Here is a 72,089-nt window from a genome sequence, read left to right on the forward strand (position 1 = left end):
CAAACCTAAGACGTAAAAATAGGTAGTGACTGTTTCTTCGCCAAGCGCTCGGCATCAGAAGTGAGAGTCAAGGGTCTTTCAGATATGACCTTAAAAACGTAGGTCCCGTGTCGCGGTGGGCGCTGGCACGATAATGAACCCTCACTGCTCAATGGCTCTGAATGCCGAGTATAGGTCTAAATTTGAAGCCCTTCACCGGCGTACGGTGACGCCTCCATATGAGTGAAAAATTCTCGAGAGGGACGTCAAACACTATACAATCAATCAATCAATCCTTTAAAAAATCACAAAATGCCATAATTTTACATAATTATAATTAAAAAAACTCAAATGATTATATACCAGTTTTCTTAAATACCGGTATTATCTAGTATTATATCTAATGTTTAGATAAATTCATATCTTATCATGAATGACCGTAAAATCTTACAAAACAGTCGTTTGAACATGTGAACCCCAATATAAGTGATGTCATATTTTACAAAATTTCTTTGCAGAATTTGAAAAACAAATATAGAAAGATGGAGCAGTCTTTATCTTAATAATATATGTTTAGTCACTGTACAAGAATTGTGTGCCTGTGTGTCAATATCAAATAACTTAAAAATTCTACGGCTAGAGTGCAAACTTTTTTTTGTCCTGTAAATATAACATATTAAATACCCTCTAAAGAAACGACACTAAAGGAGACAATTATACATACTTACAGTATTTTAATCATCAGTAAAAAAATCATACAGATGTGATAACAGGAATTTTATAATTGATCTTAGAATTAAAACAGGTTTCGTAAAAGTATGTACCTTCCATAAGAAATTTGAACTAAAGCCTAATTTAAGGAGGTTTGCTCCTGCTATCAAAAGCATTGAGATTGTTTTTTATAAGTACTTTTAGAATCTACACATATAGCTTAATAAAAAAGACCTTATAGGTCACCTGAGCATTATGCAACACATTTCCAGTTATTGAATTTGATTCATGTTTTAAGCAAGATGCTATGGCATTCACAGTTATGAAAGAGGCACCATTGATCATCATAACAACACACTTAGCAGTTGCCAAGCTTGGTTACTTAATACCCATAGGCAGGGTAGGGGAACACGAAATGAATTTCAACTAATCAGTAATATTCAGCAATAATCAGTAGTGCCCTTACCACACCTGAACCCCTGACCCTTAGGCCTAGATCCACACACTGCACAATTTTTGAAAAGGCGTCCTTGCTTTTCAAAAATATTTGATTAATACCAAGGAGCAGATTTCAAACAATTCTGACATTCATTTTCAGTATATAAGTACAGCCCCCCTTCTATGGTACCCCTGACCCCAAAGCCTTGAAATTCACAATTCTGCAAGATAAAGGCCCTTGCTCATCAAAAGTATATAGGTAGTTCATCTGCTTCATACCCAGAGACAGAGAAGAAAATTTTCAAAGATTTAATGTATAATCACTTTATAATCAATAGAGCCCCGCCCAAACACCAGAACCCCTGACCCTGGGTCGAAAATTCACAATTTAGGTAAAAGCACTCTTGCTCATCATAACAATGCACTTAGTTAGTTTATTACATATCTAGGAGCAGGGAAATTTTTTTCAAAGAATTCATGTATTTTTACTATACAATCTATAGAGCCCCACCCTAGCAGCAGAACTCCTGACCCTGGGGCCATAAAATTCATAATTTTGGTAGAGGCACTCTTGCTCATCATAACTATGTACTTAGTTTATTTAGAAACCAGGAGCAGAGAAGAAGATTTTCAAAGAATTCATGTATTTTCACTATATAATCTATAGAGCCCCACCCTAACACCAGAACTCCTGACCCTGGGGCCATAAAATTCATAATTTTGGTAGAGGCACTCTTGCTCATCATAACTATGTACTTAGTTTGTTTATTTAGTAACCAGAAGCAGAGAAGAAGATTTTCAAAGAATTCATGTATTTTCACTATATAATCTATAGAGCCCCACCCTAACACCAGAACTCCTACCCCTGGGGTCATATACTTATTTAGCCCCGCCCTACCACTAGAACCCCTGACCCAAGGGCCATGAATTTCACAATTTTGGTGGAGGGCCCAATGTTGATTACAATTATGCAAACAGTTTGACTGCATGATGTCCAGGAGTAAAGAAGAAGATTATTAAAGATTGCATTAATTTTAGTGGTTTTGGCCCAACCTCTCAGGCCCCAGGGGTGCAGGGATCATGAAATTCACAAATTTTGTTCCCCTTTACCCATACATGCTTTGTGCCAAATTTGGTTGAAATTGGTACAGTGGTTGCAGAAAAAAGCTCAAAATGTTTAAATGTTAACGCACGACGGACGACAAACGACGCACGACGACGGACGAAAACGGATAGCAATAGGTCACCGGAGTTTACTCAGGTGACCTAAAAATCAATACGAAAAACTTCTTTGAGTATAACGAAGCAGTCAGTATTACTTTTTTGGCACTGAAATTATGTTTAACATATTATTCATTTTTTCAAAGATTGCCTTTAAATTTTTTTCCCAAATGAATTATATTGGATCAAACACAGATTTTTTTTCACCTTACTTAGTCACATTAAAAATTGCTGAGCGTGCGCTTGCCCGATATGTAGGAAATAAGTTTTTATCGGGAGCAAAAATTAGCCCAAAAATTTTGAAATTTATTATGTTTTCGCTGTTGAAAGATGACTTGATGATCTTTAATATGTTTTAAAGAGTGTCGGAGTGTGTTGTAAAGGTATATGTTATGGATATTAACACCAGCACAAGCTATGGAGAAAATTCAAAAGAATGTGAAGACTTTCACTTGAGAGGTTACATGCATGGTATAAATAATATCCAAGATCTCTAGCAAAATACAACCCTTTATTAAGGGTTGATAGACAAGGTCCTAAACTTGACGAAGATACAAAGGACATAGGAGGAAAACATGACATTCAGGAGAGATAAGAAAGTGTACAGGAACAAACGAATGATACGATATACGAGGGTTGTCCCGTAAAATCGTGGACAAAGCGTTTTTCTCGAATAGTAAAGGGCGTACTCCGCTGAAATTTCAGTAAATGTTTATTTATCATATCTAAGTGCATAATAATTTTTTTGATAAAATATAGGCAAAAATAAATATTTTATTATGCTTGAATGTGCACGGGGTATTGTCCTACGCCGCACGGGCAAAAAAACCAAGTCTTTATTAAAGAATACACAAGTTTGAATTCAAAATAAAAGCTTTAAATACATAAGATTTGAAATAAAATTATCCTAATTCAATTCCACAATCAATTTTGTAGTCTTTGTTAAAATTTTAAGGCATTTGGTTAATTTTAGGCAGTTTCTCGAGCATTCGAAATGGGAAAATGGTAAACATAACACACGAAAAATGGCGACGTTTTATGACGTTACGGCGCACCGGAGAGCAATTCCGTTTTATTTCGATGTTGTAATGACACTTTTAGAGACTTGAAATGACCATAGAAGAAAAAAGATTATAAAAGTATCACCATATCTTAAGTATACAAATGAAATAGGAGTTTTCTTAGCGAAGTCTTTTTTAATTGAATCCCTGCGGAGTACAAAACGTATGTTGTTTTTTATCTAATGTAATAGCAAAAGACGCTTTCACAGCAGACCGCCGAATATGAAATTTTCTATAATTTGAATGATGGTGAGAATATTGTCCGTAACTTACTGATAAATCTTAAGAAGATCGCATGAGGGTGCCAATTGGTTCTTCGACTGTTTATGGAGACTAAAGAATGTGTATCAATGAAATTCCTAAATTTAAGTCGGACTCATCCAACTTCATTTTCAGCAAAGATTATACCTGACGCTATTTTAGTCACTGACGTTATAATCCATGCGCCGTAAGATGATACAATACATGGCATATAATCACATAATTTGTTAATTTATGCATATACATGTATTTATCTGAAATTTGCTGTGTATATTACTATAATATGTACTAAATAATAGTGAAAATTTCAGAACGCAGTGATGCTTATTTTTTACACTGCACAACTTGTCCACGATTTTAGGGTCAACCCTCGTATATAACCGGATGAAGGATTACACAGTTCGATTGGAGTATAAGGACTCAAAGGGAACAGATTCTAAAGCTAAGACCTAGAGCAATTGAAAAAAAATATCAAAGTGATTGGAGTAGATGAAAAAGCACCCAAGATGAACGTGCCAAGATCTTTAGTAACTTGTTTGCTGTAGAGGTGTAGATACCGACAGAGACTGTTAATAGCATTCTGATCTATAAACTGTTCAAAATTGGAGAGTACGACAAGCAAAGCAAATACAAAAGGCCGATTTGTATTTAATTTGCTAACAAATCACACAAGGACATTTTAATGAGGCACATCGTAATTCTAAATAATAAACAGTCGCCAATGACATTGTTCCACCATCAACCGAAAGAAATCGGAGAAAAAAGGAACCATATACAAGTATACGATGTACAGAATCAATTCGCGGATCGTAACATTGAGACTGTATTGAAGGGTCATAAGTTTATTTTCACACAAAGCAAATCTGTGTATAGAAAAAAAAAATGCAACAGATTGCAGCCTATGGCCGATGAGATCAGCATTGGAGAAGAGATTGCGATCAATAGGAGTAAGACTACAGAAGACAATGAAAAAATGGAAACCGGTTTGCTTGCCACTCAACGCCAGTAGATTCCTAGAAACAGGCGTGACGATCGCTTTTGAAAGTTATATATATGCGTACAGACAACACTGCCAGTGCGAGTCACAATATTTATGCGTTTCGGTTCCCCAGTAATGACGCACGGAGGGTCGAAGGATGTCGGCGAGCATAGAGCGACGATTGAAAGTAGTATACATTGAGAATGACTTAGGCAACAATGAAATACTTTTGTTACGATATTCTAATATTACCAAAATTAGCTATTGTGTCAGCTGTAGTTGCTATTTTTATTGTGTGATGTCATGTGAATTTCCGGAAGCTGAAGAACACCAACACGAGTTCGCAATCGCCTGCGATTAGGAAACTGGATTGGAGAGACATGACAGATCTACGTAATGGACTGATAATTTTCGTTGTTTGTAATTCGTTCTGTAAAATATAAAACCCGATGAGTTCAGAGTACCTCTGTAAGTGGACAGTGGACAGAGAGCTAGCGAGACATCAGCGAGATAGGGTAAATTTTTCAGGAAATGTGGCTAGGAAGTGACCAGCACGTGGAGACATGGTAAACAGAAAAGTTATGTTGCGTTTTAGTTTTCACCACGTTATAATCTCCTGTAGAAATGAACTTCACTCGGTCTTTCTTGAATTCATTCAAGTATAATTTATAAGAATTCTCTATGATACAATTCTTTCTGCTCTCATGAATTAAAATTTCTTTTCGGACAAATATTTTGCATGGGAACCGGAACAATATTTTTGGCGTCGGATTAGCAAATGAGGCACGAATGTGACTTTAACTGACAAATCAGATGACTGAAAATTGCATTATGGGCTTACTATACGAATACTACAGGAATTGTACGCTTGATAAATTTATTTATCATATGTACTAGGAACACGTGCTTTTGTTTATTATGTGCTAATGAAAGCGACAGTAGCTATTGGTCAGTATTTAAAGGTCGATACCAGTAGAACAGGTGAACAGGTATTCACTTTAATCACGCTTTTAACTCATTCGAAGGCTTTGCTTTGCGATATTCACACCCACCCACGCACCCACCCTGTCACTTACTTCACCCTTTTTACTTGTATTTTGTTTAATAAAGAAAGTAATTGTTTTCATTACAAGAAAATTAAAACTTTTGTACACAACGGATTGATTGTCAAAGATGGGAAACATTTTGCTTAGTCGCTTTTGATAATTTTATGTAAAATTTGATATAAATGCAAGATTGTTGTGTAATGGTACACAGTAGCTACATATAGTCGAAATGTGTTTACAGATAGTTCTAACTTACGTTTATTTTGCATAGGTTTTACTTAAACTAGTCTATTAATTGTACATTATAATATATGACCCTTACGTAAGTTTGTGAGAATGAGTCCGCCATTCATTTTGTTTACCTCGCAATTGCTGCGGACTTACAGGTTTCCATAATTTTTTCAACATAAATCGATGTTGTTTTTTATCTATGGATTTTCCTGGGCGGCGAGGGAAGCATAATTATGTTCATACATCATTATATTACGTTTTTAATCAGTAAAGTGAGGACATATATATAAAAGCATTGTGTTAAAATGCATTTTTACTCTTATGTGTGATTAATTATATTTTTGATATATTGTAGAAGGAAGGTAGAGAATCGGTACCATTGAAGACTTGTGTTTTGTAAATGTATACGTCTAATAAATATTGGCAACCAAGCGCTTCCATTCCTATATAGACAAGTGTTCTTGTTTTGATTGTAAATAATTTATGTTCGTTTGAGTGAAACGAATTAGAACATAAATTCCTTTATTGTACTATCGGTGAAAATAATTGTCAGGTGGATTCCTTAGCCAATTAACACACGTGATCACGAGTATAGTTATGTAGAAAATGTTTTGTCCATTTTTACGAAAAAGTAAATCATTTTCCTTACCCTTGAAGTGCTGGTTTTCTGAACTACGTATACATTTTATTAAACATATTTTTCTCTAGTTAAAAACAAATTAAAAGCGCCTGTGATATTTTTCATAGTTTCTAATGTTTGCATTTTTTTCATAATAACTGTTTTGCACTCCATTGACATGATCTTAGATTGACCTGACCCATGTGTTCGAAGTAACATGTAAACATGTATTTGGCGTAAACGTATTCAATCAACATATTAATTGGTCAGTTGCCATGGTAAGATCCTCTGTGTGCAATATAATAATAGGCATATAAAGCAAACAAAGGTTTGTCAGTGTAGATGATATTACTTATTTTTCTTACCAGCGTATCGGTCGTTAGTGAGCTGTAATTTTTGAGTAAACTATTATAAGATGTATTAATTATTATTTACCCCCCCCCCCCAATCATGAAGGTCTTTCAGAAAGGTATAAAGCTATAACCTTTGAATAGGTAAACCTAAACCACGTGTCTTGAATTTAAAATACAATAACATTGGTGCAAGTCCTATCGCAGCTTTGAGCCACATAGCTCCCACTGGTCAAGAACTTTCAATCCCTAGATCGGAATTATTTGGAGCACTTTACTAACTTTAGAATAAAGGCTTAATAAATGAAAACTGTAAAGCATTAAAACCCTAACAAAAAGTACAATAATTTAAAATATTTCGGGGAATTAAAAATAGCTTTCTGAGATATATGCCATGTAAATACGTATTTTTGCATAAAACCATATCATTTGTTTGTAATTTAAGACATATTAGGACTCTTTATCTTTAAAAAAGTTCTAATTAATTTAATGATAATAAAATAACTCACAAAGGTTCTACATCTGATTAAACCTGGTGTTCTTAAAAGTTTGAGACTCGAACGAAAATACTGTCGTACATCCTCAGTGATATGTATGATTCAATGCATTGCTAAAATCTGTGGAAATAAGTAATTTTGGATTATTTGACTGGAAGTAAAGTCATTCGATATATTTTGATCATCTCACTAGCTGTTTCTTGTTATTTAGAATAACATTGCTGCTTTGATGCTCATGTTTTAGAAATTATCAATACGTTTTGAGATATCGTGAAAAACGTTGTACCATATGCTTTATCAAATTATCTCCAGATAGAAAAGGTTGATAGTATGTGTAACAGACCTTAGTTGCTTGTATCTCACCCACAAATAATTGTCAAATACCTATACGAGAATAACTCATGTAGTACTCTGATGATATGCGAGAATAAGCCTGTGTTTGGACTTGTAGATTAATTTAAGGGGACGTTACATGATAAACCTTTTTAAAGTTTACACAATTTATTCAATGAATAAAATTAATAATACGTATTGCAATTAATAGTCAATTATGTTCAATAAATCATGGAAGACAGAAATCATCCAAAGTCTCAGTACAATACTATACTAAAGTATGATCCTATGCTTATCAAATTATCATTCTGGACTAATATCTGTACTTTGTGACATGACCTGGCGAGTTTTCCTTTGAAGTCAAGCATACTGTAACTGCGATACAGAACACTTTTTGTGGGCGTTTCTTATGCAAATGAACAGAAACTGTACTGTATCTGCAAAATATCGAAGATACAGTACGGTTTATTTTTAGCGATGACGGAAAGCTGTATCCATATTCAGACACAACAATCGTTCAATTCGCATGATAGCACTGTAAGTAATTGCTCAAAATTTGAGGTGATTTATTAAGAATGAAATTTTACAAAATAAACTTCTGAGTGTCGGATTAAAAAAAAAATTAGAAAGGAGGGAGTTGGGAAGTTAAAAAAGGATTACTTTGAACCACCCCCACCCCCCAAAAACAACTGAAAATCGTATTTGGGGGTGGGTAAGTTTATAATCAACCAAGACACTATATGTGCGTGAAATCGTTACTTGTTGATAAATTAAAAAGAGTATGTATATACGATTGGCAAAAAAATTACAAGTTGGGTGGGATGGGGGTGCACCTTGAAGTTTTGCACCTGTGAGTACTGGATCCCCATTTGGTTACTCTGCATTTTATTTGAAACATGAAAGTCCCCCCCCCCTTTCCTTTATTCATCTGTTTATTTCAATTTTGTATATGATGACATGTGATCTGGAGGATATTGTCGGAGATTTCTCTTAGAATCCCCGAAGCATTTTTGTTTCAAAATACGATTCTTATATACAAAAATGTTTTGCATTAAATTGTAGCTTAAATTTAAAAAAAACTGTCAGCAAGAGCGAAAAAAGACCTACCCAATCAAATCTAAATTAATTTTTTGGAAAACAAATTATGTAATCCATACCCCAACTAATTATTTTTAAAATAATAGTAAATAATTACCTGCACGTCCATCTCACTCGGCATTTCAGTTGCAAATGCTTAAAATGGGATACTAAATCAACTTTCTGCTAAAATCATCTGATTGGTCGAGAGATATGTACCCAAATATGAATGTAAATTGGTGAGGTCATTAGAAAGGTCATGTCACAAGTCATTTAGAATACTCGTTTCCTACTGTATCAGAGATACAGGGCGGGGCCCGGCTCGAGCTGTCGCTCTCACCTCAAGCCCCGCCCTGTATCTCTGATACAGTAGGGAACTCGTACTCTAAATATAACGTAATAAGCTGGATTTGTTGTAAATATCGTTTCTAGTTACATGTATGTAGTACGATTGCTACCCCAAGAGGGGAATAATAAAATATTCTGCAATATGGACAGTCGTGTTCGTGGTGACTGTCACTTTTTCAGTGACTATTTACTATTTTAGAAACACACAAAGTAAAACAAAAATAACGAACAGGTGATGAATATTTATTTTCAAAAGATAAATAAATTTGAAAAACTGGTACTTCCAGTTGAATAAGGTATCAATAAATATGTTCTTTCTGCAATATGGAAGAAGAAACAATAATACATATTTAATGGGAGTGTGACATTGTAAGACCTTCCTCAACAGTTTTGAAAGATATTGTGAGCAAAGGATAGGGTTGCAATTTTCATTTACAAAGCAAAGTTTTATTTGGGATTTCTAGTAAAAAACAATATATATCTATATATATCTATATATTTACAATGAGATGTTTAGAAAAGAAAATTAGATGTCAGCTTTGCTACTTCACATATTTAACTTTTTTATGAAACTAAAAAATATCTAGCATATAAAAATGATAAAAGAGAAATTTTTGACACCAACTGGAATCAGTGGAATCTATTGTTTTCATAAAAGACTATTAAATGAAATGAGTCTTATTTATGTAAAAGAATTAACATGCCAGCTCGCTCTCTCTCTTTCGCTTGCTTTTTTTTCTCTCTCTCTCTATAAAAAAACCAATCTGTAATCTATTTAATTGTGTATCATGAATTATGAAACAGATTGTGTCAAATAAATAAAGATTTTAAAAAAAAAAAGTATAAATAAAAAATATATATATGATACGATTAAGAATGAATTTTTTAGGGTGTTTAATGAAATAATTTGGAAAATATTGCTTTTTGAACATGATTAAGATTTTTATTGTACTTATTACTTGAATTTGGATTGTGTCCGAAATTCCTAATATTCGGATTAAGTATGGCGCTGAATTTGAAGTGGAAAATTTTGGAAAGAAAAAAAAATAGTTATTGGGATGTAAAAATGATACCGAAATCGGGGCATTTATGTAGTACATACATGCATATAATTTTGATATTAAATGACCAAGAGTTGCACAAATTATAACATAAATGCAGCAAACACCGATCTTCTATGTTACATATATACATCATATGACATTATTTCAGAAGAAAGCACAACACTTTTATCATTTAAAAAAAAACCCACTGTAATAGTTTAACACAGATACTATGTACAGCAAGCTGCTTAATTGTCACGATCGTGACATTTCTTTAATTTCTTTAAGGTACTAACTATGTTAACAAAAGGAAACGCTGTATGCATAGTGTTAATGTTCATTCTCTATAAGGTCGTTTTCCGACCTCAAACTAATTCAAAATTTCAAGAAATATTCTCTCCTTACAAAATGCTTCAATCATCAGACTAATAGTCAGATATATTCATAAATGTTGTTTGGTTAGTGGTTCTGTATTGAATCTGTAATGATATAGGGTCACAAAGTGATGTACAATCGATCCGCATGCATTAGGACAATGGGAAAACTCGAGAGGGTGGGTGAGTTTGGCAACTCCTACACATGTTATAGCCATATTAAACCAAGACCGGTGCCATCTTTGAATAAGATGATTTAAAAAAAATGAAATTTAAATATAATGTAAAAGAACTAGAGCAAAGCTGGTTGCAAAGCAACGAGTAGGTCTTCCGTCCTGTTTGACCGGAAGTACCTTTTATTTTAAAAAAAAAAAAAGAGAAATGACGTCTCTAATTATTTAAATCTTCCATCTGTTTGTTGAAAATTGCAAAAGTAAGCCATTTTTTGCTACTTCCTGTTCGACCGGAAGAGACATCGACTGACGGAAAATACTTCCAGTGACAAATACTTCTTAAAACGTGTCAAGAACGGCAAAAATATGCATTTCGGTTTGTCCGGAAGTGACGTCACATGACGTATTTTGATTATCCTTATAGAGATTTTGAACAACTTTGCTTCTCTGATGTAAAACAAATTCTCAATTCTTTTTGAGAATCTGGGAAAAAAACTTTTTGCCCCTCTAGATCCCTTAATGTAGGGGCCAGCCCTTTTATGAGATATCGTATGAAAGGGCTTCTCCATATGAGTGAAACATTCTCGAGAGGGACGTTAAACAATATACAATCAATCAATCAAAAGTGTGAAAGATCTTGTAATTCTGCACAAATTCTGCTATATGTTTTAACAAAATATATTTAGTTTAAGAGATAAAAAGCAAAATATGTGTAAATTTTCGTTCTTTAAGGCCTTCTAATTTTTTACCCCTATTTAGCACCATTTTAAATAGAGAAATCGAAAAACAAAACCCATGTGCACAACTTCTATCCTTCTATTACATGTATCTAAAATCAGTAAAATTTCTGCTCCAGCTTTGGCCGTCTCAGAGCCTTTGTCTAGAAATGAAAGCCTATAAATTATTGTTTGAAGGGAAATAACTCAAACGCGGAAGTTAATTTTTGGAATGGAAGACAAAATTCTGATACACTTTAGCAACGTCTATCAATTCTGAAAAATATGAGCGAAATCCGTTCAGAAATGAGTGAGAAAAAGGGGGAAAAAGAATAATAAGAATAAAATTAATCATCAAAATCAGTAGAAGGTCTTCCGTTGGAAACAGAAGACCTTAATAATAAAATAATACTACCGATCAGTCACACAGGCAAGCGGATGTTCACACATTTTAGTTAACATAAAAGAGTGAATAACCAGAACTGACTTTCATAGTCCTATTATTTCTTTGGTTATGGATAAGGTACAAGAACAAATATTATGACAATAGAAACAGATGAAGAACTATAAAAATCCTATACTAAAAATATATTAGATGATCTAATTGATTGAACGATATAATTAATACCAGTAATACAATTAAACATATATATTTATTCAAAAATAATATTTTATCATTTACGATAGATTCGTCTTTTTCAAGAATCCAGTTTATACGAAATTTTGGAACAGATTTTTTTTTATCCACAGAATAATGATGAGGAAGCAATAATGATTTTTGAATTCTAGACCCTGATATTACCATGAGCCATGCAATAAAGAAACTGCCTTCAAATCGTTTGTCATTTGCAAGGTCCTGTTTAGAACCTTTAGAAGGACATACATAAATGGTTTTTTTTTTCTTGTACGTGATTTTGTAGGTTTATTTTTCAAGTGTTTTTAATCCTGTTCATTCAATTAAATAGTATTTTATCTTCGGTTATAGGATAAAAACGAAAGCGTTTATTAAAAAACTTATAATGAGACATGTATACGTATGTGTTTTCAGTAATAATGTGTCATTGAAAGTTCTCAATTTGCGTTTCTTGACATTACGTTACAGTTCCAAGAACGTCTACCACAAGTTGATTTTGTAAAATTTGTCATCTTCAGGATTAAGCTTAATGGTTGTTTCATCTAAAATAAAGAGAAAAGATATATATGTATAGTAAATGCAGTGTGAAGAAGCATCATTAATTATGATACCGGTATTTCTTCATACTATAAATGCTTATACTAAACAACATAATGATTAGTCGTAAGTGTAATTATTAAAGCCCACTTTTAGTGAAAAAAATTGTGATTTACAGCAAACTAATGGGTGAAAATCCTTTGAAGTAGCGAATACAACGATCTTCGCCTTTGATTTCATTTTCGAGGAACATTTTCTTTTTACTTTTGAAACACGAATAAGAGGAGAAATCGCATATTGTCTTTGGACTAGGGCAGCAACAAAATGGACATAGATCTACTCTTATTCATTATTATTATTGTCACTTTTTATTAATATTTTTTTTTATTTTATGATAAAAAGCATAGAAAACTTAATCAAAGTGTAAAGCCAAGGCGTTGGATTTCATACAAAAGTGTGCAAGTTTATTGCAAACCAAACAGCGTAAAAGCCGTTATGTACCAAAAATCATAAACAAGCTTGAAGAAACGGGGAGGCGGGTCACAGAAATATAATTTATCAGTATATAATTGAAGTTCTGTCTCTTTCTCTATCTGTTTGTCTGTCTTTTGTCAACTTCAATACAACTTTTGAACCATTAGAGATAGGGACTTTATATTCGAGCTGCTAACTCCAGTTATTAAGCTCTTTCAATTGACATAAAGGTCCATGATCTTGTAACTATGACCATGACCTATATTTTTATACTAAAAATAGCTTTTTCGAACCTTTGTCATACCTTTTGAAGCATAGGAGAAAGAGATTCCATATTTGGTTGCATACCCCACTTTTCACGTTCTTTTAAATGACACCAAGGTCAAAACCTTGACTGTGACTTATATACTAAAAATAGCTTTTGGTCGCCGGTTTCATATTTTTTCACAAACACACATTGTTCGATAGTTTTTATCTATCACAGAGAGAGTGGTATAAAATGATAGAACTATTACCCATATGTTCATCTGTATTATGCCTTGAGTCGTGCTGATTATCATTCGAACGTTTTCGTATGTATATCCATCCAGATATCAATAAAATACTACAAAATATTAGAATACCAAGCGGGATAACAAAACCAAATCCAATACCAGATCCTTTGTTCCTACAAATGAAGTATTATCATGATGTATTCAAGAGAATAAAGTGTATCCATTACCTATTGAATAAATTTTTCATGTAACAACAAGCAATTGAAGAATACGTTAATTATCACAATCCATATTCTTTACAATAAAATAACAAGAGGTCATTGGCATAAGCTCTTTTACCTGACTCGCCTTTACACTGCATCCCTTTTTAATAGATACTTTATTCTTTTACAATTAAAATAGTAATACTGACCTCATATTCATTTATCACAAACTTACAGGTATCACAACCTTATCTCATTTCTTCTTTTAATTATTTATTTTGAAATCATTGTGACTGATGTAGATGCACCATTTTGAAGAAAAAGATTTATTATGATGAGAGAAATGCATGATATCGGAATTTCGTCCTACCCTAATCCAACGGAACATGATTTAAAAAAAAATACATGATGTCCGTATCCTTCTAACTCAAAATGAATAATGTAGTTATGTCATTACTATTGCTTGAAAATTCTTGTTTCTTTTTTTTTTTTTTTTTTGTCTTTTTCATTCACGAAAAAAAAAACTGTTTATTGCTTTACATCTACTTTGCTTTAAATTTTTCCAGTAGCATAAGTTTATGACAATGTCGTCAATGCTTTGCAGTGTAGCCGCTCTACTTTCAAAAGTTAGGCTTGGTACATTGAAATGCCCGTCATCTAAAGCATAATAATAAAGCATAATCCTAGTAATTATTTTTTTTAATGGAAATCTGCATGTTTTGCAAATCATCTTCCACTTTTCTATCGAAAATAACTATCCCTATGCCATTTTATGCAAAATACAGGACTTAATTTAACGTTTTTATCTCCATTTTTCAAGGATTGTGATTCTTATGCAACATATGTTATCATTACCAAAAAAGTCTAATGAAAAATTAAAGTTATCTTTCAACATATTTTGAAAGTATGTAAATGGAGCAATCCATAAGGGAGAACACGAAGATACTGGACAGATATAATCTATTCAATCTTAACATTTTTTTTTGCTCTTTCTTATAATTATACTACTAATAAAATAGTAATGAACTGTTAGACAGGATAGGCATATTATCATATATCATTACTGAGTAGGTTATCATCCGAGGATGCTTGTGCTCAAAGGAAGACAGACCTGGTAATTGGTGATATCTCCTTTCTAAATATTTGAATTCAATGATAAAACACGTACCTGACCTTCAAAAGAGTTACTCGTGTAATATACATGTAGAAGCAAGTTGATTGTTAAGAAATTAAGCTATTTACGAAATGATAAAAAATACTTCACATGAAATTACTTTGATTTATCAACACCAACACCAACTTTAACAGCAACTTGTGAATTCATTGCGTAACATTCCTGATCTACAAAAGGGAAAAAATCTGTCATGCATTTTTTTGCCAAATCAGAATATGTTTCGTGACTTGTGTAAAGATGTATGAGTTACTTGTAACATGTTTATATAATAAACTCTTACGTATACTTTACACTGTAATGGTGGATAGTATTAGTGTTTATATTCATATACATTTATGTTATTAAATGATTGTTTATTATTTACAATGTATCTTATATATATATATTAATTTTCATTCAAATATCGCGTTATGTAGCATAATGCGTTAATTACATGGTTATTAGATCACATTTAAGGTCGGGTTCGTTGAAGACTTTCCCTAAATAAAAAATACTATAGTTAACTATATGATAGTAAATCAAAGTGTCAAAGTTTTCGTCAAAGTTTTTCAAAGTGTCAAAGTTTTCGACAAAGTTTTTTAAAGTGTCAAAATTTTCAATAAGGTTTTTCGAAGTATCAAAGTTTTCAATAAAGTTTTTCAAAGTGTCAAAGTTTTCGATAAGGTTTTTCGAAGTATCAAAGTTTTCACCAAAGTTTTTCAAAGTGTCAAATTTTTCGCCAAAGTTTTTCAAAGTGTCAAAGTTTTCGACAAAGTTTTTTAAAGTGTCAAAATTTTTGCCAAAGTTTTTTGTCAAAGTTTTCGATAAAGTTTTTCAAAGTGTCAAAGTTTTCAATAAAGTTTTTCAAAGCATCCAAGTTTTCAATAAAGTTTTTCAAAGTGTCAAAGTTTTCGATAAAGTTTTCAACTTTTTCAAAGTGTCAAAGTTTTTGATAAATGTTTTCAAAGTGTGAAAGTATCCAAGTTTTAGATAAAGTTTTTCAAAGTGTCAAAGTTTTCAACAAGGTTTTTCGAAGTATCAAAGTTTTCAATAAAGTTTTTAAAAGTGTCAAAGTTTTAGATAAGGTTTTTCGAAGTATCAAAGTTTACGCCAAAGTTTTTCAAAGTGTCAAATTTTTCGCCAAAGTTTTTCAAAGTGTCAAAGTTTTCGCCAAAGTTTTTCAAAGTGTCAAAGTTTTGTCAAAGTTTTTCAAAGTGTCAAAGTTATCACTATAGTTACACAGCTAATTGTGCAACGTACATTTCACGTATTCGAAACATATGTGACACGTACGTGACTTCACGTACGTTTTCCATGAAAAAAGTACCACATGTGTGAATATCATGCGTGTCACGTATGTTAAACATACGTATTGCATACCATACGTTACACATATATTGCACACGTACGTTACTCATGCGTTTCACATATGAATAACGTACGTGCAACGTGTGTGTAACATATGTTTTCATAACATGTTTAACGGGTTTATTATTTGCACTGCTCAAATTGTAAATGTATAAATACCATACAAAAATGTGTCAAACCATGATTAAACACATGTTTTGAATTTTTTTTCACATATTGTGAACGTTGGTGAAACAAAAATTACGTGCAATTTAAATATTCAATTCATGCATATGACATAATTTCCCTCAAAGGCTTATTTTCTTTTCATCTGTTGAATGATTCACTTTCTGGTTATCCTTCACTTTAAATTTCCTGATCCTATTTGCTCTTGAAGCAATCACAACAAAAGACATATTTAGATTTAAGCCAAATTTAATGTTGAGTATGTTAACATTAATTCATTTTTCTCCAGTTCTCTTTTATCTGTAAAGAAAAAGAAAATATTAAATGCATGGAATAAGGTTAAACCCATTTTTTTTCCCCTGAACATTGTTATTATCCACATATATTAATCCTGGTTGATTCTCTGTAGAACTTAAATATAAATACTAAATAACAATGATTAATTGTTTAGTATTCATATAACCATGATCTTTTAAACTATTTTTTTCACTATATCCTCAAATATCTACCTTGTAATTCTCTTATCTAAAATTCATTACATAGCATTGATTTGTGGGTGAACTCGGAAAAAAAGATGCGTTTGTACATGCTGATACCCAATATATGCCAACTTATGGTTCAAGTTTCCCAAATGCAAGTCAAACTCCAAAGTCAAAGTCAAAGGTCAAAATTGTTGACATCCAAGGAAGGACTTGTCACAAAGAATAATTAAATTCTGTGAAATATAAAAGCCCTACTACTATCAGCTCAAAAGTTATGATCAAAGTTAAAGTTTTTTAACAGTGGGTTAAACTAGAAGTTCAAGGTCAAATATCTTAATTTATACCCATTGAAAGGTCTTGTCACAATAAATATACAAGTGAAGAATGAAAGCCTATGCACCAACTGTTCAAAAGTTAAGGCCAAGATTCAAATTATGAAACTTTCTTAAAGTTCAATTCAAAAGGTTAATTTGGTGCACCAATACAAAAGTATTGTCACAAAGAATACCCACGTCTATGAAATATGAAAGCCATACTTTCACCCACTAAAATAATATGGCCAATGTGAAAAGATTTTGCAGACAGACAGACAGGGCAAAAGCTATATAGATGTACCCCAGAATCATTTATTACAGGGGTATAAAACTTATTCCTCATTGTCATGAACTTAGTCTTTTTGCTTTCAACTTATTATATAGATTTATATAGATTTTCAATGAATCAATGCATTTTCAGTTTATGATTAATTAATAAAGCTGCGCCTTTATATCTGATCCACCTACCCTGGGGCTATATGAATTTCATAATTTCAGTAGGACTCAATGTTTATTAAAATCTTGCTAATAGTGTGCTTGATGTCCAATTAAAAAAAATACAATTTTGAATAATTTTGATGGGTTAACCCCCCCCCCCCTTAGTTTGGGTGGTGGGGGGGGAGAAGGCTGTAAATGCTAAAATTTTACCAGACAGAGCATAGTGTATGACGATGGACAACAAGAAACCCAAGGGCCTTGAATCACTCTTCTAATAAATTGTACAATCTATCACTAGTATTTGAAGCCTCTATATTTATAAGACCCGAAATACATCAACCAAGAAATTTTGTTGATTCTTAGCTAGTTAGGACTGAAGATATTTCAATAGAGCTATAAAATACCATAAGTAGATCATGGTGACCTACTTTTTGGTCGACATTCTCAAAAACCCAAGATGCCTCAACTGACAAAGTTTAACAATTCTAGGCCAATATAGACTTCTTTTGGTTTTATTTTCCTGATTATCTCCCTTGTATACGGGTCCAAACCCTAGTTTTAGTGTAAATGGTAGCCCTTGCGCCAAGGATGCCCTGTGACAAATTTGACAATGATTGTCCAAGGGGATCTTGAGTTATGGCTCACATTCTAAAAAGTTTATGCACACGCAAAAATGGTCATAGCATTAGCTCTTTGAGCCTTTGGCTCAGAAGAGCTAAAAACGGTATACATGTACACCTATTTACTGGCTATGAGGACAATAGCTAGTTAATTGTCCCCCAAGACAGCAACTATTCCCCAAGATGCAGCAGAGGGAAATAGTTTGCTATCGAGGGAGATGATAAACAAGCTTTTTTCCGAATAGTAAGTAAATAGGTGTTTTATTATGGCACCTGATCCCACCTCTGATGTTTCGGGGGTCCGTGTTTGCTCTGCTCTTATTTTGTATTGTTTTATTGACTTTGAGATTGAATACTGTTTGTTATCTCCATATCCTTCTATTACATACTGAAGCTGACTTAACTTATATGTAAGGTCCGATCTGGATAAAACCAGAAGAGTTACGAAATGAAAAATTGAAATTACCTTCTGCATTAATCCTTATCTTGGCATCTGTGGACCCATCTGTTTTTGTGTGTGTTCCATGTGTATACTTTTTGTCCTTTAGGTTAAAAATATACATGTTAAAAAAATGGACGACTTTCACTTTAAATTTTACAAAAGTTATTCCCCTTTGCAGGGTCAATCCAGCGTAAGGCCCTGTTTTCCCTATGTTAACCTTACCAAATTTATTGGTCAGTATCTTAAAGATAAAATCTGCAATGAATGTGTTCATTAAGATTTTCATGTTGACCCAAACTTCGGCAATACAGGCACAGATCTAAATTGTCCAATAACGTTTGAAGATTGAAAATAATAACAGGTAACTTACAAAGGACAAAGTGGGAAAAATGAGAGTAACGCCGACAAGGGGAGATAACTCTTAGTAGTGGGAAATTTGTCAAACTCGATTTCATTTCAAATTTTACATGAAAACCTTCAAGTTACATGTAACTATTTGCAAGTCTAAAAGCAAATCAATTTGATCAGAAAATTTTATTCCTTTTTAAAAGTATTACCATATTCAAGATTATACTGGTTAAACTTTAAGAATCTGTTTTGGAGTCAATTCTAGGCATTTGGGTGTTTACAAAGATGAGCTTCAGTCACCATCCTGGAATGCATATCTAAAATCACATAAAAATTCTCAATCTCAAACACAATTTATATTCATAAGGATTAAAAAGGGCAGATATGTAAAAACAAAACTGTTACACCATTATTGCACTCAAAGATAATAATTTCCTTTACCATCTTATGTGATGTTTAAAATACTGTAAAAAGAAATAAATTCCGTGAGTGGAACTTTACATCGAATTGTTGTTGTTTCTTTTTTTTGCATCTTATCTGTTAGGCTAAAAAACATTTTAAATAAATACTTAATTGTTATTACAGTTTTTTTAAACTTCACCTGAATTTTGATATAACGTGCCCGTGTTGATGGATACACCTGAGTGCTAACCAAGACAACTCACTGCCTCAACATGGTCAATATTTTCTGTTTTTGGTAACCCAAGTCTCCATTATGTAAAACACTGAAGAAAAAAAAACACGCCTTAGTGTACATGCAACACACAGTCATAAAGTAATTAAATAATTGTTGATTTTATGCATTCCTCACCGTTAGCTAGGCCCTAGAACTTGCAGACGTCAGACTTCTCTTTCCAGTGACGTCACTGGTAACGTACATATAATACATAAATGGAGGCTGGAAAATTCCGGAAGGTATATTTTAAAAGTTTTATACGGACGGTACCCATTGTATATTTGATATTTATCTAGGTGAATCATTTACTCCCTTTTGAGATTTGTTGTGAAATTATCGTGAATTTCTTTCTTTTTTTAAAATATATTTTTGCTCTTGAATTCAGATTGATTAAATCTACCGATGACCGAGTTCAATTTGATGTGCCTCTACCGATATCCGATACACATGAGGAGATTGGATAACTTTTTATGTAAACTTTGTTAACTGTTTTTAGAGTAAATTTTAAACCAATGCGAACAGATTACATTATGCCAGACATGAAAGTGGACGTAAGGTAAACAATGTGAAATAAATTGAAACATTAAGAACGCAAAACACACACGACTAGTCAACAACGCTTACACATATATGCTTCAGTTGTCACTGGGTTTAACCAAATATCATAATAATGTTTATGTCAAAAGAGCATGCTCTACGTATGAACAATTTCTATAACGATGTAAATTATTGAAATTATTAAAATACTATAATTATTAAAATACATGCAACTTCTGATCTAAGGACCCGTTATACATGTTATAAGAAGGCTTTTATAGATGGTCATATCACTATGATTGCTCTTTTTCCTGAATAACAGGTTAAGCCCTAAGTGCCTATTCATAAAATGATTGTTATGTTAAATAATATCTTGATTAGTTCTTTAAAATCACTTAAACTATTAAGGAAAAATAGTTAGTTGTGGAAGTCAGCCATACTTTTATATAAAAAGTTCCTGTATTTCAAGCGAAATTATGTAGTCCCTAGCAACAATAAATGTTTAACGCATTGTTTTTTCTTCTCTTTATAGCAAAAACTAAATGATAATTTGATTAATAAATTAAATTTGAAATAAAGTAAAAAGGATTAGATTTATACTCAACCTACATTTATCATACATGTATGTAATAGTATAAATTTACAAAATATACAACCTTATCATTCTCAAACATAGCTTTTCACACACATGTAAAACACCTTTTTAAATGTATATGTAACATGTGCCTGATAATACACATACTATATTCATCAACATTTATGTAATGAGAGCTTTACAATACAAGTTAACCATAATTTATTTATGTACATTAGTATGTTTAATGTGTGGTTTATAATACACATAAACTATACATGAAATTTGTGCTTCATAAAAAAAACATGTAAACCATGAGTTCATTAACGTACGTGTAACATGTGGTTGATTATACACATGTAAACCATGAGTTCATTAACGTACGTGTAACATGTGATTGACTACACACATGTAAACCATGTGTTAATTAAGGTACGTGTAACATGTGGTTGACAATACACATGTAAACCGTACGTTTATTAACGTACGTGTAACGTAGGGTTGCACATAACATATGTAACCGTACGTTTCGCGTATGTAACACATACGTGTATTCTAAACATACGTTTAACGTACGTTATGTGAAACGTATGTAGTCACACATATGTTATACATACGTTGTACCACATACGTGAAACATATGTTTGTTATACATGTATGTGATACGTACATTTCATATATGTGATACATGTGTTATGTGCAACCATATGTAACACGTACGTGGCACAATAAGCTGTGTAACTTGATCAAACCACAAGCATTCACAAAGATATTTCGTCAACATCTAGTGTATCAGCATACATTTCATCTGACAAACTTTCATGAAATTCTGTTAAAAATTCAAGTAATAATGATGTCAAAATGACGTCATCATATTTTTCATATGAAACCTTCATAAGAACAGCTGATAGAAATTTTCAAACTCTAATATGGGTATAAATCTTCTACTTTAGTCATTAGAACCATGAGAAAACAACATCCTGTAATGAAAGTGCCCAACAGAATGCTAATTTACAGATTTGTGAGTAAGTTTGAAGTTAAAGGCACCATAAAGTACACGAGACTTAATTCTGAGACCAAAGAGAGCCGGTACCAAAGAGAACATTAATACCATTATTATAGTTACTTGTAGTACTCTACTGAAACTTTATTTTAAAAAATCCCTTAGACGTGTCCTGCATGAACAAGATAGCACCTTTGGTAAATCCAGCGTTCATACAATACTCGAATTCAATTTAAAACTGTTTCTCATAAGATAATTTTAATGCAGCATTTGAAAGAGACAGAAATTACAGGTTGTTTAGAGTGTACCACTGGATTTTGATAATACCCCACTCTGAAAATTTAACAGATGCATTGTTTTCCAATGAAGATCACTTTCATTTTAGCAATGTTTTAAAAGAAATCTTAAATTCTAGTGTTTGGTAAAACTCAATTTTAATGTGGAAAACCTCTAAACAGTTAGAATGTTACGTTTAAAACTTGTTAAAAAAAACTTTAGAATTCGTTTTCAAACAATCTTAATTCAAGGGATGTAATTTGGGTTATGCTGTAACATAAGGGAACTGTAAAAAAAATGTCTGCTTGACAAAATATTAATAATAATTTTAGTATATATTCTAAATTTCATTAATGTTACTTGAGGCATTGAATTTTTATATCGGTTTAAAAGTGTAACATATGTTTTGGGACACCCTGTACATTTACTTGTACATAATCAATGTATATCATTCTTTATAATGAAGTTACTGAATGATAGCTATAAACACTGTCTTACATCTAAATATTTCCGTTGATGGGTATGAGTTCGTGCAAGGTTGAGAATGGTTTCTACAATCTGCCTTATAGTTGCGTTGCACTAAAGCTCCTTGACTGTTGAATTCACAACAATATTCTGAAATATAAAATTCAATCTTATGGAATAAAAGATATTAAATTTTGATAAGTAAACTTCAAATATCTTTATTTTTTGTTGTTGTTATTTTGTGTTCTTTTCGTGCTTTCTTTGTTTCATTTGTAAGTACTTTTTATTTACTGAATTTTAACTTTCACCATTGCAATGTAAACTTTTCAAACTATCCATGTAAGGGAGAATTTAAAAAAAAAAAAACAACAGAGAGCGCAACACTGTAAGTCACGCAACACACTGGAACAAGATAGGGAAAATGCATGACTTGATCGGTAATACCTAGGTTGATATCTACACCCGAAACAAACTGTATGTAAAATGAGTTTTCAATGTAAAGTAAAAAGATGGATTTTTATTTAGCTGAGTAAAGCAAAAAATGTACATCGACAGATCATGTTCATTTATTTTTTTTTATCAAACGGACATCATACTATGCATTTGTTATAATGAAAACGACATTTTACCAGCGTTGCGTGGCACATATAGCGTTGTGACTTTTCCAAACATGCATGTGCATTGAACGAAGGTCTGTACGTATTGGTTCAACCATAGTCGTCATATTGACGATGAGGCTGTTTCTGAATGTTAATAATTCGTAAAACTTTGACAGATTAAAAAAAATAAATTTAATAAGTGGTAAATGTGTTTCGTCTTATAATCTGCAATTACAATTTCTCAGTGACACTGTGTTTGTAAATTATCGTAATACAGTCAAAGATAATTATTTCAATAACATAAAGATATTATAAGATTAATCATAAATCAATTATCACCTAGCAGTATAAGTGTCACCTGAATAAACATCCCGTTTCACGATACCCACGTCTTTTGGCTCCGGCCATTAAATGTTCAGGTTAAGATGCTAATTATGTAACTCTATAAACACAGAAAATATACATCTTTTTTACACCTATTGAAAAGCATTACGAGGGCTGTTCAATAAATAATGTCCTCGGTGCTCAGAAAGAAGCAAACGACGCTTTTCAATGATTTTGTCTTCATGATTTTACTTATTAATCTCTTTTAATTCAAACACATGTCCCTAACATTTTTAATCCCATTTCTGATTATTATTAGAACTCATTTTTGGGTATGACCCTTGGTATACTGGAAAATGGCAGATCCGAGGATTTCCTGGACATGTTTTTTCCTTCTGAAAGGTGTTTATTTCAAGTTTGGAAATAGAAACAAGACAAAAGGTCAAAGATCTGGCAAATATTGTTAATGTGAAAAAACATGAACTTTCTGTTTATCCCGAAAACCCCTTTACTCTTCAGGGTATGCGGGTTTTGACGGTGTCGTGAAGAAATTCAGTGTAGTGGATTCCTGATTCTGGGTCCTTCCACTAATAAACCTTTCGATTATTTTGCAGAAAAATTGCTTTCTAGACTCCTCCAGATATTAAACCGTCTGCCCGAATACGAATTTGAACAATAATACCACTAATACATGTATTTAAGAAAATTGCATATAAATTTGTCTTCGTGCTCTTGCATACCTTTGCTCCTATCAGACCTTCGCCGTTTATATTAAGTACATCTTATGGTAAGTTTTGTTTTGATGGTTTTAAGCAATAGTTCATGTTCCAATATCTGTTTGAATATAAAACAAACGTGGATAACTGAAGTTACTGATATTTTAAAATAATTGTTAAGACTTTCGTAAAAGCTGTCGTTTTCACTCATTATTCAAAATATAGGGTGACCTTTGAGTACCAAGCTATTTTACTGTCAAACGTTTCTTAAAAACAGTGTAAACTACTCCCGATATGATGTCTATCAAATTTAGAATGTGTCTAAAAGTCAATCATACATCATCAAATATTATTTGTTGAAATTGGGCAAAAAGTACACAAGTTGTTATAATTTTTGTTGTCAAGGAGGATACCCATCTTTGATGCCCATTTTATAATCTTTTTAACATCGAAATCCATCTACTCATTTGTCTATAAAACAGGCATCGGTTGCTGTAAATATCACATATTTCAGTGAACATTTCTTTCGGATTTTTAACAAGTTTTACAGCAGCTTTAATGTAGCTTTTATTTTCACTCTAGTTTACTGATTCTTTACCATTCATTTATAATGCAGTGTCTCAAAGAGCCCTTGTTTCATAACTTCTCACAATGAAACTATTAAATAAAATGTGGTCACATAAAAATTTATAAATTCAGTAAAGATTAAATAATGAGAGAAAGTCAAGTTTAATGTCATATGATATCTGTATTGTATTTCATACAGTTCAGGACATTATTTATTGAAGAGCCCTCGTATTTCAAAATATATTGTTCTTTTGGGTATAAATTTAAATGCTGTAAATAACAGTTTTTGCAAAAACCTATGACTTCATACGAGGATGAAAATATCTTAACATCATGACGCGAGGGGGTAGGATAGGACAACAATAAATGTTCAAACTTGTTGGGGGAAAGTCACATATAGTAAAAATGTATCTATCCTTAGTCTCAGTGCAGAATAAAGTTTGCATAGGTTTAAAGGATTGTGCGACATAACTGCTTTGTGGGGTTAGTTTTTCAAAGACGAATAATATTAAATCTTCAAGAATTTCATTGTTTTCAAACATGAATGAATACGACGCCTTTTGAAAAGTTGCAATAGTCCCAACACATTTTAATTACATGAACGTCTTAGATGTATAATTATTACAAATCCTTCTTACATATACAAGGATAACTGCATAATCTATGATATTTTTGACCCATGATGGCAACATTCGTTCTGGTTTGAAACTTTACAACAGCAATAAATAGAATAACTAGAGCAAAGCTCGTTGCAAAGCAACGAAAAAGTCTTCCGTCCTGTTTGACCGGAAGTAACTTTATTTTTGAAAAAATGAGTAAAAACATCAAAAAATGGTTTAAATCCCCCAAATATATGTTGATTATTGCAAAATTAAGCAATTTTTGCTACTTCCGATTTGACCGGAAGTGACGTCGACGGACGGATTTTTTTAAGTTTTATGCTCCCAGTGACATATGTTCCCCAAAAACTTGTCAAGAACGGCAAAAATATGCATTTTCCGATTACTTCCGGTTTGGCTGGAAGTGACGTCAAAGGACGTTTTTTGATGACCATAAAAGATTATGGTCAAGATCTAGTGATTGAAAGGTGCCTACAGTTTTATCAAACTTGAGAAATAAATTCCTGTATTGATGCTTTATAACTTCAGCTTGGTCAAATATCAGTCATGAATTAGGGAGTTTTTTTCATATTCGACAAAGGATATGTAGCCATATTGCCTACAGTTTCTCAGTTATTTACTAGATCTTGACCTTAAGCTTGACATTTTGAATAACTTTGCTTCTTTGATGTATTACAAAATTTCAATACTTTTAAAGATATCAGGAAAAAACGTCTGACCCCACTAGATTCCTTATATTTTAGGGGCCAGTCCTTTTTTCGAGATATCATTTGAAAGATTTTGGAATTCTTCACTTCTTTTGTTCTTTATGTTTTATCAAAATATTTCCAGGTAAAAAGTTATCGTAAAAAGGTGTAAGAAAATTTGAAATTCGCGATGAGACTATTTTCGGGCCATAGCGAGCGCCGATGTGCGGCGTTTCCGGAAAAAGCTAAATGCAAAAGGCATATATACAAACATAGGTCTTTAATACCTGAAGGTACTATTTTTTCTTCATGATGCACTAAGCGATCATTGGGGTACTTAAAATTGATCGTTTTCCAATCATTATAAAAAGTACATTTAATGATTAGTTTCGGAATATATAACCACCTTCATCTTAAATAAATTGGCTATGGTGCATTTTGAATCATATTATAGGAAATAAAGAATTTTCCAAGAGAGGGGGATTACAGAAGTGGAACTTTTATCTAGCGAACACCATGAGCAGGAACTGAATGATCAAGGGAAAGATGATGCAGGTTACAAATGATAGTACTGCTGGAAGCACAGCGAATAATACACAACTGTACATGTATAATCTCTATCCGGACTCATCATACCAGAAAATATTTGCAAAATGTTGCTATCTCGAAAAACATCTGGCAGTTTGAATTCACTCTTCAAGAAATTCAAGATCAAATATGAACACTGCAACAAGGAATAAAAGTCGTTATTTATCATAATCGGCCCTGTAAAAATATGAAAAAATAAAGTGGAGTAATTTTTTAATTTATGGTCTATAACATATGTCCAGGGCACTAACTTTAGAAATTTGGTATTAGTTTGGCAGAAAGCGCGCGCCATTGGCAACAGTAAAAGTCGAAACTGGGAAAGTATTCCGGAAATCTACAATTCTTTGCAAATTTAGTGTATATCAACGCATTTTTAATGTGTCCGCATTCGAGTATGTATTCCAAACTTTCACAAATGCAAAATTATATCATAATCATTAATTTTAACTTTTAATTTTGAAATTTTGACCTTACAAAGATGCGGACGTGACGAATTTTAATAATTGTGTTTTGCAGATAAAGATAAATCATGACAATAATGACGTTTTTCCTCATCATGCTTATTTCACAAATATATAATGACATTTTTCTTCACGATGAATTGTATTTAGTACTTTTTTACAAAAAAAAAAAAAAAAAAAAAAAAAAACACTACAACGACTACTTGTTCATAAAAGTAAATGTGTATATGTTTTTAGAAATGTTTACCCAGGTAAATTTATTGTTTTATCTGTACATGAAAAGTCGTAAATTACATTGAAATATCATAATGAAACTTGTGTTTAATGAATCCAAAATAATCACTCTGATAATGAAGTGTGTATGCTTTTCTTTATTTTTTTATAATCAATATTAAATAGCACGAAAAATAATAAATTGCGGCATTTCCAATGAATAACTTTCAAATTACGTTGAATTTTAATTAAAACGGCGTGTTGATGACGTCAAATACATAAACAAAATGACGTCAAAATATAGCCTAAGATTAACAACTTATTGCTGGTACATGTGCTGGATTGATGAGTGTAAACAGAAGAAAAAAGATTTGTTTAAACAGCCTGTGGTGTTTTTAGATCGATTAGTCGAGGGGGAGAGAGAAAAAAAGAAAGAGAGATGTGTATGTGCCGAGAAATGATTCTTGATCTGTGATTTTATACCTGGATAAGAAAAGAAAAATATATTTGAACATGTTGTAAGACTGTGGTATTTACATCTATGCATTCTACTCTGTTATAAATGTTTATAGGCCTATATTCCGAGTATCAAGAAATCAATTGATGAAGAGATCAATTGTTGTCTGAAAAATGTTTTGAAGATGTTTGCATTTATGAAGATGAAAAACTTGCAAAGATTGTTTCTACTTTTGACTCAAATAAATATTTTGATCAGATGACCGTGTTGGTAAATGATGTTTTTACTTCTGGAAATATTCAGTAAGTTTGTAAATGCATACATGAAATTAAAGGCTGCAATATACTGAAATATGGAATTAATTTTGACATTCTGACATTATTATAAAACGTTTCATGTACATGTACATTAAAATGTTATAATATAATTCTGGTTGTTACACTATTTGCTGGAATAGGGAGAATTTTTATTATAAATATGTAAGACTCTAAGGTCCGATGGTGACGCCAAAGTCCGATGGTCTCGCCAAACCACGATGGTCTGCGCCAAACCCCGATGGTTTGCTGTCGTTACGGACGCCAAAGTCCGATGGTCACGCCAAAGTCCGATGGCTCGTTTCCTATGAGACACGTTGCGCTAAAGTACGACGGTGTGACACGCCAAAGTCCGATGGTGCGGAGAAACAATCAGCGTTTATGACGTCACAATAATCCGACGTCAATCCTTGACGCCGTTGTCCTGCATGCAAAAGCCATCATTTCTGAATTCGTCCGCGAATACAATTTTATTGATTTTGCTTATTGCTTGCACCTTCCAGATATAATTAGGATTAGTCCTCGCTTGAATAGGGTTAGTCCTTGCATTGCACAACAAGAGATATTTAGGGTTAGTCCTCGCACACTAGTCGAGTGATAAGGGTTAGTATTGCAAACACCCAAGATATCTAGCTTAAAGTTGATACACATTTTTTGAGCGTTTAGGGTTAGTCTCGCACCAATCTGAGAGATAAGGGTTAGTTTTCGCATTTATTTTTTTATTTATACTTATTTTTAAGACCTTGGCATGGCGCGGCATTGAGGTTTTGTGCAGTAGTACTATGACGTCATAAACGTTAATTGTTTTCCGCACCATCGGACTTTGGCGTGTCAGACCATCGGGGATTGGCGCAGACCATCGGACTTTGGCGTGACCATCGGACTTTGGAGTCCCATCGCACTTTGGAGTCCTACAAATATAAACTCTGTTGCCTTCTTCACAATATGACTTGCATCAAAGAAAGTTTCAATTATTATAAATTAAAGTAATTAGTTTCTTATACTTCCTTATATGTTTTGGAATTGACAGGGAATGAAAATGACTACTGGAAACATGAATTCATTATAAGTGTGTTTACTGTAACAAATATTATGAACAAATACATGTATTACTTACAGTACATTGTGGAATTTGAGATCACAATGCTAATTTTGACCTTTACGCACATGCTTATTGAATTCAAAGGAGAGCTATCATATTAAACAGAATGTTGAAAAAATAATCATACTTATTGATTGTTTTCTTGATATCTTGGATGTGAAATAATAACTTATTTTGTTTTTCAATAAATACAGAAGTGTAAATTTGCCGTCAGTAATGGTTTTCATATTTTGTTCACATCAGCATCCTTAACAATAAGCAGTAAATTTTTCTAGATTAGAATTTCCGCTTTGGTTGTAATTGTAATTTCAATGATACAGAAAATTGACATTTCCACAAAATTGGAACAGTTCTAATTTTATGACCCTTTTGCACTTAAACACAATTGACGTCAGTCATTTTTAAAATGCATTTAAAAAGCACTAACCAGTGTTCTTAAACTTCAAAATAAAATATTTAAATTATTATGGGAGTATCAGTTTTATTTCTCCTCCAAATATGACTAAAATTTATAATGTTTGACCTGAAATTTTGTTGCCTAAGAGTTACTAGTATTTTTAGTTACATGTCATATAAAGGCCCTTTCATAACTGGCGCACGAGCACTTTGCAACACTTTGCGATCGGAAAATTTTATCTTCGCACGAGCTTTCGCATACGTTGCACGATGTCTCGCATTCATTGCATGTGTTTTATTGGTCGCATCAAGTTTCCTTAAAATAGTCAACATGCAAACTATTCAGACGCGACCAAATGCGATCCAAATTATCGCAACTCAACGCACGAAAATTAGTATGAACGTCTTACAACGTTTTATGTACTCGCAAGAGTGATGCACGATTTTTACAGATCGTAAGATGAATCGCATCTGTCTTTGCGTGTGTTTTGCAACCATGAGACTGTTGCTCAACATGTCTCATGTAATCTTGCAAGGTTTTACTATCATTACTTGATTTAACACCTTCACTTGCCATGCTTTGCAACAGGTATATATACCGTGTATAATTATGAGCATCTTAACTATGTCAATTGAATAGCGTCGGAAACGGAAGGTTTATTTTACCCACCTCTGTTGATTTTTTCGTGAAATCCTGGCTTACGATTGGTTGAAGTCTGGCTAGTGAAGGCGGTGGATTACTTTTACCCGGTCAGTTGTAAATCCATACCCGGTCAGTAAATCTAAACCCGGTCGATGTATAACGTCACAAACACAAACGTGACGTCATAATAGGCACAGTACAATGTATAAGCGCCATAAAGCATTTAGCAGAGAAAACCATTTATAAACTACAGTTAAACGTTAATGTTTCATCGGTGGGGTAAATTCGTTACATAGTCATTTAGTGACAGGGTATGCGATGATACCTGATTAGTAAATTTCATACCTGACTCGGCTCCGCCTCGCCAGGTATGAAATGTACTAACCAGGTATCATCCCATACCCTGTCACTAAAAGACTATGTAACTAATAATACCCGGCCTCTGACTCGCACGAACATTCATACTATGGAATGCATGTGCGCACGAGCACCGCACGTCCAATCGTATTATCGCACGTTCAATCGTCCGATTACCTAATCAGTCGTGCAATCCCATCGCATTATCTTAAACACTCGCTTTCATTCTACAACAGTCGCATATAGACGCATGATATATCGCAAGATTTAATGCACAACGGTCGCTTTAGATCGTGCAAATTTCGTACGAACACTTTTTTTCATATGCGATTATTTTGGCAACAGTTTACGATCCCACACAAAATTATTCGGTCTCAGGAATATTTTGTCGCTTCTGCTCGTGCGCCAATTGTGATAGGGCCTTAACATATACCGGTACGATTGTCACAGTAAAAATTCGTCTGATTTCCATTCATGTATACTAGATTTAGCTTGCAAAATTTTAAATTAATAGAAGAGTCTTGCTCCTGGACCATTTTGCCTGTTTTTCTCTGAGACACGCTCTTAAATAAAATTTTCAATTTTAATTTGATTCACTTTTAAGCATCTTTAAGTACATTTTCTTAAAAAAAAAAGTAACGCCAAATATTAAAGATTTGGACACATTGACATTACTTTTGGATCAATCCTTGTAGTTTCGATATTTTTAACTGATACACAACAAAATCGCCACTTTCCTAAAGTATTAAGAATAAAATTATTATTTGTGAAATTGCAAGGACGTGTAAATCAAACCCAACCAGAAATTTGAAGCATGAATAACTCCGAAATGAAAAATTATTTTTATTATACGAAGGGTGATCAAAAAGTTCGCAAACTAATTGAACAACTTTCATACAAGAAACAATATTTGGTTTTAATGTTGATTATATTTTGAATTAATCCAGACCGATTTTAATGCACATCAACCACCCTTCTGCGCATGCGCGAATCACGTGATATTGGCGGTCACGTGAACCCCTCCGTAGCGTTCTGTCACAAAAGTTAAAAGATTTTTCCGAGTTTTATATTTCTTTCCATGAAAAACAGTTAATTTGTCAGAAATGGTCATATCGCGGCAACAGAATGAGTGGATAATAACATCCTTTCCAAAAATAAGCATTGCGACCATTAAAACACAAATCTTCTGTCTCAGGAGAGACCTTTATTCAAGGTGGATAGAAAATGGGTGCATCCTTTTTATCATATCTAATATGTTTAAAATCTAAAGTAAACGATTTCTTAGGTATTTAACACGCATTCTCTGTAAGCACCAACGAATTTACTATAGGGCTTGGAAATGACATGTCTCGGATTTTGATGAAATTTTTACCATAGGTGTGTCTTGGTAAAAAAAATAGTAAATATGGTGTCCGAAGTTCCACACGTGCACTTGGTTGCTATGGAGACGGATCCATTGAATTCGGCCATTTTTGGCCCATTTTGACTAAATGAAAACATGAAAATTGAGGAAATGTAAATGAATATTTATCGGTATCTAATACACTCTAATTTGTTTGTATCATCTGTCCTTAAGGGCATTTATAGGAAAATTTTAAAAATCTTTTCAATTGTTCTGTAAAATAATTCCTGATTGTCCTAATTCTAGTCTTTGACAATGTACCTGTATTTTCATGTACAAGTTTATTTTGTCCAAAGACTTTTAATTTTTTTAGACGAAGACTCAAAGAGCGTATTCTATATGGCAGTTTCTGTGGTCTGCATTTTTTTTTGATAGTCACCATATTTCAAGAACCTTTTGTCATTTTTTGTCAAAATTGTCACGGAGTATCTAAGGATTTTTGTTAATACATGTACCAAACATAGGGATTTTCTCTTTAAACAAGAGGAGAAACTAGGGAATCTAATCTCTAATAAGAAGACCTTGTTAAAATGCCATTTCACTGATCCGTTACAGGGTTACTCTCATGACTGTTGATGCCCTCTGGTCTCTTTTATAAGAAGGTACGGTTTGAGCTTTATTATGCCCTAAAAATTCAATTTTCTTAAAAAGTTGTGAAATTGGCTTTAACAATCATTGAGTAGATGAAGGGGGGTCGTTCAGGATATATGACATTAATTTGGTACACTTTTAAGTTTAATGCAGAAAAGCCTCAAAATGTCTCATTTCTGTGCTGATTTTCCTTAAGCCACCGTCGCCCTTTTAATTTTTGGATTATGTAAACTGCTATGAAAAATTTCATATCGGTTATCTAAAAATCTCTCTGGGCGAGAGTGCATAGTATGTCTTCTGAAAGAAAATATTCCACTGAAAATTTATGTTTTCTGCAACTCTTTAAGAAAATACGAGAAAATACACAAGTTAATGACGTCACAATTAGCATTTAGGAGGTCATATAAGAAAAACGATTTGTGTATTTTTACTGCAGGGAATTCTTATGATTCAGAAAGAGTGAATTTTGATTTCCTATATCACTTTCATATATTAGAAAATATAGAGCTTTAAATATTTTGTATTGAAACTGTACCTTGTTCTTTGTTTCTATAAATAGAACTGGAAGTCCTCATTGATTTCGCATATTTCAAATATAAGTAGAACTGAATATCATCATTGCTTTTATGCTTGTTAGTTAACGGTAACTACCGATATTACATATAGTTTATACATATCAGTCACATGATTATTTTACTAGGAAAACTTTATTATACTCATGACATATTGAACATGTTGAATACAGCAGTATATTTCGTAAATATGTTATCAATGAAGCTCCTTTAATCCTTTGTCATTTTTCTTCTTCTGCTGAGAAGTTGCTACATATAAGTGGATGTGCTATAAATAGAAAAGAGAGCCCCACGTTCAGATAGTGTGCATTACACTAAATAGATTGGAATATTTGTCAGTCACACAACGTCTACTGTAAATCTGGAAATTTTTACGTCGATTTTATTTTGCGAATTCAGGTCAAAATGTGCGTATTAATTTTCACGTATCAAAATTTTGCGAATAACCACTGCTTTGTTAACTTTTTCTTATTTGTAATTTATCTTTAAGAAAAATATTTTTGCGAATGCAATGAACTCGCAAATTTGCTAAAAATTTATCTACAGCAAAAATTTCCAGACTAAAGCTATAACATTGATTTTTCTTTCCAACATTGCCTGAAAAGGTACAATAACCCATATTTTCTTGATTATTCTAGGAATCTTTTCAGACCATTGTTGGTATAAAAAAAAGTCAGTCCTAAACATTGTAGCAATTCCTGTACAAACAAGTGTTCATTTCGAAGGCATATTGTAGAAAGCTTTATATTTACGACATTTCCTAGAAGGATTCAAATTAGCAAAAACCGCCATTTTTTCCAAATATTTAGAGACAAATCTATATTTCGCCATTTGATTCTAAAAATAGAATTGGGAAACCCCATCAACCATTGTCCACAACGCCTAATGGTGTCCAGCTTTTGTCATTAACATCTCCAATTTTATAATATACTTCCTAATTAAGCAGCAATGGCATCTAAAATGTGCCTAAAAAAGGCGCAATAATCTACATTTTCTCAATTATTCGAGTAATCTATGTTTAGACCATTGTTGCTATAAAATGAAACAAGAGTCCATCCTCAATATTGTAGCATTATTGTACAAACATGTGCATTCTGAAAGCGTATTGTCGAAAGATTTATATTTGTTAGGACTTTTTATATGAAGCTTCCACTTAGAACAAAAATGCCATTTTTCCTAATTTTCAGACATCTCTAAATTTAGCCACCTGATACTAAAAAAAGAAATAGGAATTCCCCTCAACCATTATTCATACCTGGCCAGCTAGTGGTGTCCAGATCTTGTCATTAACATCTCAAATTTGACAAACTATTTCCTAATTATGCAGCAATTACATCTAAAATGTGCTTGAAAGGGTGCAATAATCTACATTTTCTCCATTATTCGAATAATCTATTTTTAGACCATTGTTGATATGAAATGAAACAAGAGTTCATCATCAATATTGTGGCAATTATTGTACAAACACATGGACATTCTGAAAGCATATTGTACAAAGCTTCATATTTGTTAGGACTTTTTATATGAAGCTTCCAATTCGAACAAAAATGCCATTTTTCCTAATTTTCAGAGACATATATATATTTAGCCACCTGATACTAAAAAAAGAAATGAGATTTCCCTTCAACAATTATCCATACCACCTAGTGGTATCCAGATCTTGTCATTAACATCTAAAATTTTACAAAATATTTCCCAATTATGCAGCAACTACATCTAAAATGTGCCTGAAAGGGTGCAATAATCTACATTTGCTCAGATTATTCGAGTAATCTATTTTTAGACCATTGTTGCCATAAAATGAAACAAGAGTCCATCCTCAATATTGTGGCAAATATTGCACAAACACATGTACATTCTGTAAACATATTATAGAAAGCTTTATATTTGTTAGGACTTTTTATATGAAGCCTCCTATTAGGACAAAAATGCCATTTTTCCTAATTTTCAGACATCTCTAAATTTAGCCACCTGATACTAAAAAAAGAAATGGGAATTCACCTCAACCATTATTCATACCTGGCCAGCTAGTGGTGTCCAGATCTTGTCATTAACATCTCAAATTTGACAAACTATTTCCTAATTATGCAGCAATTACATCTAAAATGTGCTTGAAAGGGTGCAATAATCTACATTTTCTCCATTATTCGAATAATCTATTTTTAGACCATTGTTGATATGAAATGAAACAAGAGTTCATCATCAATATTGTGGCAATTATTGTACAAACACATGGACATTCTGAAAGCATATTGTACAAAGCTTCATATTTGTTAGGACTTTTTATATGAAGCTTCCAATTCGAACAAAAATGCCATTTTTCCTAATTTTCAGAGAAATATATATATTTATCCACCTGATACTAAAAAAAGAAATAAGAATTCCCTTCAACAATTATCCATACCACCTAGTGGTATCCAGATCTTGTCATTAACATCTAAAATTTTACAAAATATTTCCCAATTATGCAGCAACTACATCTAAAATGTGCCTGAAAGGGTGCAATAATCTACATTTGCTCAGATTATTCGAGTAATCTATTTTTAGACCATTGTTGCCATAAAATGAAACAAGAGTCCATCCTCAATGTTGTGGCAAATATTGCACAAACACATGTACATTCTGTAAACATATTATAGAAAGCTTTATATTTGTTAGGACTTTTTATATGAAGCTTCCTATTAGGACAAAAATGCCATTTTTCCTAATATTCAGAGACATCTCTATGTTTAGCCACCTGATACAAAAAATAGAAATGGGAATTCCCCGCATCAATTATCCATACCTGCTAGTGGTATCCAGATCCTGTCATTTACATCTAAAATTTTACAAAATTTTTCCTAATTATGCAGCAACTACATCTAAAATGTGCCTGAAAAGATGCAATAATCTACATTTTCTTAATTATTCGAGTAATCTATTTTTAGACCATTGTTGCCATTAAATGAAACAAGAGTCAATCCTCAATATTGAATCAATTTTTGAACAAACACATGTACATTCTGAAAGCATATTGTAGAAAGCTTTATATTTGTTAGGACTTTTTATATGAAGCTTCCAATTCGAACAAAAATGCCATTTTTCTTAATATTCAGAGACATATCTATATTTAGCTACTTGTTACTAAAAATAGAAATGGGAATTCCCCTCAACCGTTGTCCAAACCAATTAGTGGTGTCCAGCTCTTGTCATTAAAATTTCAAATTTTACAACATACGTTCTAATTATGCAGTAATGACAATTAAAACTTTGCCAAAATTTGATTTTTCACATTTTTCTAAAATATATCTATTTATAGATACATGTTACCAAAAATAGGAGCAAAAGCCCACTTATGTTTTTTCATAAAATGACACTACTTATTCCCAAGTATAATAACACATTTAAGATTTGGGAAATTTCCGCGAACAATTTTTCTTATTTAACCTCAAAGACCTCAAAAAATTCCAATTTCCCCATTTTTCAAATTTTTAGAAACCATGTAATTTTGCATGACCTTTTTCTTACAGGAGGAATATTTCTAGAATAAACGATTATATGCCCTGTGTACCTTAAAATGTCATGTTATCATATGATCCAATGATTTTTGTTAGAGTATATTAGATACCGATAAATATTCATTTACATTTCCTCAATTTTCATGTTTTCATTTAGTCAAAATTGGCCAAAAATGACTGAATTCAATGGATCCGTCTCCATGGCAACCAAGTGCACGTGTGGAACTTCCGACACCATATTTACTAGTTTGTACCAAGACACACCTATGGTGAAAATTTCATCAAAATCCGAGACATGTCATTTCCAAGATTTTTTGGTGCTTACAAAGAATGCGTGTTAATACTTATATTCTTGTTCAAATATTCAACTATTTTTCAAAGTGCTAATTGGAGGTCTTTGATAGCAAATTGCTTAATTAAAAATACACATCTTTTCAAAATTGCTTTCACTGGGCAAGATGACAATTATCATTTTTAACCATCAGCCTTCCTTCAAAAAACGATTAATCCAATCATTAATTGAATTTATAGGAACTCATTTATTTCAATAAACTGTGTACAAATTATCATATGATACTTTAGAGGGATTTCTAAGATATTACAATAAATTGTATAGTCGTTTGTTGAACGAGTTCGACTGAGACAACTATTTTTCGTCACAAGTGACCTAAATAGTGACGTCATTTTCACATTGTGACGTCACAAACAAGGAGAGAAACTTTATTCAGCATATGCTAATTATACACCTTGTGTATAGCTATGTGTGTACCGAATTTCATTCTAATCTGAGTTGTGGTTCTGTAGATATAGAGATAGTTTGCGAACTTTTTGATCACCCCTCGTATTTTCGTGTGGTATGTTAATCTATTGTTATAAGTAGAAATATCATACAGGAAATCAGAGAAAATATTAACTTCAAATCAGTGTTTACATGTATGAACCAAAAAATGTTTATTTGAAGCAAGGTTAAAAAAGACTTTCCAAGAATATGCATTTTTGTTTTACTGTTTTTGGTATCCACTAATAATGCATCTCATTTAACTGATTGTTCAGTTTGAAAGTATCACCATATGTAACATTATCCTTCGGTCAAATTTACCCCACCCCCTTATGCATTAAGTACAGGTATCTTTTGATAGCTGAAACTTCGATCTCTCGAAGTTCTTGATAGCTCGAAGTGAGTCTCCGGTCCCAATTTTTTTTTCCATAAAATATATAATTAATTAGGCAAATATACTCTTGATTTCTTGAACTCTTGATCTCTCGAAACCCTTGATCCCTCGAAGTCAAAATGTAGTCCCGCTATGCATATTCTATTGAAATTTACCTTCGATACCCCGAAGTGGCTATATGTTTATCGTGGCTATTTATTTAATCAATTACTCAACCTTTCAAAATACTTTATTGTTCTTCTAATTTAAAATAGTTTCCCTGATACCGGTATTCAAAAATGCAATAATTGGTAAATTTAAAGTAATCTAAATGAAAATAAATGCTGTTGTACTTTGAAACATTAAAATTGTGAGGGTGGAAAGACCTTAAATAAATCTTAGACTACACTATATCTAAGGGCTTTTCCTTATAAACATGATCAATCACAAGTTTGCTGTTCTTGGGATGATTTTCCCTATGTATTCCAATGTGAAACATGGGGTCCATCCTACCCCGGGGGTCATGATTTGAACAAATTAATTTGAATCTACACTACCTGAGGATGCCTACAATTATAAATATGCTGTTCTCGAGAGGATTTTTATTATATATTCCAATATAAACATTTATTATACCTCTATTGATAATACTCGAATTTGATTGGCTGGTAATAAAACTTTAAAACACAACAATGACTCCATATGGTACTGTTTACAGCAATACTGACCTAGGAATCATTGCACGTGGGATATAATGACCCGGTCATTATTTTTAATGACCGCTAAAAATGACCGCTTAATCAAAAATTCGTTTTTTAGTGAAGTTGATGCAAAAAATAATAATTATTCGAAAAAAAAAACATGCTTTTTAAATTGTGCATGGTCTATTTTGCATTTCCATAGAGAATACGGTAAAATTTTATCGTTCCAATGTATAGTTTCAATAGGGACCCATGTCGTTACAATTCAGTTCAATAGAATGTAGAGGCGGCTCTTTAAAGAGTTTAATTCTCTGTTAGATTTTGACTGTGTAGAGGAAAAATAATCGTTAGTTATAACAATGTATTTCGCTATCAACCAAATATTGTTTTAATCAGTAAATCAAGATTCAAAAACTTACACGACTTGCAGACGCCAATGTAAACAACTTCATTGGTCTGTAGCGAATCCCGATCAAATAAAGAATTGATAATGGTTAGAGGTTCATACTTTTAATATATACTGACACGCAAAAGAAACGCAACTAGCAGTAATCTACAAATGTTTGATTTTTTATATCATGATTTTCAAAAGCGAATAAAGTAAGGCTTAACTCACTTTTCAGAACATCAGAGATTTGATAACAATCATAAATGTTTATCTGTTTACTTTACTTAGTAAAATATGACTGTTAAAACACCCCCTCCCAGCCATTCAAGTAAAACGCGCAAGACTGCCCTAAACAACAATTGCAGCTTAATTTCTACGATACAATAGTTTCATTAATATCGAGATCTGAGTGAAGGAATAATCCTTTGGCATTTTTAAATGCCCGTTTTTCAGATGATTAGGTCAAATTTTCTCTAATTTAGAGCAGTGTTGGACTTCCGGTACAAGGCCTTTCCTTAATGCATATGATACGTAAGACCCTGTTGAGGCGTAATGTAGTGTTATTTCGCATTAGGAACTCTCCATCACCTTTACATTGAAATTTTCCAGCTAGAGCAATGGAAATGCGTACACAAGCCATTTTTAAGTAGCCTTAGCATCTTTACGGGAAAGAAAAGGAGAGTTTATTTTATGAACTATTGCTGCATTACTTATGATGAACAGTAAAAAACCCTTAAAACTTAATAATATTGCCGAATCTTTTGTTAAACCTGCAATTTTTGATTTCTGTTAAGCAGACTCAAACTTGACTTCCGGTTATGGAATGGAAGTCGTTCAACCGTTAAATTACTGATGTTTAACAAATTGAAGATATTCATAATTTTAAGATACAAAATTCTCTACTTTACATATTTATTTCCCCCTAAAGTCGGGTGTTGCGTTTCTTTTGTGTGTCAGTATATATCGGTATAATAAAACAATTAATTTGCCCTTGTGAGTTCAACATGGTGAAATAAAGACCCTCGACCTAGCCCACTCGATGACCTCCCTTGACCTCGTGGGCCAGGTCTCGGGTCCTTATTTCACTTTATTTGACCTTACATGGGGTAATTAATTGTATATTGATGCCATATCCTGACATCGGGATTCACGATTTGATCGTACTGACAGAAAAAATTAGCAGTATTACGATCATATTATTATATACTCCGCCTGCAAAGCAGGAGGATATTTAGTGATCGGGATGTCCGTCCGTCCGTCTGTTACACTTTGGGGTATCCATCTCTTATCCGCAACTACTCGTATATATAAAAAGATGTGTTTGTGAAACAGCTATGCCCCTGTATGTCAACAAAGCGAAAATTAAACTTTTCTTAAATGCAATTTAAATATATTGGTTCCCAAAGTAGGGTCTTCTCACAAGAAATACAATTGCATAATAGGAAATTAGAAGAAAAAACTTTAAAAAACGAAATTCATTGTAAAAATACTTTAATTTAATTAGTTAAAGCTTTTATTTACTATAGTAAAATCTTTTACTCAATAGTATTTCATAACTAACGAATGTTAACTATGATATATCTTTAGAGTATGCCTCATATCGCAAATATTCAGTGAACAACATGCTTTCTCAACAAAAAAGCTATAGTTAAGTTCATCAATATAACCATTTCAACATTTATATATATTTACATAAAGCTAATACATGTAATATCATTGATGTAGATGTTTGTAGCTTTAGTTATTTGCTCATGATACCAAAAATACAAAGCTCCAAGCAGAATAAAGGTTTCGAAACAGGCATTCTGTTTATTAAATTTGTCTTTATGAATTGCAAAAGATATCTTTTACCTACATTTTTAATGGTTAAATCATCAATCAATAGCATGGATGTATAAATGGCATTAGTGTGGATCACTCTGTGAATGAAGTGCAGATTTTATAGATTGGAAACAATTCTGAAAAGTTATTTCACCTGCATCCGAAATCGACTCAAGTGATCATATTATCAAGGCACAAAGAATAGGAGAAGGAGGAGAGATTATCCCCTATTCATTTTTTCAGACAATTTTTTTTTATCTTTTAACAATTTCTACTTTGAAAATGAAACTCGTTTAATCAATCATTTTTTTTCAAAACAGTATAGTAAAAACGCCTCTCCTACTTGAGTGGAAAAGATGCACATAACATTCAGGAGCATATAATCAGAGATGGGGCCGAGTGTAATCCCTTTCCAAATTCATGAATGTAAATTTTTACTTTCTCACTTGAAAATGTTCATTGCAAGTCTAGATCTGGTTGTTCTACCGAGATGGTGGAGGTATAAAAAGAATATGTATTTGCAAAGATTTGAAATATCTTTAATCATATAGTGATAGTCTACATGTATAGGATCGAACATTTAAAGAAAATATACAGCATCGAGGCGTCCTGTCACCAATTTCTATTTTACTCACTCGTCCGAATTCGTCTGCTACAAATTTCTACTTTTTCCCAACAATTTTTTTTTCTGAAACAACGTATCAATTAGTCAGTAAAAAAAAAATATATATTCATAAATTTCATCTTAAGCGTGTGTTTGATCCATTTACATGTACAATTTTTGATTTTCTAGGTTTGCTCCTTTATCAGAGAAATGAAGATTAATTGATTGATTGTTAATTGCTTAAGGTACATTGATACTCTGATAAGAGAGATAACTCTAAATGACACAACTGTCTATTAAATTAGTCAAGGTTACGTGAATTTTTTGTCAAATTTTGCCCCGCAAGCCATGCATTAATTGTTTGAAATTTATTCAGCATATACATTTCCTTTGGAAAATCATAAAAGTAAACGAAAACTTTCATATGAGTGAGCAGAGGGTTTATGACCCTTAAAATTGATTTGTCAATATTTCGACAGAGAGAAATGAGGAACTTTATTACCCCTACGTGCTAAGAAGAAAAAGATCAAATCTATTCGAACAATGCATGAATTACTCGAAGGAAGAACAATTATAATATACAGTATATATATTTCCTTTTCACCTGTTATAAATTTTGTATCACTTTAAAGAGGTCATTTTTCAATGGGAGTCAATTTTTTATAGGACTAATATATAAAATAATGACACCTAGGACTCTTTTTCTACAAAAAAAATGACGTGGGGGTCACTTTTTGTTGTTGAAAAATGACCCCCCGGTCATTATTCGATGGGGGTCATAATTCGTCTTTACAGCCCGTCCTTAACCCTGGGCTCAAGATTTTGTACAATTTTGAATCTACATTACGTGAGGATGCTCCGAATTCCAAATAAAAATGACCAATCATGTATTTGCTGTTCCCCGGAAGAAATTTTAAAAGATTTTTCCTAAATTTCCTATGTTAGACTTTGACTGTTTATATTGAACTCGCCCTATAGCCATGTGGGTCATAATTTGAACAATTTTGGATCAACACTAATCGAAGAGAAGATACTTCTATTTAAACATTACCAATCATGATCAAGGCCTTGGTTTCTCGAGAAGATTTTAAGACTTTTCCTACACATTCCTATGCAAAATTTCGACTATCCACTGTGGCTTCGTACTTACTCCGGGGTTCATGATTTGAACAAACTTAATTCTACAATACGTTAGAATTTTTCCACATAAGTTTCATCTTCCCTATATCAGTGGTTATTGGGGAGTGAATGTTTAAGAGATGCCATTAATAAATTCATAAATTTTAATTTTTCCTTTTGGAATATGTTGTGACTCTTCATTTTAACAAATTGAATCCCCATTAGTTAAGGATACTGTGTGACATGTTCCATTGAAATAGGCCCAGTGGTTTTTCAGAAGTCGAAAGTATGAAAAATTTACATACAGATGGATAGACAAACGAAACGAAGAATTTCATCGAGCTTTCATAAAAAAGAAATCCTGTTGCGCTGTGTATTACCTGATGCATGTATCATTGGAGCACAAACCTCCACCAGGGTTTGCAGAACTGTGTTAGGCAGACAGTGGTAACGAAAATTTGATTTGTCCGTGCAGCTTTGATGAAACTGGGAGCAATTCTTGAGCTCAGCTCTTTGATTCCATTCTTGCTCATTTTTTGGACAGTTCTTAACGGTTTTCATTGTATCCAAAGACATGGGACAAAATCCAATTGCATAATTTCCCAACATCTGAAAACAATAAGGGAAACATGGATAAATGACTTGCCCGTCTTCACGTAAATATACTTGATGCTTATTTATAATCTCTCTATCTATCGATGCATAGTTACACAATGTGACATAAGCTATACAACAGTGTTGGAATAAAAAAAACAAACTGAAGATATCTGCAATATAAGGAAATAACATTTCTTTCTATTGAAGGAATGAACAAAAAACAGTAAAAACTTGAGATTTGGAGATTCTTGGTCTTCCTGTGTGTAACATTTTTGATAAATATAGCGTGATATATATAAAACGTACATGTATATTTGATTATGTGCATTCTAAATTAAGCACATTGTTATAACGTGTGAGCTGTGACACATGTTCCCTTGAAGAAATACCAGTTGATCAAGCTAGGCTGTCTTAGATCTCACAGTATGAAAACATAAATCGACCATATATTTCAATACAAATAGCCCTAGAGTCCAAAATAAACTAATGATTACACATGTTCCCAAAATGCATGACCTTAATAAATTGAATAATATTTGGCTTAAGCTTTACAGTGTCGTAGATATGATTCGTGTACATAACAAGAGGCCCACGGACCTTACAGTATCATGTTACAACTTTTCAGCAATTGAATTTGGTTCGTGTTTTAAACAAAAGGTCATGTAATTCACAATTTTGAAAGAGGTGCCGTTGTTTATCATAATAATACATTTACCATGCTTACTTTTGTTACTTAATAAAAGAGATAGATCAGAGTAACAAAGAGAGAACATTTCTACTTTATTACCACCAGTATTCCTATATTATTTTATATTCATATGAAGCAGGATTTGTGCAAAATCGTATGCGCGAAAAGAAGAAAACACTTGTGAGACCTTCAACTAGACATTTAATTAAATATATCGACGACGTATTGTCAATTAACAGTGTTCATTTCCATTCCTACGTCGATACGATATATCCTGGTGAGCTTGAGATCAAAGATACTACAGAGTCTGACACATCTGTTTCATACTTGGATATTTTAGTTGAAAAAGACGTTAATGGTAATCTAACAAATAAGCTATATGATAAATGTGATGACTTTAACGTTTCTTTACTTATGCAGCAATATACCTTCATCTCCTGCATAAGGAGATTATATATCTCAGTTGATTCGATACGCAAGAGCATGCTCTACGTATGAACAATTTCTAAAACGTGGTTAATTATTGACAACTAGGTTGATGAAACAAGAAAATCAACAGTCTCATTTAAAGTCATCTTTTCGTAAATTCTATGGTCGATACAATGACTCTCAGGCCATAAATTTCAAAATTTTGATTGAGGACTCAATGCTCATTACAAATTATATATATAAAACAGTTTGACTGCTTAATGTTCAGGAGTAAAGAAGATTTATAAACATTCCATTACTTTTAGTGGTTTTGCCACCCCCCCCCCCCCTCTCGTGCCAGTTCCCAGTTGGGAAGGGACCCTGAATTTCTCAATTCTGTTCCCCTTTACCTATAGATGCTCTGTGCCAAAATTTGTTGAAACTAGTTGACTGGCTGCAGAGAAAAAGCTGAAAATGTTTAAATGTTAATAAACGACGGACGACGCACGATGACGGGCGACATATATACATGTCGCAATAGGTCACCTTAGTGTATGATGGTGACCTGATAAACAGATAGATTTTTTATCATGTAATTAAAACCACAATGACCTAGGCCCGATGATGTAAGCTTTCCTTGTCTACGGGTTACACTTGCCTTATGCTTTTCATCATGTTCGGGTAGCTACGTAGGTCTAACAATTGCCATTGAAAGCATTTTTCGACATTCGACCAAATAAGGGATTTCATTTGCAAATATAGTCATTGTTTAAAAAAAATTGCGAAATATTGACTCCAAAGAGATTGTACACTTATATCAATGTGTATATTGTACCTTTGTATGAACTAATAACGATATCTCAAAAAGCGAGGTTTCCGGTAATACAGAAGGTTATGGTAAAAAAAATTATAATATGTTTGCACTCATTGATTTCTATCTACTTTGAAGTTTGAAATATATTTTAAATGCATTCTAAAGACAAAATGTGAAAAAAAAAGTCAGTATCATAGGTACATGTAATTTTTAGGTTTAAAAATAGATCTAAGGTAATTTTGTAGATTTACAATGTAGGTTATGGAATTTAAACGATACATTTTCAAACTTGAACTCATCGTAATCATAAATTGACAGAAAGAGAAGTGATGATGAGGACAATAAAAATACTTTTTACCCACGTTATTTTTATCACAGAGTAAGTAAGGTACATTTCTTAAGGTGATTCCACCCTCACAGTTTTATAGGTTCAAAGTACAAAAACTGCATTTATTTTCGGTAAATAAACTTTAAACTTTCCAATAATTGCAAAAATAAATAGGTCACCATATTATTTAAGATGCGAAACATTTATAAACAGAAGTGTATGTCAACATGAAGAAATCGCACATTCTTTATAAACAGTATTATGAAAAATATGTAAAAACTGGTTAAAATGCATAATTCTGATGCTGAGTGTTCCTAAATACTTCCTACTTATAAGATACTTTTGAATTGTGAATATCAGGGAAACTATTTTACAATAAAGCAATTGCAAAATGAAGAGACCGTAGAAGGAGTTATTGCCCTTGTCAACATTTTTGAAAGATTGAATAATTGATTAAATATATAGAAAATATGCATTTTTTAAATTCTTTAACTTTACAATATTTATCATTACACCTAATGTAAAGCATTCTTCCAAGAAATAGTGTTCCAATAGGTATGAATTAATACTAATTACAGTTTTTGCAAAAACCTATGACATCATAGGAGGATGGAATTACTTAAATGCAAAAAAACAGATTGCAGAGCATCCTCTGGTAAAATTTTTACCTTACAAGATATTGTTTTGATAATAACATACAAATTGAAATCTCTAAGCTTTTGAAAACTTTAATGCAGTATTTTCGTTTTACATATATGCGTTTATTATCATATAATAATTATTTTAAAAATAGTAAAAATTACATACATTTGATGTCAAATTATGGGGTTTTGGTAAATATTGAATTATGGGAATTTAATTTAATGGTTGCACAAAGTTTACTTCTCATTTACGACGTTAAAAGTCGTTTAAAGTTAGCATTTGATTATATTCTATAGTATAGTTGTAATAATGACTTCATGAACAAATATAAACTACATCCCCTTTAAACTCATTACTTATCCGCAACTCCCGCCTATAAAAAAAGAAAATAACCCTTCCTCTGCAAAAAAAAAAGTTTGACTACACAGTGTGCATCAAAAAATAAAAAAAGTAATATGTCAGAACTAAAATACATTACCAAAACTGTAAAAACAATTAAGAGCTTCTTTGATGATCTAAATTCCAGATAACTCAATGGGCAACGTGGGAAACCTGCAAAAAACCATGCATATTACTATTAATAAATATTAAAATTTTACATATACAATTCCTGGGGAAGCTCCCACTAAATTAACTTTTTTCTGGTTAAGCGCCTTTAAAAACATTTTCTTTTAAATTCTAATATACAATCCCCCCCCCCCCCCCGGTCTGTTTGTTTGTTGTTGTTTTTACGAATATGGAGACACCACCACTTGCAAATTTGATTGATGCTCGGCACTCAGGGTCATTAAGAGTAAGGGATCTTTTTCGAGCCAGCATCTCTTGTGAAACAGGACCTTGGTTTATACGGTATCATCCGGAAAAAAATCTTCAATGTATATAAGTATACAAAGTTTTGCAGATAACTTATTTTTGTTCCTTTGTTATTGTTACAAGACCAAACCAAAATCAACTGAGCTAGTTCTTTGATGGATTAAAAGAAAATGACAACGGTAATGAAAATGAAAAAAATGTCATTTATTGAAGCAAACGACGCAAAACAAAAATACGCATATTAAGGTTGTCAAGAGAGACAAAGAAATCTTTTAAAGAGACAAAAACCGTTGGTAACACATATTATGCAATCTGACTCCCTAAAATTAAACATAGCATACAGCAGGCACTGATATACCTGCCATCAAAAAAGGCTAGGATACAAGAACATAAATGCCAGTGGAGGGAAAGTGATGGATGGAGGGTTTTTTCGAAAAAAATTTGCATTGCAGTTTAGCGTAGCTTTCCCCTTTGGTAAAATAATCGATCTTGAATTCTGTTTATTATCTCCATATGTTTAATTGAAATAACAAACAGTATTAAAGTTCAAAAGTACTTTCAAACAATAAGAAGAGGCCCATAGGCCACATCGCTCACCTGAGCACTTTGGCTAGGAAAAAAGTAGAAATTGGTTTATTATTGAAAAGATTAAATCCTAAAGTAAACCTTTGATCAGTTATGGGGTTTTGCTATTCTTGAGAAGATGATTTTTAAAGAATTTTTCTATATATTTCTTTGTAAAACTTTGGTCGGAAATTGTGGCCCCGCCCTACCCCTGGGGTTATGATTTGAACTTGAATCTACACTACCTGAGGATGTTTCCATATAAATATGATCAATTATGGGTTTGTTATTCTTGAGAAGAAGATTTTAAAAGAATTTTCCTATATATTTCTAAGTAAAACTTTGATCGGCCATTGTGGCCCCGCCCTTCCCCCGGGGGTCATGATTTGTACAAACTTGAATCCAAACTACATGAGGATGCTTCCATATAAATATGATCAATTATAGCTTTGTAATTCTTGAGAAGATTTTCAAAAAAATTCCTATACATTTCTAAGTAAAACTTTGGTCGGCCATTGTGGCCCCTCCCTACCCCCGGGGGTCATGATTTGAACATACTTGAATCTACACTACCTGAGGATGCTTCCATATAAATATGATTAATTATGGCTTTGTTATTCCTGATCATGAGAAGAAGATTTTAAAAGAAATTTACCTATATATTTCTATGTAAAACTTTGGTCGGCCATTGTGGCCCCGCCCTACTCCCAGGGGTCATGATTTGAACAAACTTGAATCTTCACTACCTGAGAATGTTTCCCCATTAGTTTCATCTTTCCTGGTACAGTGGCTCTTGAGAAGAAGATTTTTAAAACATACAACCAAATTTTCATTAATTCCCAATTATCTCCTCTTGAATGAGGGCGTGGCACTTCATTTTAACAAACATGAATCCTCTTCACCCAAGAATGCTTTGTGGCAAGTTTGGTTGAATTTGGCCCGGCGGTTCTTGAGAAGAAGTCGAAAATGTAAAAAGTTTATAGACAGACAGACAGACGGACAGACAGACGGAGAGAGGGACGCCGGACAAAATGTGATCTGAAAAGCCCACTTCAAAATTGTGAAAACCATTATCGGAAGGACTAGGCCCCATGGCGAATAAATTTATTCCTGCTAACCGACCACTACCGCCTTGTGCCCCTTTGTTAAACATGATCGGAATCTCCGTAGATAAATCAGTGTTTAAATTTTGGGCTTACAATACGTATGAAAAAAAACGTCAGCCAGCATTTGACTCAATGATTATCGTATTAGCGATATCGACAACAGAATTTGCAAGACGGTCGATACTTTTGTTCCATACAGGTGGTTGGTTATCACTTAACTCTTTTTAGAAATAGTTCATAGGTAGTGTATTTTTTCATGTTCCTGCGTATTGAATCAATTGAGAGATAAATTTTATATGCAGGGGATATATTGTTCTCATATAGTTCCTCTTTCTTTGTTGTTAATACTTAGTAAAGTGTGAAGAAATATGCTTCTTAAAACATATAAATCTTACATAACAATGTATATATATATATATATATATATATATATATATATATATATATATATATATATATATATATATATATATATATATATATATATATATATATATATATATATATATATATATATATATATATATATATATACAGTGGAGCCTCACTTATCCGGACGCTTCGGTTCCCAGTAAATTTGTCCGGATATGTGAAGCGACCGGATATCCGAATTAACATTTAAATAAGACAAAATAAAGTTTAAAAATTCTGTTCCCAAGAATAATCGTCCGGAAAATGAAGCATTCGGATATCTGGCGTCCGGATATCTGAGGGTCCACTGTATATATATTCAAGAGAATGATGTTTGGTATAAAACGATCCTTCTCACTTAAATTAATCCGCATACCCTCTCCTTCTGTCTCAGGATTTTTCTTTCCTCTAATTTCCACAATTTCAACCATACCTGTACCTTGAACTCCGGAATTTCCTGAAAGAGATACCCGGGTATATTCAAATTACTCAAGTTTTGTATTAGTGGGTTTTTTTTTCAAAATTGCGTATCTGCCGAAGGTCAAATTCTGTTAAATTATCACTATGCTTTATTTTATTTTTACGGTGATTAGATTTTGTGGTATTGAAAAAATAATTTGCTTCCTTTTCCGTATAGAGATACATACATACAATCTTACCTGACAGGTGAGATTTACCTGTAACAAAGGTAGTTATGTACTTTGTGAGTGATGGTCTACCACTTGGTATACATGATTTTTATGTGAAATCAGAATTTTGGGGGTGCCAAAATGCCGCTTTTGAAGTGGCATAATTATCCGGCACGGTGTTATGCATAAGAAATTAAGAATTCACAGTATTTACAGTATTTATAACTCATTCTTGAGTAAGCCAAGTTTGTATTTGACCTTGGCATTTGATATTGAATATTAATCAGTGTCTGATTGAGGAATTAAAATGCTTGACACATGTTCCTTACATCTTGTAAACGATACATAAGAATTCACAACACTTACAGCTTTTATAACACATTCTTGAGTAAACCTTGTATTCGAACTTGACATTTGATCTTAAATTTTTCAGTGTTAAAATGAGGAAAAAATACTCTATCAAGTTCGCAAGATTTTTATTCCGGGTGATTCCTTAACAATGTTTAACAAATGAATATTCCATTACCATCAGACAAATTCATTAAAAAAGTATCCATGTATAACATTCATGAATTTCAATTCCAAGATCACATATACATATACATGTACTTTGTTTAAATTTAAGTTTATCAATGTTTTTATTACAGTTGTATAATGTTTTACATGCGTATGATTTGGCTTCCTTATCTGTCGCTCAAATTGAATTTTAAATGTCAGTGTTATTGTCAGAGAGATGGTCATAAACCAACCAGTTTCAGAAATGTCAACAATGCACAGAAAACAAACACTGATCTCCTTTATAAAAGCACCATGATTTCAGACTAAGAACTCTTTGACACTGGTTTGACCATCTTTCATTATTTAGTCTAACAGCATATGAGATGAACTGCAATCTGTACAGCTGCAAATGTGCAGGGTTGTCCTGGAAAAAAAAACATTTTATGCACGTATTTTATGATTGTAAATTTTGTCACACATTTAAACTGTTTGTGATTACCTTTCACATTTCATGTACAAATGGCTTTAATTTCACCTTTTTCTCTCCTAAAAGTAATGCATTTTGAAATCATGAAAAATAAAATCTTATACTGCAACCTCAGTCATATATATATATATATATATATATATATATATATATATATATATATATATATATATATATATATATATATATATATATATATATATATATATATATAACAACAAGATGATGACCAGAATGATTAAACATTGTTTTCAGTTTTACTCACAAGATTTGTAAAAGAAGAAAATCACTTGTTCCGAGAATCTGCAGAGACACGTCATCTCAGCGCAGATAATTATATTTATGTATTTTAATGACCATGCATAAATACATGGTAAAGCATCAAATCATGCCTACTTTTTAAATTAAAATCCTTTATACTGTGATGATGCATGTGTGCAAACAAAACCATTCTCTGTAATAATAAATATTACAGGATTAACTCATGTTTCACAACTCCTAGTTCATTATACATACAACTGTACAATGAAAGTGCAGTACTGAGGGAACTTATTAAACATTTAAACAGTAGCATTAGACATGATCATGATGATTCTACATTCATTTATTATAAATTGCACTGAAATAAAAAAAAATATTTTCTGACCTTATTAAGGAAATGATAAGAGTAACAACCTGATTAAGGCATAATACATATGATTGTTTTAGTCGAAGAGCTCATTGATAGCTGATTGAATCATGTGACACAGTATTTGTAAATATTTATCCCCCTTTCTATCTACACTTCTTTTTACCGCACCCAATTTTTGTTTATTTTAAATAGAATAAAAAGTTTAATAGTTTAAGTCATTAGAACATTGTTTAAAGGGAGAAATATGTGTAAAAATGTACACATGTACAGTGTGTAGTATACTTACATGTTCTCGCACATCATCTATTCAAGTCCACTGTTGACGGTTTCTGTGGAATTATCCAAATAAACAGAGCATATTTAACAGAAAAACATGTTATTACACTTTTACACAAGTAAAAATCGGTTAAATCATCCAAACAAGCTGAAGAAATACGGTCTTTCGATGCCTGGACTCTTTGTTGTTTACTTCCCAAATTCTTCTGGTGATAGTTCACGATTAGATCGTACGGGTACACGATGTTTCGGGTCCACGATGTTTCGGGACCTGACTAATATACGACGTTTCGGGACTAGCGACAAGACGGCTTGGGACTTGGGTAAAGACTATTCGGGACTTTGGTTAACCTTTTTCTGGATCTCAACAAATTATTTTAAGATAGTGATATCATGTTGTAAATTTTGCATTTACCTCCCCCTAGTAAATTCAAAACCTTTTTAGTCAAGAAATCTGTTTTATTAAGTATAATCATAAAATCTAAATTATAATTCTATTTCATTTCTGTTTTCGTATTAAGTAAATTTTTATTTAAAATATATAAATTATTTCAATTACAGTAAATATTTCTAGGGAAACTTAAATTGTACTTTTAACACTATAAATCTGCCAAACAAACATAGCAAAATTGAGTAAAATAGATGAAAGAGTAAAACAAGTTTCATGTCGCAATCGTATTAGTGTCATCCTTTGTTACAATATATTTTTAACCGGGAAGTGATAAATGTTTTATAAACAACCTTAGATGACCACATGTAGTAACAAAAGAAACTACATGCCAAAGACTTAGAAAATAAACAATTTCCTGATCTATTGACTTCGAGTAAATTTGCTTTATAAAAAGTTTTCACACAAAGGAATTTCATCTAAAACATGTTAAAAGTACAATTTAAGTTTCCCTAGAAATATTTACTGTAATTGAAATAATTTATATATTTTAAATAAAAATTTACTTAATACGAAAACAGAAATGAAATAGAATTATAATTTAGATTTTATGATTATACTTAATAAAACAGATTTCTTGACTAAAAAGGTTTTGAATTTACTAGGGGGAGGTAAATGCAAAATTTACAACATGATAGTGATATAACATATTGTTCTAGGTACACATAGAACGTAATATTTCAAGCCAAATCCGAATTTTAATTTTTATGTATATAATGATAGAGACTGTCATAAAGAAATACCTTTTTCATAACAGACGAATAAGATAAATCTTTACAACATTCATTTTCATTTCTTTTTATTTCTTACATTATCATTTTTTATTAGTTATTTTTTCTTGTGTGTGTGGTGATGAGGGGGGGGGGGGGGGGTGGTGTTCCAAAATTTAATCTCCTCAGTAAATTGTTAAAACAACAACTTGGATCAGGTTCACCAGGTGTTACGTTTATGTATAAAGACGCCGCTGGTAATCTGAACTAAAAAGATTGCATTTTTTCCTTTGAAATTATTTTATGAAAATAAAAATCTAAAAATATGAGAAAAAATTAGTTTGTTTAATGGTAAATGAAATAATTCAGAATCAAACAATATTTATGTAATAGTATTAATTTTCCCATCATCTAAAGTTCAACAAAATATTAAGGTTTTCAAAATGTTTTGATCTTGATTTGACATTTTTTCTCAAACGGTTTCAAATATTTATTTTCAAAACGTTTTAGCATAGTATTGTAATATTCTTCCCTGAAAATGTTACGAAAACATTTTTATAGTTTCCAAAACATTGTAAATAAACATATTTTACAAATGTCGCGAGAACATTTTCCCTAAAGATTTTTTTTTAAATACCATACTTAAAAAAAAAAGCATTAAATGGTATAAACAACATGATTTCATTTGATATCGTTTCAAATAATGTTTTAAAAAACATTTTAAATTTTATCATAGCTTTATCTATTAAATGTGGCTAGGTGGAAATTTGAAATTTAAGATGTATTGACCTGTTACATGTAACGAGTCATTTAAAAAAAAATCTGGAATGTCTTTTAAACACCTTTTTAATGTACTGGTAACAAGCAAATTTTAATATTTGCAAATCAAATAATATTTGTATTTATTTACAGTATCATTTACAGTGTGTCACGTACCTAGTTATGTATCAACATATAATATTACGCACTGGTCGGGTATATACGAATATCGATAATCGAGTTTCATTGAGATTTGTAGTCTTCTGTGTATACACAGTAAACATAAATTCAAACATCTATATCATTGTAGACAAATTAACAATTTTGATAGTACAATAATATATAGCGGGAATATTTGGGACTTTTGATGAATTAATTTTTTTGAAATAATAATAATTAATTTTATACATTGATGTTTAAAAAGTTGAACATGGAATATTTCAGATTCTGATTAAAAAAAATACCAGAAATACGTAAAGTTTTTATTGCACGTGTGTTTGTCTGAGTCTTTGTAAATTCTGTAAACAATAATGAAATCAAATACCTAAAATTATAATTAAAAAAGGATGGAACGAAAGTCATAGAAAGAAAAAAACAGGTCCGTGATCTTCACACAGCAGTTACGATTGTCTGTAGGCTTTAATTCTACAAACTCTCGTATCAAACACTATAAATGAAATTAAATGCATATTTAATTAAATTCTGGTTAAATGTTAACCAAATACTTTAAAAAGGTAATATATCAAATACATGTACTATAATAAGAAATCCATGCTCCATGTCGCATGCAACTTTAAAACTAATAAAAATTCCAATCTGTGCTTCTTAAATTATAAATTTATTATGTATCAAACTGAGAAATAATACATGCATAAACATAAAAACACAAGTAAACAAGTTTTATTTTATATTCTTAACAAAATATTTAGAAGTCCCGAAACGTATTAGCCCAAGTCCCGAAACGTGTTAACCCAAGTCCCGAAAAGTGTTGTCAGGTCCCGAAACGTCGGGGTCACGAAACATCACGGTCCCGAAACATTCATAATTCGATTGTACGCCGTATTACTCGAAGTGTAATATGTAAATCTGTGTTTAGAAAAAGGAATGTTTCTTTATTTTCTATTGTAATGTTATAAATATTTCTCACAGTTCTAATACTGCATCTTAAATGTGTATTGTAATCTCTGACAAAGCTATATGCAATATGTCAATTTGAAGAATAAAGTTTTTCATAATTTGGTGTAAATGTTTCATGGGAAAACATTTTGCACGATTTCCCGTCATGAATGAATGCTTTATCATTTGTACTTTAAAAGAGACATATTTTAAAAAGAAAATTTACACTTTAAGTTAAGACATTCGTTGTCTTACCTTACAATATGAATTCTGTGTTGACACAATCTGCTTCTTTTACTATTTGAGTGAAGTTTAGAGCAAATCTTAATTTTCTGTACACGCTAGCCGCTGATTGGTCGAAATCGAATTCCCGATTTCAATTGGATAATGCCCATTCTGAGTCAATAAATAAATATTAGTGTCACGCGTGCGGTGACTGTTTTTGGGGGCTTGGTTTTATTTTTCCAGATCAATAAATTGTGGACAAGAAAGATTTTTATTTATCAAATTGTCAAAGACCCTTCTCCTCAGAAAAAGAAAATTTAATAAGATATTTTGTCTACAAGATGTACATAAACATCGATTTTCTTACTAGCCTATGCCTATGGTAGATTAATTGCCCATGTAGCACAAAACTTTTTCATAACAGTATATTCCGGTTGTATTCAATAACGTTTTTGACATAATGTTTGAAAAATGTTTTTTATAATGTTTTATTTAGGTTATTAGAACGTTTTTAAAAAACGTTTCCCAAAAACATTTTTAAAATGCTTTTCATAACGTTTATTAATGCTTGGAAGGAAGTTTTTAAGAAAACATTTTTGCATAACATCTTATAATGATATTAAGAATCATTTTTTTTTAATTTAAAAAGCATGATACGTGTTTTTTTTTATTGTGGGAAATATCTAAATCACAATATGATATTAAGAATGTACACAGTGCGTGGTTTTTTGTGTAACGTTGACTCAAAGTCTAAAAATATTGATTTTTAAATTGAATGAATTTTTTTTTAAATTCTGGGTACAAATGTTACAGGAAAACATAAAAACATTGTCTTAAATTGTTTAGAAACCATTGTTAAAACGTTAAGGAAGCAACAAACATCTATAATAATTTAATATCAAAATGATATAAATTGGAATATAAATTCTGAGTGATTTTTCAGGACATATCACTAATTAAGCCACGGAGCAGCAAAATCGTCGACGTCACAGGCATTATGAAAAAATGTATTAACTATTGAGATTTTATTTTCTCAACATTTTCCCAGGAGTACCTGTACAGTTTGAGTTACCTTATCTACACCGTATCTCAAAACACCATTTCTTGTCCAGCGTAAAATTTATAAAAATAAAAAAGCAAAGAATATTCTTTCTTTTTTGTTTTAAAACCAAAAACTGCAGGTATTTATGAGACATAGTGTGATATTGGTGACTCTCAATCACGTTCTGTACAGTCTAGATAAAGTTTTTGTCGATAATCTTCTTCCCGTCCTCCCGTATAGCCTTTTTAAAGAGGTCTAGCGGTCTAAAAATTCAATTTGCTTTTTGCGGACGAATGTGACATTTGAGAAAATACTGTAGTCGAAAAATATCGCGAATTATAGAAAAATTAGTGAGTTAAATTTTGGATTCTGCAAGCTTTTGCTTCAATTTTTTGTCGTGCTCCTTCCTCTCCATCAGCGATATCAACATACCGAAAATCTTAGTAGAATTTTTTTTGGAAATACAGAAATTTTGCCCAAAATAAATTGGAATCTTAAAGAGACATATTTCTGTAAAATTTCATAACTAAATGACGTCTGTAAGAGTAAATAATAGCAAAGTCCGCGTAATTTTTGAACGGCCCTCGTAAAACTAAATCTATTCTCATAAAGTTTTTGTTTGATATTTACAACCCAATAATCAGAGTGTCTGCCGGAATATTCACATTAATTGAAAAAATATTCAAAACACATTTCTAAAATACAATTGTCAGTTTTAAACAGCTTGGACCAAAATTTAAAAATGCGAAGAATGCGAACAATTTTCATAGGCAGTCTGCCAGTTTCAACATAATTCATGGCAAAATTTCTAACACCTAAAACATATTTAATAAAATCCAAGTGCACTTTTTCAATATCACTAGCATTGTGTCTACTCTATATTTCACAACCATAATTCAATATGCTTGCAACATAAGTATCAAAAAGTGAAAACATTGTCTCAGTATTTAGACACATTTGGTTCATTTTTTATTTCACTGAAAACATTGCTTTTCTACCCTGATTTGCCATCTGTTTTTGTGTATTATTAAATTTTCCATTATACTTCAAAAATACACCGAGATATATAAATTGGTCATCAATTTCAATTGATTCGCAATTTAAATGTCATTTTTCTTCCTTACGTATTTTACTTGTAAAAAGATTGTGGGTTGTTTTTACGTAAGTATTCTAACATGTTCCCTTCAACACGCTGGTAGTTTCTCCGGAGCTTTGCGGAGAGAATCTTGTATTCTCTCTTTGATTTGAGCAATTTATGATGAGTGTCCGTTCCTTTATTTTTGTTAAAAATACGAAGGTCTGTTTTATCAGGTCGAGGAAACTACCTTATATGGATATTGTTGCGATTGCGCACAGAGGTGCTCACAGCAAACAATGGTCCTATCCAGTGAATGAGCCGAAAAGCATGATGGTCTACTACATGTTTATTTTTACTACAAACACGTGGGTCAGAAAAATTTAGGAATGCGAATTCAAATGTCTGCGGGAAAGTCAGCTAACAGTTTTTTGAGATGTGTTAATGCAAAATACGAAGATTAGGTACTAATTAAGATTCTCCATGCCCACATTAACAAACAAAGTCAGTTTTCCTTGTTAAATACTTCTTTGAAATATCGCTCACAAAGTCTTCACAAGTAAATAAGACTCAAGTTTTTTAACTCCATATTCGTTAATTTGCCATGCAACTGGTCAAATTAGCTGTTGCTCACTTATTTGTTAATAGAAATTAAAAGTTGCATTTTATAAACAAAAAAAAAATTAAGTCGCACTTTATTATTTACCTGTTATATAAAATCCTCATGCACGTTGATCATAGAACGTGAGTAGCATATATTTCGAGATGTATACGTAGTAAAGATTGACAATAAGTGAGCACACTTCATAGTTGATTTTTAGGACCTAGTAATCACGTGAAATTGACTTTTCACTGACAGTATAGCACAGGGAAAGCTGTAAACAAACGATTGTTCAATGCAGTGGAGAAAACCCTAATTTTTGTCATTATAAATCATTTGTATATAAATGTGAGCATGGAATTAGTAGATAATGATGTTCATATTGTATTAAGTGTAAAAAATGCTTGGAAAAATGCATCACGTTTTTCCGAGAGCGATTTAAAAAATTGGCCTTTTAGCAAGACACGTGTAGTATTTTTGTAGTAAACCATAATGCAACTCATTGAGCTGATTGGTCGATTTGTTAGTCACGTTGGTTCCTCACTTAACATGTAAATTTATTCTGACGTCACAGAAAATAGTTTCCTCGACCTGTTTATAAACGTGGTACTTTCTTTTCAAATCAGGTGTCGCCCAGGGTTTATCAATGGGCGTTCTACATGAGTAATTTTCTTTACTATACCGTGTCGCTGTGTTGATGTTAATCTCGACGAAAGGTTCCATGGCTTTAGATATTTCTGTCCTAAATAATTCAATAGATCTATCCATTAATCCCAGCTAACACAAAAACATTTTTAAAATGTTCTTAAAACATTTTCAAAATGTTGCGAAACATTTTTTAAAATGTTTTAAACACGTGATTTTGTATGGTTTTTTAAACGTTTTTAAAACATTTTAGTGAAATATTTCAGCAAATGTTGTCAGAACATTTTCTTAAAATGTTGCTAAAACATTTTTCAACAATGTTTTAATCACGTGATTTTGTATGGTTTTTTAAACGTTTTTAAAACATTTTAGTGAAATATTTCAGCATATGTTTCCGGAACATTTTCTTATAATGTTACAAAAACATTTTTCAACAATGTTTTAATCACGTGATTTTGTATGGTTTTTTAAACGTTTTTAAAACATTTTAGTGAAATATTTCAGCATATGTTTCCGGAACATTTTCTTATAATGTTACAAAAACATTTTTCAGCAATGTTTTAATCACGTGATTTTGTATGGTTTTTTAAACGTTTTTAAAACATTTTACAAAATATTTCAACAAATGTTATCATAACATTGTTTTAAAATGTTACAAAAACGTTTTCAAAAATGTTTTATTCACTTTAATTTCAATAATTTGTTTGGTTTGTAAAACGTTTTTAAAACATTTTAACATGTTTAAGTCAAATGTTACCAAAGTATTTTTTCCTCAAATGTCACTTTTTCTCATTAAATAATGATATATTTATATTTTAAAAGAAATAAACACAAATAATATTTTATGTTTGAACCTTTAATACTAACCCATATTCAATATGTAAATCACATTTAAGTTCCATTATCGGTACAAGTTTAACTTATTTTCTTTCAAATCAGCGGGTTTAAAGGGTGAAAACGGCGTCTAATCCATTCACTGAATTTTAAAAGAACAGAATCACAGAAATCCTATGTTCACTGTATAGGTCGAACAGAGTTAGACTTTAGAATCACATACACTGAAAACGCTGACAAGGAATCCGCCCCTCAGAAAGAATATCACGGCCTGTAAAGATAAGGAAAGTTCATCTTATGATTCTTAAGATGATCAATGAAAATATACAAAAATATTTTAAAATAATTATATAATTATATTATAATTTAACATGTTTAAGATCTTTCCACTTTTGCATTAATAAAAATTAAGCATAGAAATATTTATTTTGACAATAATATTATTGAATAGTAATAGTATTAACGTACACCTTTGCCTTCACCAAAGGCGGGTCTTTTGAATGTGGGAATTCAAACGGATGATGGAACTAACACCATGCTGTAAAGTAATTTCGTTTTTAAATCAACATATTGCTTGATGATTAATATTTCACAAATACAGTAAATACTAGTATTTGAATCAAGGATATAACTGTATTGCCTTAAGTATGTAACATTCAATTCAAATACATGAATAACCTTAACTTTGTCTTTCCTACATACATTTGTATACAGTCCCGTGAGGATCCGGGTTAGAATAGGTCCTCAGTACCCCCTTGCTTGTCGTAAAAGGCGACTAAATGGGGCGGTCCTTCGGATGAGACCGTATAAACCGAGGCCCCGTGTCACAGCAGGTGTGGCACGATAAAGATCCCTCCCTGCTCAATGGCCCTGAGTGCCGAGCATAGGCCCAAATTTGCAGCCCTTCACCGGCAATGGTGACGTCTCCATATCAGTGAAATATTCTGGAGAGGGACGTTAAACAGAATACAATCAATAAATCATTTGTATACATTGTATCATTGATCATGCACTAGTAGTATAAAAGTCATTTTAAAATATCTTTTAAAGTCTGTGATAAAAGAATAATTCTTACCATTCAGAGTTAATAAATCCCCAGGTTATTTTTGTGGTTTATAAGATGCAAAGTTTTCTCATTCAAATCGGCAAGGAGTAAGCGCGCACATCTTGTTTACCAGAATTCAAAATTTGGCCTAGATAAATTAAGCTGCAAACCACTATACACTATAACGCGCTTCCCAGCAGGAGAATTGCATAACAAGGTTATCATGACACTGAAGCTGACCAGTGTGCCAATCCTTATCTAATGCCTCAGAGTTAAATTCTGGGAGTGGATCACAAATTTGACGAAGAACATTTTTTAAGAAAAAAAGACATATTATTATATACTTTTTTTTAAATTGATTAATTTTATTTATATTTTAATTTGTTTTCAATTCCTTTCATTTATTGACTTTTTGACGGATTTTGTTAATTAAATCTAAAACTTTATACATATTTGATTAATCAATAAGCCAAAAATAGAAATTATTATAAACTATACGGGAAAAAAAATTTCAATTAAAAAATTACAAGTCCTCATTTCATTACTATTCTCTCTCTCTCTCTCTCTCTCTCTCTCTCTCTCTCTCTCTCTCTCTCTCTCTCTCTCTTTAGCAAACTCAATTTTAGGAAAATTGCAAGCATTGCAATTATTTGAATTTTTTAAAGAAGATTTTGAAAGTAACATTACAAAATGTTGTAGCAATAAAAATGAAGTCTTAAAAAAAGAAAACAAATTAAAATGAATGTTCTAGAAACATTCTCACAACATACTTCTTAAATTACAAAATGAATTATATAAACGTTTTAGAAACATTTTGAAAATGTTTCCAAAAAATGTTAAAAAACTATTATTACGTAAAATGTTTCAGTTGTAGTATAAAGATCTTTTTTATTTGATAATTTAAATAAACATTTTCACTGCCTAAAATACCCGAAATTGAACGTTGAACTAACAGCGATATTAAGAATGTTTTAAAAGTATTTTTAAAATGTTCCTTCCAAATCTTTCAGAAACGTAATATTGAATGTTTCCAATTTACAGAAATATAATGTTTCATTTCATGTTTTAAGAATGTTTTTAAAACGTTATATAAAATCTTTAATATTTAAAGATAGACATACTTTTTGAATCATTTTTAAAACGCTTCAAAAACATTTAAGAAAAGTGTTCCTTAAACAATATTACGAATGTTTTAAAAACATTTTGACAATGTTCCATCCAAATATTTCAGAAACGTATTGATGCAATGTTTCAGATTTATGGAAAAGAAACGTTTCATTTAATGTTTTAAAAACGTTTTTAAAACGCAACATAAAAATCATTAATATTTGAAAGCTCAACATACTTTTTGAATCATTTTTAAAACGTTTCAAAAACATTATAGGAAAATGTTCTACAAGGATTTTATCATAAGCTTCTTGAAAACATTCTAAAATGTTTTTAGAATGTTATGACCGGAAGAGGAAATGTTTTTAAAATATTTTTAAAATGTTTAGTCTGAAATGTTTCGAAAAAACCTTTTTACAACGCAAATAAAATGTTATGAAAATGTTTTGTGCTACCTGGGTTGTTTCTTGATTTTCAGTCTCCGGAAGTTGTATTCCGGATTCTAATACATCTAATACCTCTAAATGTGTTAAAAGACTACTTCTGGCATCTTCTGAATACTCTGGCTTCCACTTAAATATTCGAGATTGGAATCTTTCTGTATTTGTGTTTTCAATATTTACCTCACATTTGTCAGAATCTTTAATTCTTAGCTGTACATGTAATGGAGCGTGATCAGAAAGTGTCGTAAAGTTTGACACACTAAATTTTTCAACAAGATCAAAAACATCTGGGGTATATATACAGTAGTCAATAACACTTAATCCCTTCGTTCCCGTAAAGATGAAAGGAGAAATCTCTGTCTAAATCTACTGTGTCGTCCGTTAAGTATTCTTAAACTGCTAGTCTTACAGAGATTCAAAAGTTATTCCAAATTCATTTATTCCTCTGTCAGGATTAATACGAAGAGGTAATAAAGAATCCATTTCGTACGAAAACATTTCTGTCACTTCTTGTAAAATTTCATTATCAAGTATATCATCTGCAATAAAGTCGTCCCTGTCCCCTGTTCTAGCATTAAAGTCACCTATCAGCAAAACTTTACCAATTGACATATAGGAAATAATTTGTGTTTCCTATTCCAAAAAGAGATCACAGTCATATTGTTTATAGAATGAGGAGTTATTTGGTGGAACATAAACACAACCGATATATAAATCACTGTTCGTGTTGTTTAATGTTTTGCTGATTGTTAATCATATGAAGGAATGGTACTGATTTTTAACAACACTAACAACTTGTTTCAGATGTTTGCGAATCATAACAACTGTTCAACCACCTTGTATAGCTTAACATTTCATTCAAGGAAATTAAAGAAAAATTCGTAGTCTGTTACTTGTTTGTCGTAATGTTTTTTCTACCCAGCATTCAGTTAGTAGTACACTATCATAAGGGAAGATAAAACTTCGGAAACTTCTGTCTTCAAAATTGGAAAAATCGCCATTTATGTTCCAAGATAATATTTTTAGATTTTCTTGCACTAAGCTGCATACATTCTTCTGTTTGTCCCATCTGTTCTCTATCGTTTCCCAGTATTCGTCGTCCTCTTGATGATCGTCTTGGGGTTCCAGCTCCGTTAATGATCAGTTTGTTTTTAATGAGTCTTGCTGTCTTAACCCGTAGCCTAACTTCATTCATTTTTGGATACAACTGCTTTCGTTGCTCATATTTCTTTTAGATACTGTTCCTTGATTTTGAATAGTGTGAATGACAACTTTGTAGCGTTTTCTTATCCTTTCCTTCTCTCTGAATGAGGAGAACTTAACCACGATAGGTCTCGGGTTTGTGTTTTCTCGGTTAAGCCGTCTTATCCTGTTTCCAATTCTGTTTCGAAGAAATCGTTTATCAGTCTTACACAATTCTCCCTCCTATTTCCAGAATACTCAGCTAATCCAAAGAACAACAGGTTATTTTCCATACTTCGGCACTTGAGATCCGTGATAGAATCCTCAACATTTTTCTGTGACTGTTATATTTTTCCTACTTTTTTTCCATTTCTTCTGTGTTCTTTTTCAAAGCTCCCATGGTGTTCCCCATGTTACCTATTATTTTCTATAGAATGTTGATGTCCGATTCAAATGTATTTAACCGTTGCGTAATTCCCGTGATTTTTTTGTGTATTTCATCAACCTTTGTTAACTTTAGGGATTGGAGAGTGTTTGGGTTTGGGTTTGTAGGGGGGAAGGTCATCATGAATTCACTAACACGAACCTAACTATCTTTTGTTTTTTGTGTATCATTTCCCGATTTTGTTTAACTCATATCCATTTTACATTTCTGAAAACCATCTTCATCATTGCCACTACCTGTATTCACATCTTCCATACCTTTATTCGTGCTGTGTACCTTGACAGACTCAACTTGTCTTGTCCACTGTCCGCCATCGCAGTACAGTTAAGGTGCGCAATGGAAATATCGACTAAATTGTATTCGTAATCGGGATGGCGATTATTTTTAGTACATTATTTATATCGGATAATTGTAATTAGGATTAATAACTACATATCGATGACGATTATATTTTATATTCAGACTAGTCACGTGATGCGGCAGTCTCGCGATTTTAGCACATTGAGTTGAATTATTGATGTTACATATAAATATCACTAGTGCAAGGCATAACCAAGTTAAATTTCCAAGTTTAGTATATAAATATTTTCAACACGCATTGTAGTTTCTAAAAAGTGCTGCGATCCTGTCTAAATTCTGCAATTTCATTGTTAAAATTATACTGTATGAACGAATACTATATTTTTTGCTGGTCAGCGGCATGAAATATTGATAAATTTAAATTGTTTTTAAGATTTCATCAGGATCGCAGCACTTTTCAGATACCTTAATAATTCTATAGTTGAAAAAAGCTTACTTTGATACATAGAGTGTATGCCCTTGCACTAGATCGATTTATTAAGAACCCCCCCCCCACATTACCCTCCGATGTACAAATATACGGCAGTGTCAATTAAATACGTAATGTACAGAAAATATATTAATAAAATAGTGAAGAAGACATTGAATTCAAGTTATTGGCCCTTAGAATATCTGTAAATAATATTTTATTTAATAAGAGAAAACATATTTTGTTGAGAAAATATTACTTGATCTGTCTCTCACTGCATACAAACTACGTCACATTGTAAGAAATGACGTCATATTGATAAGTGTACTGCGATCAGTGACTTGTTTATAACTTGTTATGTGGGATTTAACTAACGACAAAACAACACGCTGTAGTAAGTTTTTATGTAGTTTGATGATTCCTACTGGTCAAATTATCAGATAAACTAATTTTGTGGTATTTTAAAGAAATGTTGTATGACGTATATTGTGTATGATATCATAGTAAAGTTTTCCCGTACAAATTAGGCTCCGCCTCCTTTTTGTAACCTTAAAGGTCAACTGAAAAGATCCTTCACTTTCAATTAATTTACCCCTTATTATCTTCAAATAAATAATAGAATTCAGACTACTTTACTTATTTGGTTATATCTGAATGTATTTCTGAAATATTTACGGTAAAAGTTGTCACACCTGAAATCTGACCTAAAATTGCATGCGAGTTATGCCCCTTGACACGAACCCGCCATATTGAAACTATCTACGCTGAAACGTTTTGATACAGACGATGGGAGATTGAAACATAAAATATGGTGTTGTGTGCTGCACCAAACTGTGATATCCGATTTGGACAGGGTGTATCTATGTTTTCTTTCCCCGAAGATCCCAAATTATGTCATATTTGGGTAAGAAAGCTCAAAACTGTTAATTACTGGCCATCCAAACACTCATTGACAAAGCTTTGCGAGCGACATTTTGCCCCCGACTGTTTTGTTATTGAGCCTTCAAAAGCGCGATGCATGGGGTACAGTCGACTGCAGTTAAAAAACGATGCCATACCTAGCATCTTCGACTACAGACCATTAAATACTAAAGGCCATAAAAGGAAAACAGCAGATGTAGATGTTTCATATGTACCAAAACAAGGTCGGAAATCGAATGCTCTGGAGAAAAGGCGTGCAATTGCAGTAAGTTTTTTAAAGTTTAAAAATGGATCTACAAACATTTTAATGCGTCCATAATTGTTTACATTGGTTTTAATATAGATTAGGTTTGTCCATCATATTGTACTTTAAATTACGAGGTTATCTTTATAGACAACTCCTGTATGAATTAGGCCTAGCCTATATATATGGGGTTATAGTTACATGTACTGAAAAATTAATCACTATGGTAAACTTTAATTATATTTTTAATCTTATACAGACTCAGAACCTTAACGAAGATGCAGAGATTATTCTTCCTCCTCCTAGCCAGTTTCAGGACAGTCCAGAAACTCTAAACACAGAAACCAGCTGTCAAAGCGACACAATGACTTTTGCAATGTCTTCACAAACTACTTATGGGTTGGTGGTAAGTTCTGTTACATTTGTATTGATTTGCCACTTGATTGACATAGAGCATTTTGAATTTATCAACTTATTACAATTTTTTAATTAAATAATTTTTTTTACTTGTAAATGTCTTATTTTTACTTAACTTCATGAATTTTAGAAACGCAGGCATGTCTCTATACAGACAGAGATTCAACCCAGTACAAAATCTTGTGGTACCCAAACTGAAACACTGCTTACATTGGATGCACCTGAGGACCTTGATGAGAGCATTGAGTCACTGGTCAGCACAGATTCTGAAGTTTCAGAATGGATTCCACCTGATACTGATGAAAACAATAACACAGATCATCATGATGTTCCTCCAAGTCACTGTAGCAGAAAATTTATTGTGTTTGAAGAATGTTTAGACCAGCTTCTCCAGATTTGTACGATGTGCGGACAGAAGTGTGACATTAGGAAAACCATAGTTGGAACTCTGTTGTTTGTGTCTAGGGTATGTGCCTGTGGGGAGTCTTTCACATGGGGATCCCAACCCTTGACTGGATCCATTCCTACTGGAAACTTGATTTTGGCAGCAGCAATTTTGATTAGTGGCAGCAGCATAAATCAAAGTTTGACCATGTTTCAGCATGCCAATATATCCTGTTTCTCAGAGAGAACCTATCACAACATCCAACAGCATTATCTTGTACCAGCTGTTGAAAGGGTTTGGAGAGCACATCAAAATGCAATATTTGATGTAATAAGACAACAGAACGTAGCTGTAGTTGTCGGAGGAGATGCTAGATGCTGTTCACCAGGACACACGGCTAAATATGGATCATATAGTTTGATGGACCTGGAGCTGAGACAGATACTTGATGTTCAACTAGTTCAGGTAAAAAGAATGCAGAACCTCTGTTTGCTGTATTTTACTTTACTGCACTTGAATGCATATATTACTTCAGGCCTAAAATAAAAATTTGTTTGTTTGCAGTTGCCTACCGACCCACTGAAAATGCACCCGACCCAAACTTTTTTTTAGCCATTTGGTAAATTAATTTTTTTTCAATTTTTTCAGGATATTGAAACTGTTTCATTTTCAAATTTTGACTTTTTTCAGTGGTTTATAACAATAGTGGAGCTTATTTGTGTTTAGTAGGCCAATGAAAAGCTTTATTATTTATTATCTAATAAAATTTTTTTTTAAATCTTTATCTTTTTTTCCAAAAAAAAGAATGCCTACCTACCGACCCAGTTTATAAATTATAGGTCGGCAATTGCAAACAAAGAATTCTTTAAGCTTGCCCTCAACATTCAGCTCTGAATATGTTATGTTTAAATGTGTTAATATGGTTCGAATTCTCAAAACAATATATGCTTAACTTTTATAGAGCAATGAAGTCAAAAGCTCCTATTGGATGGAAATGGAGGGTTTGACAAGGTGCCTTAAGAGAGTGGAAGAGGAGAGTGTAGTTATTAGTGACCTCGTTACTGACAGACATCCCCAGATTAAAGCTTACATGAAAAAAGAAAGAAGTGATATCAACCATTGGTTTGATGTGTGGCATATGGCCAAAGGTAAACTCAGTTTATATGTTACACTATTGTTTTATACAATCTAAAATGCATTGGGTATTCCTCATTGAAGTTATTAAACTGAACAACTATATATAATATCATTTAATAATTGATATGTGTTTTTTAGGGGTGTTTAAAAAGTTGGAGGCTATTGGGAAGAAAAAAAAGTACAAGCAAGTGGGTGATTGGTCACGGTCAGTTTCAAACCACCTATACTGGTGTGCGGCATCTAGCGAAGGAGATGGTGAATTGGTTTCTGAGAAATGGCTGTCTATCCTCAACCATATCACTAATGTTCACGAGGGTCATGGAAAGCGATTCCCCAAGTGCTTACATGGTGACTTGGAGGACAGAGATTGGATTAAGAAAGGTAACTTTGTAAGCATGGGTTTGAAAAATAACAAAAACATTTCTGAGTCCCTAGTTTGCAGATATACATTATAGGTTAGTACATTAGTATGAAGCATTATTGATCTAAACTACTAAATTATATTCTTATTTCAGGTAGTCTAGCTTTCCAGGAGATGGAAAAGGTTGTTAATGGCAGACTTTTGGTACAAGACATCAAGAAACTCTCCCCTGCAGAGCAAACTTCAGCCCTGGAAGCATACCACAATGTTGTGTGTCATTTTGTCCCTAAAGCTCTGCATTTCTTTTATGGTGCAATGAAGGCCAGGTAAGTATTTTCTCCTTTGATTCAAAACTCAATGCTAAAAATGTTTTTAAAGATTTTAATCATAAATCACGAATGACACTGTTCTTCTCTTTTTCAGAATATACATTGCAGCCCTTCACTTTAACGAGAACTCCAGCCGGGATCAAGCTGTGAACAAAAATGGACAACTGATTTATTCTGTGTCATATCCCAAAGGCAGAAATGGAGCTGGCATCCCAAAGGAAGTCAAAGTTAAACAAACATACAGTAAGTAAAATTTATAAAAACTGTCATATAACTTAATACATCTAGTATATACTAGTTTGTCTTTTAAGTTAACTTTATTCCTTTCATATCTCTTATAATTTATTTTTCTCTTTTTTTTATACAGATTATGCAATGGTTTTAATGCAAGAAGTGATCAAAATGAGGCTAGAATTTGGTTCGTACAGTGAGTCCAGAAAGAGTCGTGAGGCTGCCATGGTGAACTGTCCTGCCCCAATTGCATCCTCGTACCAACATGTCCCAAAGTCAGAACTTGTGGAGCGACATATCTGTTGATTTAATAAAAAATGTTAGTTTACTTACAATGAACTAGTAATCATGAACATACAAACAAATTGAATTGTGCTCCAATGTAAATAATTTTTCAGCTTGTAAACATCATTAATTTCCTAAGCTGTAAAAAATAAAATTGTCTTTGAGTCATTTAAACAGGGATAATGTTTTTGCTTATTAATACATGTATTACAATCCTTGAAAGATTCCATTGATGCGTACCTAGGAAATTCCAGTTGGATACTTAAATCCACAGTATTGCTGAGATGGAAAAGCAGTTCTAATTTTTGTTACTACATATGATGACAATATCTTCCTGTTGTTTTTCCCCAAACGTTGCCATATCCACCTCACAAATCGTCGATATGCAAGATGCCTGTAAACACTAGGAAAAGACAAACTAATCAGAACTTACGACAAGTGCACAGTTAAATTCAGCGAATTTTTTTTGTGGTTCTTGTTTTTTGTTTTATTTGAAATGTATGCCTTAAGCCCTTTACAATTACAGTACACTCCCTACTCACACAAACATTCATGCAAAACCAGCTCATTTTTTTTCAAAATTCTTTGACATAAGATTATGATTATTAAGAAACTGGCAATTCAAATAATTTTTAGAATTATAAAGTATACACCTTTTTTTAGTGCTGATTATTAGTTTAGACAGTATTTAAATTCTGAATGTAACACGATTTTTGATTGGCTAGAAAATTACATTGTAGTTCAAACTGTATACCCTGGGTTGCATACGTCACAATGACTTTCATCAAAAACATATCAATTCGCTTGACTTTACACTTAAATTTTGTACAATTTAATGTCATATTTGAGGTGAAATTGTCTATTTTCCTAGTAATTAATTAATTATAAGAAATGAGCTTATTAGCTACTCAAGTTATACTGAATAACCATGGTTGGAACGCTAAACATTTTTACACAAAAAATATAGCGTAAACTGTCTCAATCCAGGTTATACTGTATAACTTGGGTAAATATTAAACTTGTTACTTAAAGGTATTTCGTTCAATCAGAATCATCTGTATGGATAGAATAAAATACTACTTCTTTATTTGTATTGCTAGGATTACCTTACAATTTTACAAAAAAAAAAACGTACCTGTGTACCAATTCATTTTCTTCCAGTTGTCCATTTTCTTCTAGATATTCATAGAAGGATGTCTCTAAAACCCATCTGTTGAGGCAATTTGCAGCAAAACCCTCATGTTCGGTGATGCAGGTTCCTCCTCCCTCTTCAATCCTTGACTCAATGTCAGCATAAAAGTGGCAACATTTGCATTCTCTTGCAGTTGGCATAGAAATGCAGTTTTTACAGGAACACCTGCACCCAAAAATTAAAAATGATTCCCTCACTACAAGTGTGTAAATTAAGATTACCTTTCATAATGTTTAAATTATTTTTGTAAAATCCCTTCACTTTGTTTATACTTATTTTTTGTTCAATCTAAATTGTTTATACAAGAATGAAATCATCACATATATCTTAAATGGCTTTTTCAACTCTTAAGTATTTTTTTTATTATTCTTGTCCTTCGTCGCTGTTCAACAGCTCTCCTTTTGCTTCCTTTTCATTGTATACATGTCATGTGTATACCAATATAGGGCAATATGCTGATATGTACATGTACGTTACATGATGAACTCTTAATCCTAGAGTCAGCATACTTAAATCTATTTCTAAATACAATATTCATAGACTTTTTCTGTTAATCATTTCATAAACTTTTAGTTAATACTACGTTAAGATACATGTATGACTTTGTACCAGTGCATGTCTGAAGGTAGGTGTTCATCGTCGCTATGGACGCTGCCTTATACCGACTGACCCGAGTCACTTTCATCATCCAGTGGCTATTTTGCTGTCTCTTGTCTTTTAATTGGCTCGTATTGATAAGGCTGCACAGTCATTTTAATAGTTAAGTCGATTTCTGGTATACTTTCGTCCGTGTCACTTTCGGTAGATTCGTACAGCATGGGCGACGCCATGTTCCACTAAAGGGCAGATAACTCATATCGGACCGTTCTACCTGAGTTTCGAATTTGAGAAATTTTACCAGTGTATCACCGGGGTAAAAAAAAATAATCATGGTACAATTTTTGTTTAGGTATCAACTCCCCAAATAATAAGTTAAAACAGGCTTTAAGAACCTTTTCAGTTGACCTTTAACTGTACTGCGATGACAGATGTATTCACCCCTTTGTTTGAACTAACGTAACTTTTATGACAAACACGGTTTGTTGGGTTACTTTTTTTTTTCTTTTGCGCTTATTCCTGATGGTATAAGGCATATTCTATACCATATAAGCTTCATTACAAATCGCACTTTTCATATCAAATCAATTTACTTGCTCAAACTGCGAGCTGTGGGCTACTGACCAGTCCGCCATACCAACCGCAAGTTCGGTTAGAACACAATCTTCGGTTATACACAATAAAGGGATATTGAAAGGTAATGGTTAAACAAACAATAGGTCACTGACACCTCCATCACATGCAGAGACAATGGATACAACAATGTAAAATGGAAAACAGTAGTTGATCATTCATTTCATTTGATCAATTTTTATTGATTGTTTGTACATTGTTTGACGTCCCTCTCGAGGATATTTCACTCACTTGCCGATGGAGAGCTGTAAATTTTGTCAGGGACTCTACTCGGCACTCAGGGCCATTCAGCAGGGAGGGATCATATTCGTGCCAGCACCTACTGCAACACGGGGATTCGGTTTATACTGTCTCATCCGAATGACCGGTCTCCACGTGCAACAGTGGGATTTCCAACCTGCGTCATAAGGACCAACTCCTTACTTCGCGTGATTAGAGCAGACGCTCTAATTCGCATATTTAATCAAATAGTTCAAGAACGAACCTCACAATTAATACATATTTATTTTGTTAGTTAGAGGATGTAAAAGAGGGTGATCTCCCCTTTATGGGATTAGTACCATATATATTTGAAGAATGTGGGGTTTTTATATATTTTTTATGTTTTTGTGACTGGGCTTCATTTTTGTAGTTTTTTAAATCAAAAAAAAAAATGTTTGCTTTAGATACACAACCCTGACTTTCAGCGTTATTTAATATTTTTAACAAAGTAGTCAAAATGTAACATTGAAGAGGTCCTTCCATCCAATTAGAGAAACATGGTTTGGTTTTCAACATTGGTTAGTCTCTCTTTCCACTTTTTGTTTTCTCGTTTGTTTGTTTCGTTTCGTTTAAATTTATTTTGTTTATGGTTTTTTGTCACAATATTTCAGAGGGTTTTGACACCATACCCCCGCTTCCGAGAAAAACATTAAGATCCTCTCTCTCTCTCTCTCTCTCTCTCTCTCTCTGTTTCTTCGGGGAGGAATGCGCTTTTCAGTTGTTTAGATTAAAAGAAGTTGCAGGAAAGGCGTTCTATAATTCTTGATATCAAAGATGGCGGGAAGTGCATCTTCTAGTCCATCATAGACTCTAACTCTAGATCTCATTTTCAAGGTTATGCTCCGAAAACGATCGATTTTTAGGCCGAGGCAAGCTACTGACAGATAAGTTTGTTACAGGGATTTCACCAACCTTATTTAAAGTCAGCATCACTTACATGTTATGGTCGCTATATTGATCTTTCACAAATATAACCTATTATTGGATTCATTTCGACCGATGTGTTTCATTCTAATTTTCAGGCTTTTAATGTTGTTTTTTATACTGAATTTTACTAGATGGCATGTTATGCCCCCTGATCAATATAATAGTATATAGAGCTCACTTTCTAGACACCAGATATCCAGGATTTTTGTTTTATGCCCTATTCATAGCTTTGTAGGTAGTTATTTATGAATGTAGATTTTAGAAAGTATTGTCAAAAAATAA

General features: G+C 32.3%; 2 protein-coding genes and 2 long non-coding RNA genes across 4 annotated transcripts; 1 reads left to right on the forward strand and 3 right to left on the reverse strand.

Annotated features, from left to right (window-relative positions):
- Positions 1–12,110: 12,110 nt before the first annotated feature.
- LOC134256272 (uncharacterized) lies at positions 12,111–43,128 on the reverse strand. The gene is made up of 5 exons (XM_062738928.1): positions 42,930–43,128; positions 22,694–22,810; positions 15,074–15,140; positions 13,618–13,769; positions 12,111–12,633 (listed from the first exon to the last, which is right to left on the reverse strand). The coding sequence occupies exons 1-5, from the start codon at positions 43,123–43,125 to the stop codon at positions 12,572–12,574; spliced, it is 594 nt and encodes a 197-aa protein (XP_062594912.1). The 5' UTR covers positions 43,126–43,128; the 3' UTR covers positions 12,111–12,571.
- A 15,794-nt stretch (positions 43,129–58,922) lies between these two features.
- On the reverse strand, positions 58,923–60,268 carry LOC134256267 (uncharacterized). The gene is made up of 3 exons (XR_009989693.1): positions 59,972–60,268; positions 59,365–59,434; positions 58,923–59,167 (listed from the first exon to the last, which is right to left on the reverse strand). It is a non-coding gene; the product is annotated as an uncharacterized LOC134256267 (long non-coding RNA).
- Positions 60,269–64,695: 4,427 nt separating this feature from the next.
- Positions 64,696–68,366, forward strand: LOC134256268 (uncharacterized). The gene is made up of 8 exons (XM_062738924.1): positions 64,696–65,073; positions 65,312–65,458; positions 65,600–66,319; positions 66,816–67,002; positions 67,130–67,372; positions 67,507–67,678; positions 67,776–67,924; positions 68,049–68,366. The coding sequence occupies exons 1-8, from the start codon at positions 64,696–64,698 to the stop codon at positions 68,216–68,218; spliced, it is 2,166 nt and encodes a 721-aa protein (XP_062594908.1). The 3' UTR covers positions 68,219–68,366.
- LOC134256269 (uncharacterized) lies at positions 67,721–69,551 on the reverse strand. The gene is made up of 4 exons (XR_009989694.1): positions 69,333–69,551; positions 68,438–68,600; positions 68,108–68,211; positions 67,721–67,825 (listed from the first exon to the last, which is right to left on the reverse strand). It is a non-coding gene; the product is annotated as an uncharacterized LOC134256269 (long non-coding RNA).
- Between the last annotated feature and the right edge of the window lie 2,538 nt (positions 69,552–72,089).

This window comes from Saccostrea cucullata, unplaced genomic scaffold (genome assembly GCF_032062105.1).
Source record: "Saccostrea cucullata isolate Sc308-1 unplaced genomic scaffold, CSIRO_AGI_Scuc_v1 ctg885, whole genome shotgun sequence".
Taxonomy (NCBI): domain Eukaryota; kingdom Metazoa; phylum Mollusca; class Bivalvia; order Ostreida; family Ostreidae; genus Saccostrea; species Saccostrea cuccullata.

Excerpts from the sequence above, each read along its gene's own strand:
- LOC134256272 (XM_062738928.1), bottom strand. The coding sequence starts at position 43,125 with ATGTCTTTGGATACAATGAAAACCGTTAAGAACTGTCCAAAAAATGAG. Across the intron at positions 22,811-42,929 it reads TCCAATGATACATGCATCAG|AATATTGTTGTGAATTCAAC; the intron begins GTAATACACAGC and ends TTTATATTTCAG. Across the intron at positions 15,141-22,693 it reads ATCAACGGAAATATTTAGAT|ATCAGGAATGTTACGCAATG; the intron begins GTAAGACAGTGT and ends TCCCTTTTGTAG.
- LOC134256268 (XM_062738924.1), top strand. The coding sequence starts at position 64,696 with ATGGTGTTGTGTGCTGCACCAAACTGTGATATCCGATTTGGACAGGGT. Across the intron at positions 65,459-65,599 it reads AAACTACTTATGGGTTGGTG|AAACGCAGGCATGTCTCTAT; the intron begins GTAAGTTCTGTT and ends CATGAATTTTAG. Across the intron at positions 67,925-68,048 it reads CAAAGTTAAACAAACATACA|ATTATGCAATGGTTTTAATG; the intron begins GTAAGTAAAATT and ends TTTTTTATACAG.